The sequence below is a fragment of the Cibotium barometz genome, chromosome 63, assembly GCF_041138505.1.
Source record: "Cibotium barometz isolate CiBa-2024 chromosome 63, ASM4113850v1, whole genome shotgun sequence".
Classification (NCBI taxonomy): domain Eukaryota; kingdom Viridiplantae; phylum Streptophyta; class Polypodiopsida; order Cyatheales; family Cibotiaceae; genus Cibotium; species Cibotium barometz.
In genome coordinates, this window is record NC_141108.1 from 11,960,548 (window position 1) to 12,032,636 (window position 72,089).

The 72,089-nt window shown below is 40.4% G+C and overlaps 1 protein-coding gene across 1 annotated transcript; it reads right to left on the bottom strand.

Moving 5' to 3' along the window:
• Positions 1-4,993: 4,993 nt before the first annotated feature.
• Positions 4,994-28,030, bottom strand: LOC147603694 (uncharacterized). Its single transcript, XM_086796304.1, has 4 exons — positions 27,764-28,030; positions 27,563-27,679; positions 5,181-5,263; positions 4,994-5,078 (listed from the first exon to the last, which is right to left on the bottom strand). The coding sequence occupies exons 1-4, from the start codon at positions 28,028-28,030 to the stop codon at positions 4,994-4,996; spliced, it is 552 nt and encodes a 183-aa protein (XP_086652430.1).
• Between the last annotated feature and the right edge of the window lie 44,059 nt (positions 28,031-72,089).

A 72,089-nucleotide genomic window follows, 5' to 3' on the forward strand; every position in this document is an offset into this window, starting at 1 on the left:
TTAGTTAAAAATTATGAGATATTACTAAAAAAAAGAGATATTTTAGAATAATGATGCATTTTTGACACTGTGGCAAATAAGGAAAGGGGGACTCTTGAGGTAGGTGCCTTTTTCACATGTGTGGAAGGGTTTTTAATTCAAAAAAATTGTGATATTTTTATCTCTCCTCTCTCTTGGATCAAACCAAATAAAAAAGGGAGCCAAACTGGTCCAAATCTTGTCCAAATTGAGTCACTGATCTTGGAAAATTCTAGAACCCAGTTGGACTTAGTTAGTGGCCTCCCTCACCTATAAATTGACCCTAAGTCATTTGTAATTGGATATTGGAGCTATACCATGCCAGTATTATATTAAAATAATCATATTTTCTGTTATCTCTTAAATTTTACTCTCTCTTGGGAGCTTGGAGCTCTCTCTCTCTCTCTACAACAACTCTTGGGGTTGCTCTTCTCCTCTTGGTGGACGAATTGATTGGTCGGGGGCTTCACTGCAATTAGAGAATCAAGACAAACTTGGAGATAAAATCAAATTTTTTTGATTTTTTTCAATTTTCTCAATAACTTTCTTCTTCTCAACCCCTCTCAAGCTTGAGAAGCTTTCTAATGATTGTTTTAATTCAAATCAAGCTTTCCCTTAAAGTCTTAATGTTTAATTAAGAGAAAGTTAATCTTTGTGCTTAATTGTAATGCTTTCTTTAAGTAAATCTCTCTCTCTAAAAGAATAGCCATCTTTATGGCTAAATCCCTTGAAAAAGGATGCTTCTCAATGATAGTCTCTTAATTCAAAGCTAAACTCTAGGCTTGATAAGCTAGAAAGAAAGAAAATGATATTTTCATGATTTTGTGCATTTAAAATAATGGCAAATTCTTTTAGATTGTTTATGAGTAGTTGAAAACTACTCTAATTCATTCTAAATGAGAAATGAATTATCCTAACAATTTGAGAAAAGAGGAATGTTGAAATTAGCTTAATCTAGTGGAATAATCATAGTTATGTTTAATTTTATGGTTAAAATTATGATTTAAATTCATAGTTTAATTTTAAGCATAAAAGAGAAACTACTATCATATTTTCATTACAAGCTTTTATTCTTTTAGAAAAAAAATTGAGAATTATCAGTAATAGCAGCGAAGCTATGACATCCTATGCAAAAAGAATGATTTTCATCATATTCATTGAGAAATATTTTTTTATAATTATGCATAATTAATTAATTATGAGAAAAGAGTAATTTTTGGTAAATTTATTTTTATGCAAAAAGAGGAATTCCCATGATATTTGAGATCCAAGCAATTAAATGGTAGAAGAGGAATTTTTGGCATAATTCAAATTATGAGTATTTATCAAAAGTGAAATTTTGAGCATTATTAATTTTATTGGGAAATATGGGTAGAATTGATTTTTGTAAATCCCATGAATCTTTTACTCAAAAAGAAGAATATTGAATATATTTTACTTGAGAAATTTGAGAAAGAATATGAAAATATTCATTGAGAAAACTTGGATAATTCTTATTCAGAAAAGAGAATCTGGAATCCCTGGAAGGATCAAGGATCCACTGAGTAAACGGAAGTTTAGATTTAGTTCTCATTAATGAAGCTTAAGGAATGAAAATACAATATGTAAATGCTCTTTTTGAATTTTTACTATTCAATTATGAGATAAGGTTTATTTTCCCTTTTTAACCTTCAACAACCCTCTGATACGTAGATTCAATGAGATCAAGAAAAAGAACCTTTAACTAGGCCAAGCAATTGGCAAAAACTTAGAAAAGTCCTATCAATATCGAAAGTAGAAAACGGTACTAAAAGTGGATGTGATAAGATGTGAATGTGATGTGAGGAGATGCAAGTGGATGTGATGAGATGTCATGTGATGTAAATAGATGTCGATATGAAAGCAATGAGATGTGATGATATGTGAATGGGTGTCCAGTATGGTGGATGAGGGACCAAGGAAGCGCCCTATGAGTGAAGCGCTAGGTGACCTGCAAAGGAGCCTAGAGGATGCTGACCATATGGTGCTCGGGCTCTGGGTCACCGAAGATAACCACACGTGCGTCGGGGAAGAAAATGGAATAAGGAGTTAGAGTTGTTTTCTGAACTCAGGTATGGATCTGGTTGATTGGCCTTGTTGGTCCTCAACGGATGAGTCCATGGCTCTTTTATATGGATCTGTTGGGTTGATCTTGTTGATCTTTCAAACGGAGAGTCCATTTGCATTTTTCTTATGTGATCGATGAAGGAATGATTGGAAACTAGAATTCAAGCTAGATATTTTGGAGGATTATGATCAGTGATACTATGGTTTCATTAAAATGTTATTTTCAAGACAGCTGAATATGTGAAATAGGCAATTTCATATTGGGCGTGCAAGTGGTGTGACTATCTTGAAGTTTGCCTATTTCACAGTTGAATATGTGAAATAGGCAATTTCATATTGGGTGTGTAACTGGTGTGACTATCTTGAAGTTTGCTTGAAGCGCCGGCTAGGGGGCCTTCGAACTCTTTTCCATGGTACCCGGGGCAAAATATAACCAAATTCCTAAATGGATCCTATCACTATAGTGGTTGGGTGGTTGGCTAACCCATGGGATTGAGGCTGGACTGATAGATCCCTAAAATGAGACTCAATTCTGTTAAGTTACGATCGTTGAAGTAAATCCCGGATAACCCTTGTTCTATGGAAAAGAATCAACGGTTGTGCCTCTTGATGAGGAAAAAAGCGCTGGACTCTATGATCCAACTGCAAGTCTCTTCCTTGATCTGACCATGAGACTTACGGGTTCGGTCGGATCAGTTTGGTTAGTGATGACCTTGACTACGTTAGAATAAAATATCCTGGAGGAATCGCCTAGCGAGGGAAGTTTTTTCGGGTTCGATTTTAGAAGAACTGAGGGATTAGTCTCTTGTCTGGATATTTGTGGGCGAGGTCCAGATTGAGAGACTCTACCCTGCGCAAGAGGTGCTACTTCCGTTGCTAGCACCCCCGAATTCGTTGTGCAGAGGGGGCAGGGATCTTTCAGTCTGGGAAATTTGAAGATCAGCCATACTAAAGAGATCGTTGGGTTGTTATTATAGAGGCCTCAGTGTTGCTAAATTGATGATTAAGCTTTCTTAAGTGTAGCAATGAATAGGGCTTGCGAAGTATAAGAGACTTGGAAGGTTTTTGAGATAACTGCATGATGTAGTAGTACAGATTGGTTGTTAATGTTGAAATTGGTGAAGCCAAGAGGAGTAAGTGCATATTCATGTGCACATGTATAAACAAATAAGAGTGCCTAATGCATGCACTTGAAAAATGCAAGTGTCTATATGATGCATAGTAAAATGAATAACATGTTGTGCAAGAAGAGAAATTGAGGGGTAATCGAGGCAATGGGTCTCCCCCCCTATGCCAGGAAAAATCCTACCAAGGTCCCCCCCATCCAAAATGTACTGATGTTGAGGTTTCTAGTCCTAAAATGTGCATAGTAGTGAGTGTAGTGATGTTCAAGACTTTAAGTTTTGTTTTGTCTTGTTTTCATTTTTTTTGAAATAGTTGAGTATGCAACATGCAGCTATGTACAAGGAAATGCCATGCATGACACTGACTATGCCCTTGATTGGAAAATCATAGGTGACATTAGATTCTTATGTCAACATCTAGTTTGGTGACACCTCTAGTATGTGAGAATATTCGGGAAGCAAATGCAATGTAATCATGGAAGGACTATGCTAGTGATTAGAAAATCAACTACTACTAGTGACTAGACACCTGTGCAAGACTATACTAGTGGTTGGAAAACCAACTGGTGAGTGACTAGACTTGAACTCTTATGCCTACCGCTTTTAAGTAGGCAACCTGACTTACAGGAACTTATCAGTAGCATGCTACCAATGTAAATGCCGCAATTCTAATGAGTATTGGGTTCTATGGAAAGCTTTATATGGAGGCCAAAATTATGTATCCACCATGGTCTCAAAATCACAGAGCATGTACCCAGGTTGAAATCTGAATTGATGGAAATAAAAAGCTACCACATCTTCATTGGGTTCTTCATTGAGATTATATAGTAACTGCTCTTTGTCCCATTTTGTGCCTATTTGTGGAGCATCCAAAAGGGTTATAATAAGTTGGATAAATCTGACAGTTGCCACAAAAGCAAGATCTAGTATTTGCTGCCATTCATATAGTACAGGTCCTTAAGGTGACTCCTTATGTCATGTATATCTATGCAGGTTGATGGGTGGAACCCAGGGTAGTTAAAGATATAATGGGGTTCATGCCTTGTTTAGCTTTGAAGACTTCCTGAGTCCATCGTCTAGGGTATGGCATGAAGCAGGGATGGACACGAAGCCCAAAAAGAGGTTCGAAAACAAAGTAGTCCAAATTGGCTCAAACTTGGCACTTTGTATATTCAAGCAGGTGCGGTTAATTTGCTGGTGGTGTTAGATTTTAGCTAGCTCTCAAAAACTACTAATTTTAGCCCAAAAAGTTTTTTACTCCTTTAGGGCATGCTTCTTAAAAGCCGTACGATGAGTTTGGTCCGTAGATAGGTTGAAAAAGCTCAGATTGGGATGAAACTTGGGATTACGTATATCATAGGTGCCAAGGACACAATGGATATGATAAACCCAAGCTAGCTCTGAAAAATTGCTAAATTTGGCCAAAAAAGTTTTTCGCGCACCTTAAAGTACATTTCTTAAGAGCTAATAGGTCTCAGCGGTCCGCAAAAAGCCTTATTGCAGCTAGAAAGTTACCAAATTGGAATTCTTGTATGTTCACAATGTGTATAACACCAAGGCAATTATGGATCCATGCTATCTCTTGAAAACTACTAAATATAGCATGAGACAGATTTGGTGCGTCGAAAAGAGCACCTGGCCAAAATGGTCCTTTTGGGCTCAAATTTGGTGTGAAGATAGGCCATTGCACAAATATGGATATCCTATGCTTACTTTCTTGGAACAGATTCTAGGCAACCTAATTACGACCTTTAGTCCTCTTGACCTTAAGTGGCTTGAGGTGACAAATCGCACGTATTGTTCGAACCGTAAAAACTCGGACAGGGACCAAAACTGGTAGAATCCAAGTCCCTATGGTCAACAACACCAAGTAAAAGTCAAAAATCAATTTGGATTCACGGTGTGGGAATTAGAGCCAGGCGTAGGTTCCCCAGGCTCCCACTTGGCAGTGACCTTTCGGACAAGGTCACTTCCAACAGACTATAACTGTTGACTCTCCGATCTTCTATTAGGGCGATCAAATAGTCAAAATTTATCTACAAAAAACAAAGAATCCAAATCTGCAATCACTGTGCAAAATTGGGTTCTCTACCAGAAGTTATCATAGTTTAGGGATCTGCAGTTTTTTGACCTTATAGTTCAGACAAGGTCAACTTGGTCGACTCCAAACTCTGATTGGGGTGTTCAAATAGTCAAAAGTTATCTATAGAAAAAAAGGCTTCCAATTTTAGAAAGACTATGAAAAAATGGGTTCTCTTCCAGAAGTTATTGCAGTTCATGGAACTATATTTTTTTTCGATCTATTCTTAAGCACTTTCCTACATTTGATTGATTCTTTCGTTATTTGGTTGATTGTTTAGCTCTTAAGTAAGCTTAGACATGTTGAGTTGGATAGAATAAGCATGGATGAAAGTCTAGATCTTACTTGAAGGTTCCTTTTTGTTCCAGGAGCTTGATCCTTTTGCAAAGGAGCTTCCCAATGCGCTTTGTCTTTTGACTTTTTGCTCTAGCAAATGGTTCCCTCCCTTGTTTTCCACAAGATCCAAGGTTCCAAATCCACCTAGCTTATGCAATCTTGGATAAAAGTTAGAAATTTGGACAGCATTTTAGTACAATTGCGAACGTGGAAGCTTGAGATTATGCAACGGTCATCCAAAAAAGTATGTTGCCAAATTGTGCCTCACATCTCCATAGCCATGGTGGTGCAACTCAATATACTGCAAGCACTCTCTCTCTCTCTCTCTCTCTCTCTCTCTCTCTCTCTCATACACTAGAGCAAGAGGATAAGAGAACAAGAGGCACATAAGATCTCTAAGATTGCACAAGGGAAATTCATGTTTCAAACATTACAAAGAATCTGGTTTTTGTTGGCTAAATGATTGAGTAGGGTTTGCAGGTCCGGTTTATACTAGTAGGTAAGACCTAGCTCTATCTCACAGGGGGAGCATGGTCTCCTAAATGGTTCTTGAAACCGAATCACCCATAGAGTGATCAACCTATCTTGGGCAACCTATATCCTTGATTTATAGAAGAAATGCCTTTTTCCCCATCTATGCAAGGCACAACCGTTGACCTAGTCCTCTAGAGCAGAATTGCCCACTCCTCGGAGGGATGTCTGCGCGCTAGGGTGGGCTTATTCACCACTTCTTCATCACACTAGCCTAGGCCCGTAGAACTAGGAAGCATCCATAACTCTTGCCAAACCAGTGAGTTTGGAGGGATACCTTGGGCCGACTCCGGGCCTTTCTCACGTTGTTGCCCGACTACACAAACACAAGAACGGGGTTAGCATCCAGGTGGGGAGAAGATGTACCTGTACTTTAGTTTAAGCAAGATAGCAACACAATAGTTCAACCCAATCTCATAAGATACGAGAAACCACATTATATTTTCTTGAATCAAAGGAATGAGAATGTAACAATTCTACAAGAAATTTGATTTTTACGTTTAGATGAATATGGAAGCCTATATTCTGAAAACAAGGAAAAGTAACATCTTTTATCTTTTTGAATTAATGCTAAGATTAAAGATTACCTAACTCCTATTAATCCAAAAACCTCTTTTTAGATGATTTTCAAGCTAACCTAGCCATTGCCTCCACAAGGGACTTCTAAAGGAAGACCTGGGGTCGCGTTTGGAGTATCCTCTCTTGTGTCATTGTCATGCATGCTTCTCGAGGTAGCATTTTGGCATCTTTGAGGAGGAGCCATACTGTCCACTCTCTCATAGCTCGTATAATCACAAACTTAACGATCTAGACAACTCGCAATTTGGAGTCCGTTTGCTCACTTTATGAGCAAAAGACTCACTCATGTGGAAACCACGTCTTAGGGCTAGAGTGTGCTTGCTTAAGTCTCTTTATATGGAGGGGAGGGGGGCAAAAATTAGAGTTTCCTTAAATGAAGAACAAGGTTGGCTAAAACCAAGACCAGAGGGGCTGGCCTGTTGAAAGAACGGTAGAGGAGGAGGAGACACACACACAGGAGCAAACCCTAATATATATTGCAAACCCTAACCATAGAGGGAAGCCATGTCCACTCTCACACAAAGCATAATGCACTAATCCATAATCCACACAACACACAATGTTGTGTCCACACTCTACTAACCCTAGCTAATGTCCACACACTATGACCAGCTGGACACGCGGTCATTTATGTCTCACACATGTTCCTACCTAATCTGCCAGCACATAGCATAGCTGGCTCACACTGACATCGAGCTTGAATCTCAACAGCCCCTCTCAAGCTCATGATGTACTGCCGATGAAGATGTAGATGAGCTTGGGATGTCAAGGCTCTCAACACTCCCCCTCAAGCTCATCCCATGTACTCCCAACATAGTCCGGAAGTACTCAAACTTCTCCCTGCTAAGTGGCTTCGTGAAGATATCAGCCATCTGCTCATCAGTCTTCACATAGTGAAGATCAACTGTACCATCCAGCACCTTTTCTCTGACAAAGTGATAATGGAGCTCTATGTGTTTGGTCCTCGCATGAAACACTGGATTCTTTGCCAACTGCATACTGCTCATGTTGTCACAATGAGTGACAACTTTCCCATCAAGAGGCTCACATAAATCTGCCAAGAGACTCTTTAACCATATAGCCTCACACGTAGCAATGGCTGCTCCTCTGTACTCAGCCTCTGTATTGGACAAAGCAACTGTAGGTTGCTTTTTGCTACTCCAACTCACCACGGCACTTCCAAGTGTAAAAGCATATCCACTAGTAGACCTCCTGTCATATGCGCTACCTGCCCAATCAGCATCTGTGTAGCCATGTATGTCCAAGCTTTTACCACTCTCATAAAATAAACCATAATGTGCTGTGGTTTTCACATATCTCATGATGCGTCTCACTGCATCCAAATGTGGTTTCCTGGGGCTCTGCATAAACTGGCTGACTAGCCCCACTGCATAACTCAAATCCGGGCGTGTGATAGTCATGTATATGAGACTACCAACCATCTTCCTGTACATAGAAGGATCATCCAATTCCTCGCCATAATCAGCCCGCAACTTCACATTTTGCTCCAATGGTGTACTCATAGGCTTACACCCTGTCATGCCATACTTTGCCAACATATCCAATGCATATTGGCGCTGTACTAACCAAGTACCTGCATGATCTTTCACCACTTCAATGCCAAGGAAGTATCTTAACTCACCAAGATCTTTCATGTCAAATTGCCCACTCAAAGCTTTCTTGACATGCATCACATCTGCACTATGATCACCTGTGATAATCAAGTCATCCACATAGATGACTAGTAAAACAATCCCATGCTGTGTCTTCTTCACATAGAGTGAAGAATCTGCTGTAGAAATCTAAAAACCAAGTGAGATAAGATATCTGCTCATCTTATCACTCCAAGCACGTGGTGCTTGCGTCAGACCATACAATGCCTTTTTCAACCTGCATACGTGAGTAGGATATCTAGGGTGTACTTACCCTTCTGGCTGTGCCATGTATACTTCCTCTTGTAGATCTCCATTCAGAAATGCATTCTTAACATCCATCTGATGCATTTCCCAGCCATTAGCTGCAGCCATAGCAATGACTGCTCTCACTGTGCCCATCTTAGCCACTGGACTAAACGTCTCATCATAATCCAATCCTTGGGTCTGTGCATAACCCTTTGCTACCAATCTTGCCTTATGTCTTTCAATAGAACCATCAGATTTGCACTTCACTTTGTAAACCCATTTACATCCAATAACATTCTTATCCTTTGGTAGTGCAACCAAGTCCCATGTATCATTATGGACCAATGCGTCCATCTCCACATCCATTGCTTTTTCCCATACATGCTCTCCAATAGCCTCTTTATAGCATGTAGGTTCCACATGCTTCACCATAGATGTCATGTATGCATAGTGCATAGCAAAATCTCTGTATGTCAATCTGTCAACAGGATATCTGACCCTCTGGGATCTCCGCAATGCCTGCGGGTCACTCTGTACACCTGTAACTCTAGCATGTGGTGGCACATATCTATCCTGTCTAGCACCAGGTGTGCGTAAAACAGGTATGCCAAGCTCCTCATCCAAACTTTCAGAACTGGATGACTCATATCCTGTGATTCCAATTCCTTCGACTTTCTTTTTGCCTTTATCCATAGCACTACTGCCAGTGCTTACACTCTCATGCCTCAAACGTCCTGACCATGGACGTACACTGCTGCTCTTAGCTTCTGCTGGCCCAGATATAGTAGTAGAACTAGAACTTGCTTGTGATGGCAAGTTCACAGGCACATCTACTTCAAGTGACTCAATAACACCTTCATCTTTTGCCTTATACCAACTAGCAAGCTCATCAAACACCACATCACGTGAGATGACCACTTGTCTAGTTTGTGGATTATAACACTTGTAGGCCTTTCGATCCTGTGCATATCCAACAAATATACATTTCTCTGCCTTAGGATCCAACTTCCTTCTTCTTTCATCAGGCACATGCACATAAGCTATGCATCCAAAAACTTTAAGATGTCCAATGTCTGGCCTGTAACCTGTGAGCCGCATCTCTGGCGTGCTTCCATGAATGGCTGCTGTAGGTGTTTTGTTCAATATGTATACTGCAGTAGCACATGCTTTTGCCCAATAGTAATCTGGCATGCTCTTTTCATTAAGCATTGCCCTTGCCACTTCACATATAACTCTATTCTTTCTCTCAGCCACACCATTCTGCTGAGGTGTATACCTGCATGTCAACTGTCTCCTTATTCCATGCTTCCTCAAGAAATGCTCAAAAGCTTTTGAGGTGTACTCACCACCTCCATCTGTCCTCAGACATTTAATCCAACAGCCATACTGCTTTTCTGCAAAAGCTTTGAAATCCATGAATTTTTCCAACACTTCACTCTTCTCTTTCAGAAAATATATCCATGTCATCCTGTTAAAATCATCTATGAATGTAACATAGTATAAACTGCCTTTGATAGATGGGTTTTGTGCAGGACCCCATACATCACTGTGTACTATCTCAAGTGGCCTGTTACTCATATTTCCTTCTCTAGGAAATCTCAATCTTGCCTGCTTCCCAAACTGACAGGCTTCACAAACATGCATATGTCCATCATATTTGAACCTAGGCAATCCATTGACAATGCCTCTTGTTTGCATGTTCTTTAATCTCTGTATATTTACATGGCCAATCCTCTTGTGCCACATATCAATATCCTGTACCACATTCCTGCTCTTTGAGAACATGGCTGATTTTAGCTCAGGAATTCCAGCATCCAGCTTAAACAATCTTCCCTCTTTCTTGCCTTTAGCAATCACTCTACATCCATGTTTGAAGTCTTCAACGAAGCATCCATGCTCATTGAATCTAACCTGTAATCCCTGTTCTACCATTTGACCAACTGAGGCCAAGCTTTTAGTGATCGAAGGCACATACAGCACATCTGACATAGACTTTGTCTGACCATTATGCATGACCAATGGTACACTTCCAACATGTGTAATGACATGCTGGGTATCATCACCTGTTTCCACATAGCCTTTGACATCCATTGGCTTCATGTGCTCAAACCATTCACCATGACATGTCATATGATTTGATGCTCCTGAGTCCATATACCATGTGTCATCATTCTCAGCATTTGTTGTCATAGAACCCACAACATGCTTCATGGCAAACAAATGATTTGCAGTTCCATCATTGCTACTTGATGCATAGTTGCCACCATGTTGTGCATAGTTTCCACCATAATGACCACCACGCTGTGCTCTTCCCCCTCTCAAATCATTCTGTTTGCGAAAGCAATCTCTCGCCATATGACCATATTTGCCACAATAATGGCATTCAACATCTTGCATAGAATTTTGTTGGCCTTGCCAACGTCCTCGTCCACGGGGGTTACCTCTGCCTCTTTGAGGTGCATAACCACGACCACCTCGAGCACCATAAGAAGGCTGAAAATTCTGTTGTGGAGGTCTATCCTGCCATCCACGACCATTACCACCACGTCCACGTGATGCAAATCTCCCCCTGCCTCTAAAGCCTCTCTGCGAGTAGAAAGCCTGATTTCTGCCATCATCATGGCTAGTAGATGCATCCAAAAATGAATCACTGAGCTTGATTTCCTCAACCAACAAGAGTGAAACCAACTCATCGAAGTCGGGTAGACCTGTACTCCTCACTGAGATAGATGTATCAAAAGATTTGTATTCCTTGCCAAGACCACGCAAGGTAATATCCACCAAATCATCATCAGGCATGGGGGCATTTATTGTGGCCAATGCATCTGCAAACTTCTTGATTTCTTGCACATAATCATGTATGCTCCTTTTATTCCTTTTTACATTGTGTATCTGCTGTCGCAATTGAGACTTGCGAGCACTCGTATCTGTATCAAACATCTTGACCAAAGTATCCCATGCATCTTTGGGATTCTCAGCATCCTGAATGTGTATGAGCATAGCATCAGATATACATATAGACAAATAATGCAGCACTTTGAATGCTCTCTCAGACCACTGCTTATGAGCAATAAGCTGCTGCTGTGTAGGTTGCTGAGGTAGCTCAGGCTCTGGCTCAGCACCTGTAATGAGATTCCAAAATCCTTTCCCTTTCAAGAAACTCTTTATCCTGTACTTCCATGCCTGGAAGTTCTTCCTATCCAGCTTTTCACCAACAATCTGAACTGGATTGTCCGACATGTTGCTCAATGCATACACCTTCCGCACACTTCAAATCTGTAAATGAGCCTTCCTCAGCTCAACCACACTCCAATTAATGTTCCAGATACTCCAAGATAGCCAACAAACTCCAAATTTGATGTAGGAAATCAACCTGTAATCATCCGAGATGAACTGACTCACGCAGTGCGGGATACCCTGAACTGACACGCCTTCCAAGGCTCCAAATCGCAGTATAATGGTGCAATCAAGTATGGGCAACTTGCATTGACACCTAATGAACCTCAATGTTGAGTATCAACTCTATTTGACATGTGTAATTATCAATTTTTGAAAACCCCTTTCTCTGTTTTTGGAAAAACCAGAAAAACAAGAAAAACCAGTAATGATTTGGCTCTAATTTCTTCAATATTTCACCAAATTGAGCAACCAGGCATTCATTGGCTTAGCAATAGTGTCCATCAACTCCATGTAAGAGGAATTTGTCCAATTGTAAAACACCAAAGATTAATTGCTCGATTAAAATGCTCTGTTTCTCTGCAACCAGTGGACAGCCTGTTTTAATCAGCTCATTCCCAGCTCAATTAAGCATCATTGACCAAAAAAATCACATAGACCTCTTCTCCAAGATGTAAAGCATCCAATTGCTAAGAGAGTTGTGGAAGATATCAAGCAACCAATGAATAATCGACCTCCTCGTAGGCAAAAACCAGAAAAACTACTCTGTTTCTCTGTTGTGAGCTGCGCTGCCTGCATTCAGGGTGTTTGGGAGTGATTGAAGTGACAATTGATGTTGTATTTAGGTGCCCAACACACTTGGGTATGTGTGCAACCCACCAATGCTTTGATTTTCACCAAAAATAGGCTCCAAATGCATCAATTTTTGACTTTCTTCTCTCTGTTTTGTGAGAGCTCAAAAAACCAGTAATTTCACTCAATCAAATGCATGTAAATTGCTCCAAAATCACAGTAGGGCTTGCATAAGAGTTGCCATTACATCTCTCATTGTCAGATACATGTTTGCTTTGCCAGAATCACACATATTTCCACCATACATCAATGTTCCCAAGCTTTAATGGAAAGCTTCAAAAACCAGAATTTTGCTCTAAAATGCTTTGCTTTTGCCTGTTTCACCTGCAATCCGCTCAAGGATGTTTAGAGGACCTTACCCGGTAGGCCTAGCTTTCAGATCTGATAGTATTTAGTGTGCTCCAAGCTTCACAGCTCCAATGGCAGCTTCACAGCTTCTTTTCACAGCTTCTTCTTTTCCCTCTTCACTCACTCACTCATAAACCCTAATAAACAGCACAAGGCTCTGATACCATGTTGAAAGAACGGTAGAGGAGGAGGAGACACACACACAGGAGCAAACCCTAATATATATTGCAAACCCTAACCATAGAGGGAAGCCATGTCCACTCTCACACAAAGCATAATGCACTAATCCATAATCCACACAACACACAATGAGTTGTGTCCACACTCTACTAACCCTAGCTAATGTCCACACACTATGACCAGCTGGACACGCGGTCATTTATGTCTCACACATGTTCCTACCTAATCTGCCAGCACATAGCATAGCTGGCTCACACTGACATCGAGCTTGAATCTCAACATGGCCATGGTTAGGGGGGAAGGAGAAGGGTTTTCCCCTTAAGTCTTTTCACACCGCGGGGGGGAGAGGTGTAGGACACCCCCTCCACAACACAAGGGAGCTTAGCTACTGGGAGCTTGACTACGGACAGATGCTGGGAGCTTGGGTGAAGAGGGCTACTGGGAGCCCAATTGGCTATGTAGAGGGCTATTAGGAAGAGCTTCCATCATCCAAAGAGGGGGCTGCTGGCCATAGAGGGGGGTGCTGGGGGGTTTATATCGGGTTTGGTGTACGGGTATGGGTACAAGTAAGGAGAGAGGAAAAGGGGGTGGAAAGGACGATGTACATGAAAGTACGTCGGTTTGTGGTTGCATGAGGAGCCCGAGCTAAGGTTGCATGTGTGGCTAGCCATTGTGCGGTCGCCATGAGCACCCATGCTTGTGGTCGCATGTGTGGGCAAGCTAGTGTACGGCTGCGTGAGCCTATGGAAAGGGTGGTGCATGTAAGTGGGCTAACGGTGGGGCATGCATGGGCCTTCCAGGGTAGTGGTTGCATGGGTGTCCACGTGGTGGCCAAGAAAGACCTTACATTAGGGCGGCCAATCTTTGGTCCATGTGCAGCCATTTGTATGGGTGCCCTGGTATGTGTACGGTCTAGGGTAAGATCCTTCAATACACACTTCCCAATAAGGAGGCATATTTTGCAATGGGGATTCCTTTTTTGGGGCATAGACCTCAATATGCATGTGGATATGTTCACGGGCTGCCGAAATGTTCTTGTTTGGGATGCAATTTGTTCATCAATCGGACACCCAGATAGGTATTTATTAAGGTCGGAAGTTTATTGTAATTTAACTAAACATATATGTAGAAGGTTATTTCGGTGTCCGTTTTGTGTGCTGTAAAGTCCTATATAGGGTAAAATCACGCGCAAATTTTAAATTTGGACTCAAATTTTTAAGATTCCAAGTAGAAATATCTCAATTATTAAAATGATGATTTTTACACTATAAAAAGGACCATAATTTCATCTATTAAATGGATATATATTATTATTGAAGATGGGCATGTTACATCCTCCCCCCCTTAAAGAAATCAAGATTTTATCGTTATGAATTTGGGATAATCTCTTAAGAGTGTAGCTTCATCTTCCCAAGTTGCATCCTCTTCAAGGTAGTCTTTCCATTTCATTAGATGTTCTGTAATAAGGGTTCAATTAATGGAGTTGCCTTTCTCTAGAATCTATGATTCTACTAGGCTACAACTCAAGGACATCTTGAGTTGGGATTATAACTTGCTCATCATCAAGAATATGATCAAGACTGGGTACATAAGGCTTCAACAAGCTTACATGAAATACATTATGGACCTTAACATGGACTGGAAGCTGTAGCGTATAGGCCCTTCTTCCCAAACACTTGATGAATATATGGGGTCCATAATATCTTGGGCTGAGTTTCTTATATTTCCCAAGTTATAGAGAGCTATGCTTGAGTCGCACCCATAGAAGAACTTTTTCTCCTTCCTTGAAGATCCTTTCAGATCTCCTTGTATCAGCATAATGTTTTTTCTAATCTTGAGTAGCTTTAATGTCTTTTTGGATAGCCTTGGTCTGCTCTTCTATCTCCTTGAGCATTTCTCTGGAGACTTTGACTCTCACGTTGGATCAGAGAAATTTAGAGGAGACAAGCATTCCTACCCATAGAGCGTCTTAAATGGTGACATCCCTATGCTCTCTGGTGATAAGATGTATTATAGGCAAATTCTACTAAAGAAAGGTATTGAATCCATCTTCTTGGCTCCCGCTTGCAATATGCTCTAAGAATGTCTTCAATTACTCGGTTGACTCTCTTAGTCTAGCCATTAATCTCTGGATGGTAAGTTGTGCTGAAGCAAAGTTGAGTACCCAAGGCCTAAAATACGGACTTCTAAAACTTTGAAGTGAAGTTGGAGTCCCAATGGCTAACTATCCTCTTCGATAAACCATGAAGCTTGAAGACCTCATTAATGATTAACTGGGCAAATTCAAAAGCTTTGAAGGTTTTCTTTGCCGACATAAGATGAGTTACTTCGGTGAGCAAGTCCACCACTACAAAAATGGAATCATATGGGGAGGCTTGTGACAAAATCCATACTAATGCATTCTCACTTCATTTGAGGAATATCCAAGGGTTGAAGCTTTCCAGCCATCTTGACTCTTTTAGCGTTGATCCTTTGACATGAGAGACATTGCTTCAAGTATTGTAGGACATCATTTTTCAAGTCTACCCAATGATAGCTCTTCTTGAGAGAATTCAAGGTCTTTGCATAGCATGGGTGCCCTGTGAATGGGGCTATCATGAGCTTCATGGAGGATTAGCTTCTTTAGGGAGGGGTCATTAGGAATACATAGCCTATGATTGAAGTAGAGGCACCCATCATGGGTGGATTAATCCTTGATTAGATTTTTCTCCTTCTTTAAGGTTTCCCCTTCTTTGACTAGGTTCACCATCCTTTGGTAGTCGGGATCGTGAAATGAGACTTCTTTCACCTTGACCAGTATGGGGTCATTTGGCATAGAAATTGCACTCAAGAAAGATTTGTAAGGTTGAGTGCATCTGCTACCACATTATCCTTCACAGGGCAGAGTTTGATGTTGAAGTCATATTCTTGTAGGATCTCAACCCATCTTCTCTGCCTCATATTGAAGTTAGGTTGTGTGAAGATCCACTTTAGACTCTTGTGGTCGGTTAGAAGCTAGAACTTGCACCCTAGGACATAATGTCTCCATAACTTGAGGCAATGAACAACTAATAAGAGTTCCAAATCATGGGTGGCATAGTTGGCCTCATATTGCTTCAGCTTGTGAGAAGTATAAGCCACCGGTCTTCCTTCTTACGCTAAGACACCACCAAGTGCTAGATTACTAGCATCAATAACCACCTCAAATTCCATGGTCAAATCAGGAAGTTTCAGGACTAGTGCTGAGGTAAGGATGGTTTTGAGCTGATCAAAGCTAACTTGATGGATTGGTAAACCACACTATTTTTCAATCCTTTTAAAGAAGATCTGTCAAGGGTGTAGCTACTAGGGAATAATATTTGATGAAAATCCAATACCATCTTGTGATTCCCAAAGATCTATCAAGGGTGTAGCTACTAGGGAATAATCTTTGATGAAAATCCTGTACCATCTTGTGATTCCTTGACTAAATTTGAGGTGGCCATTCGAGTATATCTTTGACCTGGTAGGATCTACTGAGATACCGTCTCTTAAGGACAATGAATCCAAGATACTCAATCTGGTGAGTAAAGAAGGTACATTTACTTTTCTTAGCATAGAGTTTATGTCTACACAGCAATTGCAGCACTCTGCGCACATGCTCCTCATGTTCTTCCACCAACTTTGAGTAGACTGGAATGTCATCAAAAAAGACAAGGACAAATTCATCCAAGTAGGTGTTGAAAAATACAAGTGAATAGGGTGTGTGTGGGAACAAGCTCTTGGATAGAGGCTGTAAAAGAGGAGATGTAATTGTGAAAGAACCTGTGAAAAGGTGAGAAGAATCTACTGGGAGAGAATAATGGGTAGCATGAGGGAATTTAGGAGTGTGGAGATATTCTGGGAGATATTCAGGGAAAAGAGAAGAGGTGGAGAGAATCAGGCAAAAGGTGGAGATATTCTGGGAGTGAATCATGGAGAAATCAATGGGATTAGATGCTTGATGTAAACTCTATAAATTGAGGCATAGCCCTAAAGAGAATTTGCTGGTTTTTGAGTATCCATGCCTACATTAATCTATTTGCTAATTATTCACTAATTACGTCTTAATCATTTGCTAATCACTTTGTTAATCATGTTGATTCTAGTGTATGATCCACCATAGCTCATCATTATGCTCAAATTTCAACATGGTATCAGAGCCATGCCTAGAATCAACCAGATTTATGAGCCCATTAGTGAATTAATTAGGATTAGTAGTAAAAAAAATCAATTTTTAGTGAGTTTTTCATCTTCCCCTTCACCCCCAGCCAGTGGAGGCAAAAAAAATCAATTTTTAGTGAGTTTTTCATCTTTCCCTTCACCCCCAGCCAGTGGAGGATCTCTAGCACCTTGCACACTCTAAATTAGGGCACAAGCTTCTAGCTCAAGCTAGCCAACACCCCTGGCTACCAGCTCATCGAAACGGCGCAGCAAACCGCCAAAGCATTCAGGAGATTTCGCGTTTTTCACCGGCGCCTTTTTTCTCTGCAGTGACATTGCCACTTCATCAGTTCAAATTGATTCAATTCCTCCTAGCCTAAGGGGTAATCAAGCATGCTCTACAAGCTAGTGAAGACAGAATTGAGTTTCATCAAGTCTACAGTGAGATCCAAGCTCTTCATCAAATCTGCAGGTGACTTTGGTAAAACAGAGATTAAGCTTTCATTATTTGGTCAAATCTTGTGTTTCTTGGCTTAATCCTCTACTAGAATCATTGCTATTGATGTATTTGAAAGCATTTGAGCTCATTTGAAGTGGAATGCACCAGATCTGGGCTCCCCGCATACTCTATTTTCTGCACATAAACCAGAGCATTAATTTGCTAATCAGTGATTAATCAGTGCTAATCACTATATTTTTGGTACAATTGAGGGTTCAAATTAACCATTAGGTATCTGATACAGATCCCTAAAGCTTCAGATTGCAAATCGGAGTTGGTTTGATACTCCAACCATCCCGTACAAATTGGTTACCCTTAATTTAATGTAATTTCTGGTGATTTTATGCTGATAAAATTATTGTAATCATCTATTAAACACCAGATTGAGTTGTAAAAGGGTAGACACTGCCCTTGAATCTTGAATTTGGATCAAGAGGTAAGACCCCCTTCACATCACCATGAATTCAGCACAGGAAATAGCCAAATTTAATGGGGAACAGTTTTATATATGGCAAACAAAAACCATGTATTTGCTGATGAGGAAAAATCTGTGGGGATTAGTTGAAGGGAGAGATGAATGCCCAGAGAGAGGAGAAAATGAGTGAAAGAGTAGGAATGAAAAAGCATTGGGACTTATTGCACTCAGTTTAAATGATGAGATCATTCATCATATCACAGGGATACAGTGGGCAAAAGATGCACGGGATGAACTCAATAAATTATTTGGTACACAAGCAAAAAATTCCAAGATAAATCTATTAATGTAATTCTACAAACTGGACATGAAGGAAAGTGAACCTTTAATCACACACTTGAACAAATATAAAAGCATTAAGCAGCAGCTATTGGCAAAAAGGTAGAAGATGATGAAGCATTAGCTGTACTTTTGAAGAGTGTGGACAAAGGAGATTATGAAAACATTGTAGCAACACTAAAGAATGTACCTGAACTGAAGATACACGAGATAGAAGCAGCTCTACTAGAGCAAGAGAGCAGAGGCAAAGAGAAGAAAGAGCTCGACTCAACAGCAGGAGAGGAAAAAGCATTCTTCACCCGAGGAGGATTCTCTTGAGGACGAGGACGAGGAAGAGGCAGAGTAGGAGGGAGGACCTTCACTTGCCACAAATGTGGAAAGCCAGGACACATGGCGAGAGACTGCTACAGCAAACCCAGTGAAGAAGGAACGACATCGGCAAACTTCATGGAGGCTCCAAGAGAAGTGGAGTCGGATCATCTTTTCTGAGAGAGAGAGAGAGAGACCCCACAACCCAATGTAACCTGCCCCAATAAAGTAAAACCACCTCTGAGCCACCGATGATGTAGGCCAAGTGGTAGATGTATGTGTGAGCACTTTAGTCAAGGTCGCGGGCACTTATAGTAGCCTTGGACACATAGAGAGAGAGAGTGTCAAGGACTATGGAGTTTAGGGACTTGAGGCACTGGTCGCGGACTGTCAAGTAAGAGAGAAACTTGATACAGGGTCCAGGTGTGCTGAGATAACTTGAGGGGAGGAGTAGACACTGGTCGCGGACTACCAAGTAAGGGGAGGCAAACTTGGTATAGGGTCTAGGTGTACTAGGAGTATTCACTTGAGGGGAGGTGTTGAAAAATACAAGTGAATAGGGTGTGTGTGAGAACAAGCTCTTGGATAGAGGCTGTAAAAGAGGAGATGTAATTGTGAAAGAACCTGTGAAAAGGTGAGAAGAATCTACTGGGAGAGAATAATAGGTAGCATGAGGGAATTTAGGAGTGTGGAGATATTCTGGGAGATATTCAGGGAAAAGAGAAGAGGTGGAGAGAATCAGGCAAAAGGTGGAGATATTCTGGGAGTGAATCATGGAGAAATCAATGGGATTAGATGCTTGATGTAAACTCTATAAATTGAGGCACAGCCCTAATGAGAATTTGCTGGTTTTTGAGTATCCATGCCTACATTAATCTATTTGCTAATTATTCACTAATTATGTCTTAATCATTTGCTAATCACTTTGTTAATCATGTTGATTCTAGTGTATGATCCACCATAGCTCATCATTATGCTCAAATTTCAACAGTAGGGACAAAATATATCTTGCATTAGGCAGTTGAAAGTTAGAGGAACATTGGTTAGCCCGAATGACATCATAATAAACTCATAGTGGCCATAATGGGTTTTGAAAGCTATCTTGGGTATATCTGCTTCCTTGACTTTGATCTGATAGTAGCCAGATCTTAAATCTATCTTAGAGAAAACCTTGGTCCTATGAAGCTTGTCAAGAAGCTCGTCGATGCGATTGATAGGGTACTTGTTCTTAACACAATGACTTGATTTAAACCTCGATAATCTATGCAGAGATGAAAAGTGCCATCATTCTTCTTTTGGAAAACAACGGGTGCTCCTGAAGGAGAGCTATTGGGGTGGTGTACAAATACTTTCTCAATGAGTTGGCAAAGTTGCTCCTTGAGTTCAATGGCTTCTAGGAAATACATCTTATAGGATCTTTTGGAGACAGGTTGAGCACTAAGAATTAGTTCAATCTCATGGGAGAATTCTCGAGGGGGTGGTAGTCCTGTGAGCTCATAAAGAAAGATGTCCTTCTTTTGGAAAAGAACGGGTGCTCCCCAAGGAGAGCTACTGGGGGCGTACAAATCCTTGCTCAATGAGTTGGCAAATTTTCTCCTTGAGATCAATGGCTTCTTGTAGAAACATTTTGTAGGGTCTTTTGGAGACAGGTTGAGCACTAGGAATTAGCTCAATCTCATGGTTGAATTCTTGAGTGAGTGGTAATCATGTAAGCTCATCAAGAAAGATGTTGGAGAATTCTTGAAGCCAAGAGTGTTCTAATTCTTTACTAGGTTCAGCACCTTTGTTGAGCTTGACAAGGAAAACTTGTTGTCCCTTACATGCTCCCTTGAGAAGATGTTTTGCTTTGAATACCCTAGTCTTGGGTTTACCTCTCTTCCCTCTGAACTAGTACTACTTGGTCGTGCTCATTTTTAAAAGTGACACTCACCTGGTTACAGTGAATACTACCATTGTTTGCAAAACTAACCAATCCATCCCAAGGATCCTATCCTAAATGCCTAATGGTAGGACTCTAAAATGGCCATGAATTTTCTCACTACCCAATTCAAAATCAGGGTTTCCTATAGAGTGGTGAGATACTACTTCCTTTCCATTAGCTAGCTCTACAGAGTGGTGAGATACTACTTCCTTTCCATTAGCTAGCTCTACAACCATTTTCCTAGCTAGTTTTTGATCTAGGTTTAATTTTTGTAAACACCTCAGAAAAGAAATGAATGGGTACTACCATAATTAATCAGAAGCTGGAATGGCTTACCATGATGTGCAGCTTGAGTTTGAATGACACCAAATTGATGGTTAGGACCTTGATGCTCTACTGCTGCATGGATGGTTAGGACCTTGATGCTCTACCGCTGCATGGATGGTGGTACACTCTTCTTCGGCCATTTCCAAATTTGGTTCTTCATTTATAGCACATGTGTGGGAAACTACTCCATGTGCGGGAAACTACTCCATTTATAGCACATGTGCGGGAAACTACTCCATGACCTATGCCATGTCCACCACCTTTTGCACCTTGGCAGATGGGGGTTCCACGGCCCCTCATTTGCTTGACCACTTTGAGGAAAGGATGTTGAAAGCTTGGGGAAATTGGCTTTAAAGTGTCTGAGGTCATTGCAATGGAAACACACAAGGGTCTCTCTAGTAGAAGCAGTATATGTGCGAGGAACAAATTGGTTGGTTGGCCGACCTCAATTTTATTTAGGAGCGTTTGGCTAGGGCTTCTTGTAAGACTAGTCTTTAAGGTTTAATTTAGGGTGAGATATCTCATGGGCCTAGCTTTTCCAAACTTTAGCTCCTTCACAAGAGGTTTGGCTCATACAAGAGCATCTTGCAATGTACTCAGCCTCATTGCTTTGAGGCGGGAATCCAAAGGTTCATTCAAGCCTTATCAGAAGCGGCGGGCCACCTTTTGGGAGCTAGTCATGGGTGGGGCATACTTCTAGAGAGTGATGAACGTAGAGTAGTACTCCTTCAGAGTCAATTTGAGTTTCTTGAGGCTAAAGAACTCATCCATCTTGATAGACTCATGAGATGGGGGAAGATACTGCTCCTTCACAACTTGTTTGATGTCATCCTAGGTTTGGGAGTGTTCGATGACTTCCTTATCATAGCACCACTGCTTCCACTAGAGCTTTGCATCCCCAGTGAGGTGAAATCGTGCAAGGATGGACTGGTTTGCATCTCTAGTACCGGGTCATCCATTGCTTCAATCTATTGTTTGGCATCCTTCTAAATTTTTGAACCTTCCCCTTTGAAGGAGGGAGGTTACATCTATTTGAGTAGGAGCTTCTTCTCCTGAGTGTGTGTGTAAAGCACATTGGGGGGAGAAGACTGATCGTCTTGGCCATCACTGTTGCAAGACTAAATTTAGGATCACAAGACTTATACTTTACACTATGCTCATGATATAAAAGTGAAACCTTAAAAACATTTTATTTTTCAATTCAAATATTTACAAGGACAAGATTGATTACAAGTATTTGACACTTATGTATTTAGTTTTATTCATCATAAAAGAGATTTCTAGCCTTAACTAGGACATAAGACTTGAGCGGTTCACGTAGGTAAAATATGGGGGGTTCTACCATGGTTTCTAGGATATGGAAAATTGATGGTAGGGGAGGTAGACTATGGATTGTATTGTGTTCCATAATAGCTACTCGATCGAGATAGGTAAGACTTGCATTACTTGGTCATACACCCAACGGTTCTATCATATATGGTTCCCTTCTATGGTCATGTAAGTGTCTGGTCTAGGGGTACCTATAAACCAGAATAAGTGGACCATCTTTAGCTTCTTGATCCAATGAACTTGCTTCAAATCAATGGTGAAATTCCCAACTTGGTCTACTCAGATGATGAGGTACCTCGGCGCACAATTCCAAAAGTGGAATGTAGACCCTTAGGCTAAGGTCCCTTATACTATTTTTAATTGATTCTTAATGCACATTGGAGAATTTATTTTGAACTTCTGTTTTAGAGAAATATATTTTAGATATTAGGAGAATTTTTATATCCAAAAATATCTCAATATTGAATTCCCTCTCTCTAGAATTTTTCTTTGCTCTAGGCAAAAACAAGGAAAAACAATATTTTCTTGCATTCTGAAATAGGGAATGATTACAGGGGATTGAGGTAAAAGCTTATTCATTATTCAGGCTGCGGAGGAATCTTACATACTCCGTCCCCACTTGGATGAATTTGTTCTTGTCTTTTTTTATGACATTCTAATCTACTCTAAGTCGGTGGAAGAACATGAGGAGCATGTGCGTGGAGTGTTGCAATTGTTGCATAGACATAAACTCTATGCTAAGAAAAGTAAATGTACCTTCTTTACTCACTAGATTGAGTATATTGGATTCATTGTCTCCCAAGATGGTATCTCAGTAGATCCCGCCAAGGTCAAAGATATATTAGAATGGCCACCCCCTAATTCAGTCTGCAAAGCTTGTGGATTTTTGGGAATCACAAGATGGTACATGATTTTCATCAAAGATTATTTCCTAGTAGCTGTACCCTTGATTGATCTTCTTAAGAAGAATTGGAAAATAGTGTGGTTACCAATCCCCATCAAGTCAGCTTTGATCAAATCAAAACCATCCTTACCTTAGCACGAGTCCTAAAACTTCACGATTTCACCTTGGAATTTGAGGAGGTTACTAATGCCAATAGTCTAGCCCTTGTGATGTCTTAGCCCCATTAGGAACTCAATGGAGTCTTCTTGGGCCCTTTAATTTGGACGTTTAGTGAAATGCTTAAAATGCTAATCCATCTTTGACCAAGCCTAGAGGCCTAGTCCTAAAAGCATATATTTGATTTTTCACAAAAATAAAAAAAAATAAAAAAAAGGAGATATTCCTAGATCTGGCCACCTAGGTGACTTTAAAGCTTTGTAATGGGCTGTCAGTCAGTAATCATAGCCTGCAGCAACCTTTTCAAACTCCAAACATTCCAAAAATTCGTCACTTTCTTCCCCCCCTTTTTTGTGTGTACACCAGATCTCTTTCTCTCTCTAAATCTTCTCTCTAAAACGCCCTGCACTCCTTCTCCATGGAAAAAAGCGTCTTTGTCTACTCCAAAAGCCATAGCTAACAGATCTGTACTCCTAAATGAGCCTTCTCTCTCCAAACCCATAGTAGTAGCCATGGCTTGCAGGGAAGAAGCTTACCATGAGCATTCTCTCTACAGTACTTGGTCCTCTCTCCATAGCTAGCAGGTCTGTACTCCTAAATGAGCCTTCTCTCTCCAAACCCACAGTAGTAGCCATGGCTTGCAAGGAAGAAGCTTACCAGGAGTATTCTTTCTACAATACTTGGTTCTCTCTCCAAACCCACAGTAGTAGCACAGAAGAACCTTTTCATGAAGTATTCTCTCTCTATATTGCTTAGCAGCCATAGCTTGCACTAAAGAAGCTTCCCATGATGCATTGTCTCCTTTGCATTTTCGTCTCACCATTGCCAACCCTCTCTATGTTTCTTTGGCTCCCTTTCTGGCTTCTTTCTCTATCCACAATGCAGCTCTAGAGAAGCAACCCTCATCTCCATTCTTCCCATTATTTTTTGATACCATATCCTGCTCCTTCCACTCCTATTCAACCCAAGCTTACAAGCCTACTTTCTTGTAGATGGCACTACAAGACATCACCAATAAGCCTTCTAAGATCCGCCTTCAGGTTGATTTGGAGACAGAATACGCAACCCTATGCAGTAGGCATGTTGCACCCAATATTTCATACGATCAGCTTCGAATGCAAGGAGCAAAGGCCATTGATCTTTGGATTGATGGAAATCTTTATCCACCAGATCCAATATCTGGTGCCCCTCCACCATTCAAAAGCATGACAAGTTTTCTTATGTTTGTTGGTGATGGTTTCAATGGGCTTCTTGGCTATTGTAGGAGATTACACATGTTGTGGCTAGATGAGGCAGCTAAAAAGAGGCAAACACAATTTGTCTTCGACTAGCTTCAAGCGGCATCGACTAAGCAGATCAATGGTTTGATGCAGAGGATTAAAGAGCTCTCAGAGGAGCTTGAGGTGCAGAAGAATAATCTAGTGGATCGTGTGCGCACAATAAATCAATTTACCGATAATTATGTTCGTCTTCAACACTCCACTCGTAATCTTCGGCGTCGTGTTCACCATTTCACTCATCTTCCCATGGGATATCACGCAAGGCAAAGAAAACGTAAAGCTGTTGGGTTGCTTTCAAAGACAGCAGGCGCATGCAAGAGGCGTAAACAAACAAGCAGGTAAAAATTTTTGTAGGAATTATAGCAGCTTTGAGAAGCAATTAATGAATAAAGCATCTCTCATGGTTGACCATTGTGATTGTAGGGCTTGTGCAACAGCTATACTAGGATGTAACAACCCTGAGGACAATGTTAATGCCTCCCTTCTTCAGCATGTCCTTCAGGAGAAGGATATTATGGAAATGATAACAGGTTCTGGTAATGATAAGCTGCGGGAGACCCTTCGTCAACATTTCTTGAAGGAAATCAAAGAAATTGTCACCCCCAAAGAGATGCTTGATATATGTGACTCAACAGGTATTAGCCACAAAGGTTACAGAGCAATGTACAGGTCAATCACTTTAGGGTTGCGAGCAAAGGGAGTTATGCAATCCTTGCTTCCAACACTTTATAGCTTACAGATGGCAAAGAAGTGTGCTAATGGTGATATTGCATCCATGTTCGAGGGTGGGTACAAGTGGGTGGAGGATATTATGCCAATGCCAACAATCAAACCCTTTGAATACAATGCATATAACAATGTCTACATTGACATGGAAGTGCTACAAAAAGCAATGATTCAGTACTATGGCCTCACACTTGAAGAGACAGGTGGAAATGCCGTGTTTGTCTTGAAGCTGGTTAAAGTGGTTAAAGGTCAAAGACTGGAGCGTGTTAGTTTAACCTTGATGAGCCGAGCACTTAGAGGAAGGCCTTTAGAGACCCAAGAGTTGGATGCAACTGAAGACAGCAACAATAGGGGTCAAGGGCATAAGCAAGACTACTACGGCATTCAATCAGAGAAGAACATCTGGTGGCAAGCAGCATGGGTCCTCCCAAAAGAGAACCATGATACCTTGAGGTGGTATTTTGAACGGTCTGGCATTCAACATGTTGTCTCTTGTCAGGTCAATGGTCAGAAGCTTGATGTTCCCGGAATAGGCTGCTTTAACGTTGAATGGCACTTGGGTGGCGATCTAAAAACCTTAAAGTGTATGTTGGGTTGTAAAACAGGTGCGAATACTATATTCTCATGTGTTTACTGTTATCATTCCAAAACAGCAGTAGACTCAAGAGTAAAAGGGAAACAACCTAGCAAAGGCAAAAGTCAAAAACAGGTGGGTGCAAAAAAAGCAATCGTTTTTGATGCTGAACAGAGGAAAGGATCAAAGGTATGGCATAATGGCATATTAAGTTGTGACCAGAGCAAGCCACCTAGTCGTGACCAGGAGGACAATGCTTGGAACCCAATCTTGGAAATTCCACTATGTCAAGTGCATGTGTGCACATTACATGCAAGACTGAGGATTTTGGATAAGCTATTGATGCTCCACATAAACTATGTCTGGAACATCCTATAAATGCACCTAGAGACCCTTATAGAGTGCCTTATGAGCCTCAAGGCCAAAAAAATAAAAAAAAATAAAAAAAATTACCATGTGCGCTACGGCGCGTTAATCGGCACTTTGACCAAGTCAAAATGTCGATTTACGCGCCGTAGCGCACATGGTATTTTTTTTATTTTTTTTTGATATCTTTGGTCTGGTGAGGCTCATAAGACCCTTTAGGTGCCCTAACAGCCCTAAAATCTTATATATTTATATAAAATATTATATATATGTATATATATCTGATAATAGCCTTAAAATCTTATAATATCTTATGTCTTATATATATATATATATATATATCCTATACATCTTTTATATATATATATGTATATATATATCATTCAATAGCCCCAGAATCTTATATATATATAGGTACACACACACACACACATATATATATATGTATATATATACATATATGTACATATATATATACATATATGTACATATATATATACATATATGTGAGTGTGTTTACATCTATAAATACAATATTTTTTCATACCGCTCTAACCCAATCTCGATTACTTTTTTTAATCACGATCTCAATTAAAATAAATCCTAAATAATTTTTTCTATGAACACATGAACAAAATCTTAAAATTGCGAGGCTTGAAATGGTATATCACAAGTACGCCAGGAAAAATCACAACTTACAATGCACAACAAAAAAATTTTATTAAACTTGGAAGAGAAGTTTGCATTACATCTTTTTAATAAGCTCTTGGAAGAGCTCAGGAGAGAGAGTTCTAGAGGCTGGTTTCTGGCCTAAGCTTTGGAATACATCACTCGGCTCATTGATTCCTTGAGCCTGAGAAAGGGCACAATGGCCTAAAACTGAGCCGGGATGGTTGCCCGTGAAGCAATACAAGGCAGCTTCCCTAGCTACCAAAATACATTTATTTATGTTCGAGGCTAAGGGGTTCTCCGACAAGACTGCACTAAGTGCTTTACATTTTAGGAGCTCGGCATAGGTGATCTCTGCATATTCTAAATGAAAAACCCGCACTATGTCGGCCCTGAGGGCAGGTATGTAGTGCCAAAGGGATGCATCTCGACCCTCTGACTTTGGCCGCGTTCCTCCTACGCGCATAGCAAACTTGTCCACTTCAAAAGCAGTCTGTCAACATGTCAATATAGAAGTTAGGAAGCGTGAAATGATACAAAAAATAATTTGCTTTACAACTAAGAAGTAAGGACATACCTCAGTTGCATCGTCACTTGCAACTAGTTGCTCATTCGTCAGGTTTATGCTTCCTTGGTCTTGAGCATCGCCAGCAACCAAGGGCATGTGTGGTTCAAAGGCAGCTACGCTCTCATAGAATTGCACTTCTTGCTTTATTTCAACGAGCGCTTTGGCCACTACAACTTCCAAGGTACTGCTACCAATATCATATGCAAGCGCTTTTGTGAGGTTGTCATCTTCAAAAGAAATTTTCACTTTTCCTTTGTCTTGACCCCCAGCATTCATGGCAATAATAGAAAGTGCCTCATCCTCACGAAACCCGAGTGTCTTGGCAATGTCATCCAAAAACAAAAACTCTTTCCCATCAATAATGATTGGATGCAAAGACATGATAACAAGGTCTGGGACCTCCTCGAGTACTTCATCGCCCTCTAGAACTAGGTTCGGAACCTCCTCGGGGACATTATCTTGTAGAGCCACCAATGCCATTGAGGCCTCCCATTGTTCTGTAACATTCTCTTCCTCAGCATGGGCCTCTTGGACCTGCTCCATTAGCTTTACTTTGCCCTTTTCTTTTTCCTTGCCACTTTCTTTCGCCACACCCTCTTGTAACAGAAGGACCAAAACCATGTCCCAGCTTAGGAAAGAAGTGCCGATGTTGCCCATTTGTAGATCCAGGAGTAAGTCTTCCTCCTCATTTCTGTAGTTCTTTTCTGTGAGGGATTTTAAAAACCTGGATAGGCGAAATCTAAAATTCTTCTCTTCCCTGATGAGGTCAACTGGAACCCATAAGCCCTCATCACCCTCAAACATGATGGAGTACGTGCTGATGTGTTCATCCATATATTGAACGACATCTGTAAAAGCATCTGCGTGTAGATGCTTTGTTGCACGTACATCAATTGCTCCCTCAAACATAGGGACGATCTCATCAACCCTATGAAGTAACTCAAGCTTTCCTAGCTGTGCAATAAGTGCGTCAAGTAGAGGTGCCATGCTATGAGTGATTGGAGGAAATAGAGAGTGTGTGATACAGAAAGGTGTGCGAAATTGAGAGCAAGTGTTAGGAGAGAATGATAATTGTCAATTGATGTAAATGAGTAAAGTATCGTTTATAAATGGGCGACCTTGTTATAAAAATTTTAAAAACTTTTAAAATTTGTAAGTACCAAAAATTTTTTAAAAAATGGTATGCGAAAGCAAGAACGTATCCTTCCATCGCAAGGTCATTTCCAATTTACTAGTGGCTCACGCCACAGATGCTTCTGTGACCAACCTTACACTATCACAAAAAAATAAAACTGCACAAGACAATTGAAAAACCTTAATAAGACAGTGAGGCAAAAAAATTGAAATTGTATTTACTTCAATTCAAGATTACATATCCAGTGGTTATCTGATAGCTACACAGCTAGGGAAAGTAATTTCTCTACAAAGAAAAGATCGTTCCTGCCTTTTGCGCACTACTCTACCATTGATTATCAAAGCAAAATCACCACTGAGTGAGAATCGAAGAACTAAGTAGTCACGTAAGTTGGCAAGGGACCAGTCATCATTCACAGTAACATCTTCTACATCCCCACCTTGCATGGATATATGTAGCACACCCTGTTTTGTAGAGGTTGTGTCGGAGTCTGGAATGAAGGGATGTAATGCATGAAAAATATGAGTAATCACCATGTAAACATGATGCCTAAGTGTGTTTAGTCTCTCACCAAGAGAATGGAAATAGCCTTCCACAAGCCAAGAGAGAAGCCATGAGCTCCAAGAAACATAAATTTCCATTTCTAAAAATGATCGTCAAAAGTTACAACCATGGTCCAAGTCCCCTCTTTTATACATGGACTTGTCCCATTATTAATCCTATTGAATAAAGTTCCTACTTTATTACAAACCATCCCTTCCCAAAGATTTTGTCCTCAAAATCAATAACATGTACAATCTCAAAGTATGAGACTCTAATGTAATCAATGGGAAGTGGTTAAGAGTTCTCAAGTACATCCAAAGCACATATACAATGAAAATCCAGATGTATACAAGTCCACAAAGCTTCAAGCCCAAAGTGTATGAGTGGGACTGTTATGACAGTCCTTCTAGTCGATGAAGACCCTTGAAAATCCTTCATTTAGACTCCATATATTGGGCTGAAAATGATATGTACACTCAGCCATATGTATCCCACATCATAATCTTTCATTAGGATACGCCATGAAGCTTGTTGGAGTAGAAAAATAGGCCCAATAGTAGACCTTCCCAAAGCTGTCCAGAAATTACAGCATGTATACTTCTCCTCATATTACCCAATTTACTCAAGTAAACCATACCACTTGGTCACGGAAAGTCATCCACAAGTAAGCCATGTTGTTGGACATACTCCAATGATTGCCAAGTAGCCTCATCCATGGGTAATTGCTTCCATTTGACAAGGTATTCATCAATATTCCGATTCCTCAACTCTCTTGTCCTCTTGCCAATAACCCTCTCCGGCTCATAAATGATCTCACCTTCTTCATTCATGGGTGGAAGCTCTTCCATCTCTTGAGGCAAAGATCCCATAAACCTCTTAAGGTTAGATACATGAAACACATTATGGATCCTTGTCGAAGAAGGCAAATCCAACTTGTAGGCCAAATCACCAACCCTCTTGATAATCAAGTATGGTCCATAATACCTATGAGCCAATTTTGAGTTGGTTACACCTTTGAGAGTGTTATGCCGACTCTTGGGAAGCTTCAATAGCACATAATCATCCTCTTGAAACTCCACATTCCTTCTATGAACATCCGCATTAGCCTTCATGACATCTTGAGCCTTCTTCATATTGTCCTTGCAAAGTTGAAGAAGTTGTCTCATTCTTTCCAACTCTTCTTTTGCCAATGGATTGACCACTTTGTCTTCATGGAAGGCTATCGATGGCACATGTACTTGATATCCATAGAGAGCCTCAAATGGTGACATGCCAATACTCAAATGCTTGCTTGAATTATGGCAAAATTCAGCAAGATAAAGCCACTCATCCCAAGATGTTTGCATGTCATGACAATAGTGCCTTAAGTACACCTCAAGCCATTTGTTTGTGCACTCCGTTTGAGGGTGATAGGCCGTAGATGGAGTGATTTGAGTACCCAAGCTCTCATATAATGACCTCCAAAAAGTCCCCATGAACTTGGTATCCCGATCACAAACTATGTTGAGTGGCAAGCCATGTATCTTGAATACATGTTCCAAAAATTGCTTGGCAATATGAGATGCTCCATAAGTGGTCTTTGAAGCAATGAAATGGGCTGATTTTGTAAGCCTATCAATCACCACAAATATTTGATCCCATCCATGCTTTGTCTTTGGTAGACCCGTGATGAAGTCCATAGAAATGTGAGTCCATTTACCATCCGGAATAGGTAATGGATGAAGTAAACCACTTGGGAGTTGATGGCTATCCTTATTCTTTTGACAAGAAGCACATTCCATCACAAACTTCTTCACATCTCCCCATATACCTTTCCAATAAAAACTCTTGCTCACTTTATCATAGGTTTTGAGTACACCAAGATGGCCCGAAAGTGGTGAAGAATGCATCTCATGAAGCACCTTTGGTATGTAGAATGAGGTAGGAACCAAATACACCTTATCCTTGTACCACAAGAGACCATTGTGAAGCTTGTAATTAGGAAACTCTCCACCATCACCTTGCTGTAATTTGGTATAAATATGGGCAGCACCTTCATTGATGAGGTATTCCTCTTGAATCCCCTTGATCCATTCACTATATACCTCCATGATTGAAGTTGTAGCGCATGCCCACATTCTAGACAATGCATCCGCCACTACATTGTCCTTCCCGGGTGTGTAGGATATCTCAAAATCATATCCTTGAAGTGTGGCCAACCATCTCTTTTGCTTTGGAGAAAGATTTGGTTGGGAGAGGAAAAATTTCAGCACCCTATGATCACTTCTCACCTTGAAATGAGCACCATAAAGATAGTGATGCCACTTCTTGATGGCATGAAGTATGGCTAGCATCTCTTGCTCATAAACATGAAGCCCCATCTCCTTTTCGGTAAGCTTTCTGCTTTCAAATGCAATGACTCCATGCTCTTGATACAAAACTGCCCCAATTCCTCTACCACTTGCATCCGCCCTCACATAAAATGTCTTTGCAAAATCCGGACATACAAGTATAGGGGCTGAAGTGAGAAACTCCTTGAGCTCATTGAAGCTCTTGTTGGCAATGGAATCCCAAAAGAAAGCCTCCCTCTTGAGCAAGTCGGTAAGAGGTGCCGCAATGGATGCATAATGTTGCATGAATCTTCTATAGAAAGAAGATAATCCCAAAAATCCTCTCAATTGAGTTGTATTGCTTGGTGTTGGCCACTCTTTGACACATGCCACTTTCTTAGGATCAGCCCTTATGCCATTCTCACCCACCAAGTGTCCAAGATATTCCACTTCATTGACCATGAATGTGCATTTGCTCTCCTTTGCATAAAGCTTGTGCTTCCTCAACACTTCAAACACTTGCTTCACATGACATAGATGTTCCCCTTTGCTCTTGCTATAGATCAAGATGTCATCGAAGAACACTAGCACAAACTTGAAAAGAAGGGGAGCCAATATCCGATTCATCAATGCTTGAAAAGTGGCCGGAGCATTTGTAAGACCAAAGGGCATCACCATGAAGTGAAACAATCCCCTTTCCGTCCTAAATGCTGTCTTCTCTTCATCACCTTCCTTCATCCTTATTTGATGATATCCCGATCTCAAATCAATCTTGGTGAAGAACTTTGCCCCTTTGAGCTCATCAAGAAGATCATCAATGCGAGGTATGGGATACCTATTCTTGATTGTGACCTTGTTCAAGTCACGATAATCAATGCACATGCGAAAGGATCCATCCTTCTTCTTCACCAAGAGAACGGGAGATGCAAATGGAGATTGTGAAGGTTGAATAAGACCCATAGCAAGCAAATCTTGCACTTGCTTAGCCACTTCCTCTCTTTCTACCTTAGACAAACGGTAAGGAGGCTTGTTGACAACCTTTGCATTCGGTTCAAGTACTATGGCATGGTCAATCTCCCTCTTAGGTGGTAGACTCTTTGGCACTTGCAAAATATCTTCATACTCCTTAAGAAGAGTTGCCATTTCCTCATCTATGTGCTGTCCACTGTCTTCCATCCCCTCTTGGGTAACATGTAACACATAGATAGTGCCAAAAGCCTTAATCTCTTTCTTGAGTCGCCTTGGAGTGATCAAAGAGAGCTTCTTAGGTGCATTTGCAGCAAGTACCACTTGTTGCCCATGATGTAGAAAGCTCATGAAACCTTGTTGAAGGATTATGTGAATGTCACCAAGTGAAGCCAACCAATCACACCCCATGATAATGTCGATGGGACCCATATCCAAAACCACCAAATCACCTTCCCAAGTGTATGAAGAGGATAAAACCACTTTTGTAGAAGGGCAAACCAAGCTAGTCTTCTCACTTTCCCCATTTGCCACTTGCACTTGGAACGTTGTAGGTGTCTTCTTTGTGTTGAGTTTGAGAGAGTTGATGGATTTAGAGTTGATGAAGCTATGAGTGCTCACGGAATCCACAAGAATATGTGCAACCCTCCCATTGATGGTCCCCACCAACCTTAGTGTGCTTGGGTTCTTGCAACCCGCCAACAACTCTTGTGAGATAGAGCATATGCAAGCTGAAATTTCTGCATTTGTAGGCATGTCTCCGTCCACAAGGCTTTCCTTAACTCCACCTCCCGGATCAAACGGAAACTCACCATCCTCCGTGATGAAAGAATGGTCTTCAAGTGACTCCTCATGTGCTTCTTCATTGCAATCCTCCCATTCCTCAATGTCATGAGAGTCATCCTTGTTCTCTTCCTCATCCATGAGGATCATAGTGGCCACAACCTTCTTTGATTTGCACACATGCCCGGGTGACCACCTCTCTTTGCACTTGAAACATAGCCCTTTGCTTCTCAACTCCTCAATCTTTGGATCATCCATTCTTTGAGTCTTCTTGAAGGGTTGAAAGGGCTTCTTCTTCATGAAGTCACTACTCTTTTTGGCATCAAATTGATGTATCCCATTCTTTGGCTGTCCACCCCCAAATGATGTAGGAGTTCTTGGATTAGAGGGTGGTAATGTAGAGGTAGGACCTTTCCCAAAATTGTAAGAAGTAGTGGTTGGTTTGAGTGTGTCTTTGGTGAAGGTCATGGGCTGAGACCTCTTGTACTTTGGCTCATAGAGTTCGGCTAACCTCATAGCTTCTTTGAGAGAGCTAGGCCTTTGAGCCGACACATCCGCCTTGATGAAGTGTTCAAGCCCATGCACAAACTTTTTCATCTTCATGTCTTCACTCAAGCCTTCCACGTACATTGAAAGCTTCAAAAATCTCTTGATGTAACCTCTCACCATCATCCCCTTTTGAGAAAGCTCATACCATTCTTCATGGTATCGGTCGAGCACTAAGGGTGAAATGAATGCCAAGTTCATCTCCCGCTTCAATCCTTCCCAAGTTGATGGCGTGTTCCCTTGTTTGACCAAGTGCCTTCACCATTGATGAGCATAATCTTCAAGATGTAAGGAGGAAAATTGTACCATATCACGCTCACTTTTTGGGTAAAGTTGGAAATAGGTGTCAAGCTTGGTAGCCCACTCCTCCAACTCTTGCGGAGATGACCTGTCACCTTTGAACTTTGATAGTGAGATTTTGTCTTTGACATCCTTGGAAGATATGTGGGATGGGTTATCATGTTGGGTAGAGGGCTTGAATCTTTGCATCTTCGAGTATGACTCCATAAATTGTGCAAAGTCTTTGTAATCCCTCTTGATGATATTCGACAATTCCATCCACTTCTCGTGAGCATCCCTTTGTCTTTGGGCAAAGGACATTTGATTCCAATCGAGTGCAATCTCCTCATCATTCACAAACACCTCATCCTCTTCCCTTGAATGCATTTCCCTAGAAAAGGTAGGACCCTTTGATGCATTGAGGTGAGACAAACCCGAATGAAAAGAAGGAGGAAACATGTCCTTGACAAGAGGTCTCCGTGCATCCGCCATGAATCCCCGAGTGGATGCTCCCAATGGATCCTCTTGTACGGCCTTCATGGAATCCTCATTCAAGATGCCCTTGCCTTTTCTTTGCTCATAGTCACCATAATTCCCATGCTTTTCTTGTGCTTGAGACTTCCCAAACTTGTCCTCCATCACACCAATCCGTGAGGATAATGTTTCAAAATGAGAATCAAGCTTGGAGTCTAAGGTCTCCAACCGTTGTACAAGCATTTGCATGAGGGTGTCATGGTTAACCGCCGCTTGTGTCCCTTGAGAAATTTGATTATGTACATTGCCCCCATTGTCTTCATTGATGAATGCATTCCTTGCATCCATATTACCTTCCATGTCCTCATCACCAATGATCATTTCTTGCACAACATCCCCACCCTTGCGTGGTCTTCCCTTCGGCATAGTGAAGAAATGCAAGATGTTGGTAGAATGCCCAAATGATGTCAAAATTGGACAAAAGAAGGTTCTATGGGTAGGTAATGGTGTCTACTATCCTCCCAAATGAACACAGTAAGAATTAGGTGTGGGCAAGTACTCTCTGTTTTAGGGTTTGTGCGGGACAGCTGAAAGTAGTAATTTGGCTCTAAAACGCAAAATATATGTCGAAATTAGTATTTTGACGGCTCTATAGAAAGCTAACGGAAGATAGAACCTACCCCTAAAAGCATTTTGATTCAGTCAAAGTGGAAGTATATTCTGTTTGACTTTGACCAAAAAGTCAACATGACTACTTTGACCGAGATTGTGATATCCGATTAAGGGGTTCTATGGCTCATTTGAAAACGCTCAAGGAGTAGAATAGAGTCGTGTAATCACTCGGACCTAATCCCAAAAACCCTAGGACTGAATTAGGGTTTTGTAAAATCCCAAAAATTCCCAAAATTTGGTCCCAAAGCTCAATCCGGCTACAAATGATTGGTGTTTCTCCCCTTGGTAGTTGTGAATAACTCTTCAAGTGTATCCATGGGGTAAATCTCCAATCAATAAGCTTGTTTGGCTCCCTTGTTGGAAAAATTCCGCCAGAGTCTCCTTTGTAATTGGAACCAAATCTCAAATGAAAATGCAACTTCTCAAATCACAATGCAATACTCTTTGTATCCCACAATGTCATGAAAGATCATATGCACTCTTTGTCCATCAAAGCATTTGCAATATCCACACAATATGACGGAAAAGGGGCCCCATTGCCCTAATGCATCCACAAAGTCGATGGTGAGGATTGTTAAGGACGCGCGTTGAAGCTTGCCGATCTCCCGGCCAAGCTCTACCGAGTTTTCCTCCAAGGTGAAGGTTGAGGCCATTTCTTCACACCGGTGTACCTAATCCCCCTTTGTACCGCTTTACCAAGCAATCACGGCACAAAGAGTTCAAGCCATTCTCCCCTTGGCCTCTCCAACCAATGCCAAGGTACCCTCACACATTGCTAGATTCTATAGAAACTTGAAGTGGTAGCAATGGTGAGTGTAGGTACAAAATGATGTGGATAATATCAAATGATAGAACAAGTTTGTTGGCTTACAAGTATTGAGCATGACTCATGCCCTTTTACAATTTAGAACTCATCAATAAAGCATGGACTCATGCCTCAATCCCAAAAGCTCCAACACAAACCAACAATTCACAATGCCCTCACCATGGCATTTGCATAAGCATTTGTTAACCACAATCAAGGCATTTGCAATTGCATTCCAACAATCCCTTTCACATCATATTGACAAATGCATGCTTCCAAAACTTATGCTCTCTTATGCCCATGTGTAAAACATAGCATTGGCATGGCTATGTATAGCATCCATAGTGTCCATATGGCATCAAGATGAGCATGAGGGACTCCAAAAACATTGCATAAGCTTGCTATTCCATCAATGGCATGCCAAATGAGACATAATGAAGAAAATCCCCCAAAATGTGATCTATGAATTGGCCAAGCTCATGTGGAATCAATTCCTTTCACCATTGCCATCAATAATGCATGGAGAAGCAATATTGGCATGTGAATGGTCAAGCTTTAATGGTTAATTTCTGAAAATTAGGGAAGTTTGAATGTGTCCAACCCTAATCCATTCCCAAGCTCCACCAAATGGTTCAAATTTGTAAGAAATTGATCAAATCACTCACCAATGTCATCCGGAAAGCTTCAATGGAAAAAATTGTTGAAGAAGCCTCTTGTAGGAGAAAAACGTGGCCTCTCTTTGCTCTCAAATTTGCAGCCAAAGAACACCATTTCTCCCTCTCCATTGGCCATGAAATGCTCCCCAAAATCTCACCAAAAAGGGCTAAAACACTTAGCAATGCTTCATGAAGCTTGTGGCTAAGCTTCATAGCTTGGAGGAGGCATGGAAGAGGCGACGAAAATCACCGAAAATCAGCCCAAAATTCAGCGTGGAAGTGAAAATCAGTCCCATTGCTAGTCTCCATGCTCATTGAGAGAAGAAATCACCATAATATGATGCTTATCAAGTGTCTAAGAGCTTAGCAATGCAAGATTTCTCACAGCCATGGAAGAATGAACAAAAGCTCTCCAATCTTAAGAAAAATTTGCAAGAAAGAGGCTCAAATGAAAGATCTCAAGGAGCTCTACAAAAACCCTAAGGTTTGGCATCAAAACGGGTAAAGGAAGAGCATCCCATGGCTATGGAAAGCTTGAGGAAGAAGAAGATGATTACTAAACGTGATTAGCAGAAAAGTTAATTGCAATTAGTCACTTGCCCTAAGTTTTGGCCCGACTGCCCCAAATTTTTGGTCTCGAGACCCAAAATTTGGTCCAAAATGGCAAAATTGGCCAAAATCACTCAAAATTCAAGCAATTTCCATGAAATGCTTACCATCTCCATGAGATTAAGCAAGATTAGAGAAGATTTGTCAAGAATCACTCAAGGATTACAAGAAAATGAGAAAAAAAAATGAAAGAAACTCAAATTTTCAAGCAAATTTTCCCAACAACCCATGCATGCCCATGATCAAAATCAAGAGATCTGATACCAATTGGAATGAAGGGATGTAATGCATGAAAAATATGAGTAATCACCATGTAAACATAATGCCTAAGTGTGTTTAGTCTCTCACCAAGAGAATGGAAATAGCCTTCCACAAGCCAAGAGAGAAGCCATGAGCTCCAAGAAACATAAATTTCCATTTCTAAAAATGATCATCAAAAGTTACAACCATGGTCCAAGTCCCCTCTTTTATACATGGACTTTTCCCATTATTAACCCTATTGAATAAAGTTCCTACTTTATTACAGAGTCTAACGCCTCCCATTCTCCATTTGTAAGCTTCCATCGCCTGTAAGGAAACGCAATGGACAACTGTTGCTTGGCAATATGATAGCGCATCACAACCTTCTCAACAATTACTGATGGTGTCTCCATTGTGTTGAACAACTTTTTTATCCCATGCAGGTGATAAGAAACAAGTCAGAGCTCTCTCCCCCTTTGCAATCCATAAAGTTGGGGTACAATGTGTGTCACTTGTACACGGAACAGGTACACAAAGAGGTGTAGAGGTATGAAGTAGGTTATGGTTGCTTTGTGAGATCCATATGTGCACTTCATAGCATTTTGCACCTTGCTTTCAATCTGCAAACAAGCCATGGCCACTGAAGCATTGTCTGGAATTGGCCATTCAATAGATGTGAGAGTTGGCGTAGGTTTTGGGACTAATTTTCCAGTACCATTTGCTGTCGTGGGAACCACATATGTATCTGTATAAAACACAATTAATGCTAAAAGGCACATTTTTAGTATCAAATGACACTTATTTTGGTGATTAACTCATTATTAGTATTTAATAACACTATTAGTGTTTAAGAACACTTTTCCTTTGTTGGATTAATAGAGTAATTAGTGTTAAATAATACAATTAGTGCTTAATCACTTTGAAAGCTTAAAAATTGATGTTGATGTTGAAGCTTAACGGGCATGAGCCTTATGGCTACCTCATGTGGATGAGAGCCACTTCAAAATCAAGATACACATCAGCAATACTCATTCACACTCACACTTGAGTGATTAGAGGAAGGGAGTAGTTGATTAGAGCAAGAAGCAAGAAAACCCAAAAAAACAAGCTTTAATGGAGAGCTTGAGGGAAAGGAAGAGCCACCGCTTGGTCTTTTGCTGATTGCCGGCGCGTTCGTGGTCGTTTTGAGCTCAGATTGCAGCTGTAGAGTCCTCATACATTGGGCTACCAAAGCCCTAAGACTACTTGCCTTATTGTGGTCTACAGCCAAGCAATGGCTGTACGACCAGCGCAGCACAGCAGGCGACGGCGGCTTCAGATAGCAATGCCGTGTCGAATGCAGGACTAATCACCCAATTGGCAGTACAATTAGATGCGCCGGCAGCTCCTCTACAACTTTCATGAAGAATTCGTGGAGAGATATGCCCTCTACAAGCTTGTGGAAGGCCTCCAATGGCTGGGGATTGAGCTCCACACAAGAAAGATGAGCAAAAAATGGATATTTTTGACCTAATCTACACCACAAGTGGTTCAAATCACCTAAGCTCTAGATACCATGATGAGAAAACGTGGTGCTCATGCTAGATCAAGTGTGTGGAGAGGAGAGACTCACAAAGTACAAGAATAATATCTTGCTTATTAAGTTGTTTATGAATACAACTAGGCCTTGCTCACATACAAAATGCCTCATGGCTTCACCTTTAAATAGGTGAACTCAGAACGTATGAGAGAAATTATGCTGTCCACGATTTGGAGCTACTTTTCAGTAGTATATGCCCTGAAGTTGTGGAGACATTACCTATTGGGTCAAAGATTCACTTTGATGACAGATCATCAGAGCTTAAAGTGGATTTTTACTCAGAAGGATCTCAACATGCACCAAAGAAGGTGGATACAGACCCTGCAAGGAATTTGATTTTGAAATCAAGTACCACCCAGGCAAAGAAAATGTGGTAGCAGATGCCCTCAGCAGAAAAGCTTCCTTGCTTAGACTATGACCAAGACCAAACTCTTTCGTCAAATTTGAGGAAAGACAATGTGACCAATTCAGGAAAATACACTCAAATCTCCCACCAAATCTGAAACTAAGTTGAGACCCTTTAATTGATCTGAGAATCAAGGTTACAGAATTCGTTTTGAAATTCAGTATTACGAGTATGAAGTTTTGGGGATACTGATTTAAGATATACTCATTGTATTCAAAAGAAAATCAAACTGAAAACTTGCATAGAAACCCTATTTTCTTAAAGGCCTGTCTTACGCCAGAATGCTAGAGGAAGCATTTGGTATGTGTTTTTCTAAGGGAAGTTCGGTTGCAACAACAGCTGGTGGGGAGTGTTCAAAGGATAGCTCATGTGGTCTTGACCAGCCTTGGTACGGTACACGGGCTCGTGGTGCCTAGAACACCGCGAGCCTCGTCGGTACGGTGCACGGGCTCGCGGTGCCGAGGACACCCATGCATATGTCATGGAAGATTGTATGATGGACCAATGATTATTGTAATCTGTTACTAGATCTCGTTGGCTGACCAGTTGGTCTCAACGGAGAGTCCAGAGTGATACTGTTTTTTTTAAAAGAAACAAGGATTGGATGGAAATTTTGAGTTATGACATCTGTAACCAATAATTGTTTGTCAATGGATTGTTTTATAAGTTAAAAGTTTAAAGAGGAGTGTGTGCATATCTGTATTCAAAAGCAAAAGTTAAGAAAGGCATTCAATTATGGGTGGGTGAGTAATTGTCTAGCTCTACCAATTCTAGTGTATGGTTGGGCGGTGGCTAACCCATGGGTTGGATGGGGTTAGAGTTTTAATAATGAAATTGAATAATAGGAATATGCTTAGAACTCGAGTAGTTAAATAAAAACCTGAAGACTTCTCAAATGAATAGATCAACGGCTGTGCCTGATTCAGTTAGGAAAAAAACGTTGATTTCTTCAAGTTAAGTCTGTAATAGTTTTCCTTCTATCTGGTTTAGTCAGGTGAAGGTTAGTTTAGTCTCTTGACCCCGTTAGAAAATTCGTTAAGGAAATCAGAAAGGTGGAATCGTTCCTGTTTTTCGGGAAAGGGAAATTTTCTCGGTTTTGGTTTCGGAATGACTACTAGATTAGTCTCATGTCCGGACATTCGAGGGCGAGGCCCTGAGTGGGAAACCCTACCCCACGCAAGAAGAAGCTACTTTTGCTGCTATAGCAACCGGGAATCTGCCGGTGTGCGGAGGGGGCAGTGGGATCTCACATCGAAGATGAGCCTTGATGAGAAGCTTGGGATTCTAGCAATGAGGACACCTAGTGTGAAGAAGGCTATGGAAGACATGAATGCAAAGTTACGAAGATCTAGAAGAGTCAAAAATCCTGTGTAGAGGTTGACTTATGATGGTTATGTGGCACATCACTATGCATATATGGAAAAAGTTGTGCAGATTGTAGAACCCACATGTTTTGATGAGGCTATTGGAAATGTGTGTTGGGAGAAAGCTATGGAGGACGAGGAGATGGATGCATTGTATGGAAATAAGACTTGGGATTTGGTGCGATTGTGTGAAGGCAAGAAAGCTATTGGCTTATAAGTGGGTGTATAAGGTGAAACATAACAGTGATGGTATTATAAGCAGGTACAAGGCTAGATTGGTAGCCAAAGGATATGCGCAGACACATGGGATTGATTATGAGGAGACATTTGCCTCAGTTGCAAAGATGGCAACTGCGAGAGTTGTGATTGCGGCGGTGGTTGTAGCTTTTTACATTAACTGGATGTCAAAAATGCATTCTTGCATGGTGACTTGCAAGAAGAGGTGTATATCAATCAGCCACCAGGTTTTGATGATACAAGTCTCCCAGAGTATGTATGTAAGCTTCGTAAGGCCTTGTATGGGCTAAAGCAAGCTCCACGAGCATGGCATGATAAGATTGCTGAGTATCTTGTCCTCTCACACTCTATTGGTTTTCATATGGCAGATGTAAGATTCCTTATCAGCTTGAATATCAAATAAGCCTCTACTTCAATCCTTGTAATCATTCTATGTTTTTGAATACAAGAAAATATCATTTTTCCTTATTTTGCCTAGTGAGATAAAAATTTCTAGAGAGTGGTAAATCAAAATTGAGATATTTTTAGATAAATAAATTCTACAAATATCAAAAAAATGTTTCCTTGAAACAGAAAATCAAAGTAGATTTTCCAAGGTGCAATTGGAATTAATTAAAATTTATTCAGAAGACCTTAGCCTAAGGGTCTAAATTTTTTTAAAAAATTGATTATGGTCCAATTAAGGTTCCTATGGACCAATAAGATTAATCCAAGTGTTGGGACAAGATAAATCCAAAGAATAAAAGAAAATGCCCAAAAATGAGTAAATTCCCACATAAGATGAAGAGTTGACCAAGTACTAGGTTTATTAGTTAAAAATTATGAAGTATTAATAAAAAAATGAGATATTTTGGAGTAATCATTCATTTTTGACACATGTGTAAGGAAAAGGGAGACCTTCAAGGAGTGCATGAAATAGTTTTAATTAGCAAGAATTTGAGATTTGTTAGAAAACATGGGAGCTCAAGGATGGATTGAGCACATGATTAGAGCAAGGATTAAGAACTAGGAAGCAAGACTATGCTTAAGCATGGCTAGATTAGCTAAAGACAAATCATATGAGCATGATGACAATGTGAATAAGGCAAAAAATAAAGTATTTTCTTCATTAGATGAGGACCCTTTAAATAGGCTGAAGTACAAAAGGATTAAGGAGGAGATTAGGATCTAATCCTAATCAAGATGCTTATCACTTGCCTAGAAGTGAGCACCCACAAAGCCTAGAGTAGAGAGCAAGAAGTAGAGATTCTCCACTAAGGCATATAAAAAAGCTGAAAATAGGACCATCCAAAAAGGAGCTACTAACCCTTAGAGAAATAATCTGCTAAGGTCCAAATCTAAAGCCAAGCTACTAAACCTTAGAGATAAATAATCTACTAAGGTCCACTACTAAAGCCATGTAGAGGGGCCATAAATTCCAATACCCTCCCTGGACCTCAACATGGCCTGAAAATAAGGCAAGAGCGTCCAAGAAGTGTGAAGGAATACCAAAATACCCTCCCATGTTCCAAACACTAACTATGGGACTAAGCAAAAAGATTTACCCTCCCAGGAGGCAAATGTCTAAAACGTTACATGAGCTACATCATGTGGTGCTCAGAGGTAACCATACAAAAGTCCCACTACTACTACTAAGAAAGTTACATGAGCTACATCATGTGGTGCTCAGAGGTAACATACATCAAAAAAGACTTCAAAAAGCCCAATCAGAATCAATAGAAGCAAAATTTGCTTCTTCTTCCTTTGTCAAAACTTTTTTTTCCTCAACCAAGTGTGCTTTATCCTTTTTTTTAAAGCAAAAATTCTCTGAATGACCTTTAAGACCACAAAAATTGCATATCATCTTCAACCTGCATGTGTCAACTTTGTGTCCTGACTTTCCACAATGGGAGCAGGATACTTTTGATTTGCCTACTACCATTGCATGTGTCAACTTTGTGTCCCGACTTTCCACAATGGGAGCAGGATACTTTTGATTTGCCTACTACCATTGCATTGTCAACTTGAAAGAGACCTTCTTTGCCTATCTTTCTTTCTTCTTCCAAGATAGAAGTGATTAATCATTAGTGATTAAGTTCACTATTTTGAAAAACCAAAAAATTGGGGCACCTTAGAGTGAAAGAATGGATGCCTTTCACTAAACATTTTCAAAAAAGCTTCAACATGCTTCAATAGCAATGTGTCCACATGATAATCATCACCCTAAACACTTGATTAAGCAAAGAAATCATTACTTAATCTCTGTTTTGACCAAAGTGCCTTATGTAGTTGCCACAGTGCTAGAGGAGCTACAAGCAAACATTTTCAGCCAAATCTGATGCTACATGCGTGTTTGCCATGCCCAAAAACCCCCGAGGCTAAGAGGAATTAGATCAATTCCTGGTGATTGGCTCAATTTTTGCAAAAAACCAAAATTTTTCCTTCAGGATGGCGATGGCGATTCCGACTGTTGTGAGCATCATTTTGCTTCGAGCCTCCACATAGAGGGTTGCCTAGGGGTTAGCTTGAAGCCCCTAAGAGGGCTTGATCATTGTTGAAGTGGTTTGTACACAACAAGGCAATGTTCAGCTATGGGTGCAGATGGGCTATGTGAGAAGAGGTAAAAGTGACTTAATTAATGAGAGATGACTAGCAAATGAGACTAGGGACTACACACAGCTTGAGGGTGACTTACATAGCTCTGATACCATGTTAGAAAACATGGGAACTCAAGGATGGATTGAGCACATGATTAGAGCAAGGATTAAGAACTAGGAAGCAAGACTATGCTTAAGCATGGCTAGATTAGCTAAAGACAAATCATATGAGCATGATGACAATGTGAATAAGGCAAAAAATAAAGTATTTTCTTCATTAGATGAGGACCCTTTAAATAGGCTGAAGTACAAAAGGATTAAGGAGGAGATTAGGATCTAATCCTAATCAAGATGCTTATCACTTGCCTAGAAGTGAGCACCCACAAAGCCTAGAGTAGAGAGCAAGAAGTAGAGATTCTCCACTAAGGCATATAAAAAAGCTGAAAATAGGACCATCCAAAAAGGAGCTACTAACCCTTAGAGAAATAATCTGCTAAGGTCCAAATCTAAAGCCAAGCTACTAAACCTTAGAGATAAATAATCTACTAAGGTCCACTACTAAAGCCATGTAGAGGGGCCATAAATTCCAATAAGATTTACACACACTTGGAGTTTTCAAATCTGCAACTAACAGTTTTCTATAGAATCGGGCTAGGGGTCTACATGATATGATTAATAATCATGGGTGTGATTTTGATAGAAATCATAGAAGCTTTTCTAAGTACTTAACACATGCTTGGATGAGTTTAAAACTCAAAAATAATAGGATATTTTTATCTCTCCTCTCTCCTCTCTCCTAAATCAAACCAAATCAAAAAGGGAGCCAAACTGGTCCAAAACTTGTCCAAATTCAGCCAAACTAAAACTGGAAAATTCTAGAACTTAGTTGGACTCAGCTAGTGGCCTCCCTCTCCTATAAATAGGCCCTCATTCCTTTGTATTATTATCTGTGAACTAAACTATGCCGGTATTACTCTAAACTAAGCTTAATTTCTATTATCCTCTAAAAACCTCTACAAAATTGAAGAGATTGGAGCTTCTTTCTCTCTTCAATCTTCCTTGGTGACTCCTACAACATACCAAACCAATTGATTGGTTGGGGGCCTTTACTATGATCAAAGAATCAAGTAAATTAGAAGGTAAAGTGTGGATTATTGTCTTTTTCTTATTAAAACTCCAAATGCTTCTCTTCTCAACCCCTCTCAAGCTTGAGAAGCTTTAATTTGAATGGCTTTTGATAGCTATTAAAGTTTTTCTATGAATTGTAATAAAGAAACACATAAATTTCCATTTATGCTTAATTTTAATGGTTTTTAAGCATTTTTCTCTCTCCCCCCAAAGAAAGGTCATTCCTATGACCTATTCTCAATCCAAATGAAGCTTCTCATGAAGCATTTCTCTAATCCAAAAGTAATTTCTATGCTTGTCTAATTGGAGGTCAAAATAATGACTTTTTAATGCTTTTATGATATTTATTTCATAGAGAAATTATGAATCAATCCATAATTGGGGATAATGATCCAATTAGTGGTCATTCTAATCATATCAATAATATTAAACTTCATTCTTTCAATTAAATTGAGAATTATCAGTAATAGCGGAGCTATGGTAATTTTTTTGTAAAATAAACACATAAAATATTTTCATTCATAATATGAAAAGAGGACTTCCTACCATATTCTAGGAATTATCATCCTAGATTAATTGAATGATTCTCATTGTAATCATGGAGAAATTGATTTTTATGTTTATGCATTTTTAGTAAATTAGAAAAAAGAGAAATTTCAAGTAATTTATTTTTATGTTAAAAGAGTAATCCCCATGACATTGGAAATCCATGTATTCCAATGATTTAGAGAAAAAAAATGGAATGCTAAAATAATGTATATTTTATGAAAGATTTTAGTTAAATTTATCTTTTTGTATAGATAAATTTTTATGATGAAAGAGGAATTCCCACCATATTGAAATTCAAATATTTAAATAAGGAAAGTATAATTCCTAGTGCAAAGGAATTAATGAAGATTTTTATTTAATTTTTAAGATAAAATATAGTTAAATTTATCTTTTTGTATAGATAAATTTTTATGATGAAAGAGGAATTCCTACCATATTGGAATCCAATTAATTAAATGAAGAAAGTATAATTCCTAGTGCAAAGAAATTAATGAAGATTTTTATTTAAATTTTAAGAGAAAAATTTAGTTAATTTATCTTTTTGCATAGATAAGTTTAAATGATAAAAGAGGAACTCCCACTATATTGGAATTCAAATGTTTAGATAAGAAAAGTGAAATTTTTTAGCTTAAAGGAATTAATGGTTATTTTTATGTAATTTTAAGAAGAATTTTAATAGATTTAATTTATGAAAAAGAGGAATTCCCATGATAATTGGATTGCACTCATTGAAATGAGAAAAAGAAGAATTTCAAGTTTATTCAAAAAAATAGGTATTCATATTTTAGTTAAAGATAAATTTCCATGATATTTGAGAAAAGATGGATTTGAATTAAATTCTAATGTCAAAAGATGATTTTCCATCATAATTCTACCTAATGAATTAAGGTTGAGAATTTATGTGGGAAAAAGAATATCTTGGATATTTGAATTGGTAATGTCAAAAGATGATTTTCCATCATAATTCTATCTAATGAATTAAGGTTGAGAATTTATGTGGGAAAAAGAATATCTTGGATATTTGAATTGGTAAAATCACTAAATGGATATTTACCCAAAAACTAGATGTTTAGTTGAAAGGAATCCTGGTAGAACTAAACTGAATGAATTTAGTTAGACTATGTGAGGTCGGACAGTAAACCTAATTGTCCTTCTCTCGAACTGAATCAGACAAAAACTTCGTGACCAATTCCAGTTACTAAATCCAAAGAATAGACTATCGGAACCAATATAGTTTTTCCCTGACCAATCTCACCAAGAATCTAGTTGGATAAATGGATAAAATGACGGGTAGATTACCCTCATGAGAGATCAAGGATCCTCATTATGAAACTGGGAATTATTGGAAAAATGGTCTTGGAACCGATCTCAAACTGGAATCTCACTTGCATTGGAAACTCTGTTTTTCATTCAAAGGACTGTTTTACCCCAGAATGCTCGAGGAAGCATTTGGCTTATGTTTTTCTAAGAGGAGGTTCGTTGGAACAGCTGGCGGGGAGTCGTCAAGGGACCACGGCAAAGCTTGTCGAGATCTTGACCAGCCTCGGTACAGTTAAAATGGTGCGCTTCTGGTACGATGGGCGAGGTGGACCGATGAAGCGGTCCTTGAGTGAAGTGCTAGGACACCTAAGGAGAATCCTAGAGGGTTCTGACTAGGCGACGCACGGGCTCGCGGTTGCTAGGACACCCAGGCGTACGTTGAGGAAGATATCTGATGGACAAAAAGGAAAGGTTTTTGGGAACAAAAATTTGATACTGGATCTCATTTGGTTGGCCAGCTGGTCTTCAACAAACGGAGAGTTCAGAGGATGCATTTTTGTAATACAATGGAATTTTGGAAAACGATGATCGAAAATATTATGATTTTATTCAAGGATTGTCTTAAAGCTAGTCGAATATGTTATAAAGCCAGTCGAATATGTTATAAATGGCAATTTCATATTGGGTGTGTACGTGGTATGCCTATTTGATTTTTGAATTGTCGGCTAGGGGACCTGGGAACTCTTTTCCTCGGTACCTGGGAAAAAACCCAATCAAATCTTTATAAAGGAATCCCCCCACTTAGTGGCTGGCTAACCCATGGGCTGGATCGGAGGATTCTTGAGAAACAACTAGATACGATTAGTTACGTTAATCAATTTAAATCTTTGTAAAGGAATCCCCCCACTTAGTGGTCGGGTGGTTGGCTAACCCATGGGCTGGATCGGAGGATTCTTGAGAAACAACTAGATACGATTAGTTACGTTAATCAATTTAAATCTTGAGAAGACCTTGTTCTGTGGGAGGGGATCATCGACTGTGCCTCCCCGAAATGAGGAAAAAAGCGGTGATTCCATGGACCAAGTGCAAGTCTATTCTTGATCTGACCATGTGACTTTAGCTTTGGTCATATCAATTTAATTTAGTCAAGACTTGACTCGTTAGAGTAATCTCCTAGTTAAAAGATTTTTTCCCTTCTTGGCAGAATCGCCCGTGCCTTTCGAGGGCGAGGGGAGTCTTTCGGGCCCGGTCTCGGAGGGACCACCCCCTGGGCTAGCCTCTCATCCCGGACATCCACGAGCGAGGCCCTGAGTGTGCAGGACCCCCGCCCCGCATGGGAGGCCGACGCCGCTTCCGTCGCTCGCTGCCTAGTAGGAACCCTGGAGCGGCGGGCGGGTGGGGACCTCACAGCAGATGCAAACCACTCTTTGTATGTACGTAAGAGTGATAAGGGTATTGTGATCATCACCATATATGTAGATGATCTTATTGTTGGGGGTGACAACTTGGAAGAGATTGAGCATGTAAAAAGTCTTCTCAAAAGGAAGTTTGAGATGAAGGATTTGGGAGATTTGCACTATTTTTGGGGAATTGAGGTCATTCGCATAAGGGTATTTGGCTGTCACTCACAAAGACAGTATGCATTTGACATGTTGTCCAAGTATGGGATGGCTGATTGTAAGCCAATCTTGGTGCCATTAGATTAAAATGGCAAGCTTAGTGCGGATGTAGGTTATGTGTTGGAGGATCCCACTATGTACAGGAAGATTATGGGGAGTCCGACCTATGTCACGATGAGCAGGCCAGATTTGAGCTACACTGTTGGCTTAGAGAGCTAGTTTATGCAGGGTTCACACAAACCACATCTTGGCAGTGTGTGCAACATACACTCCGATACTTAAGGGCCACTATTGATTATGCTTTGTTTTATGCAGCAAGTGTACCATTAGAGCTATATGGGTACGCACATGCAGATTGGGCAGGTAGCATTTCAGACAGGAGATCTACTACTAGTGGATTTATGTTTTCATTGGGGAGTACTATTGTGACATGGAGCAGCAAGAAGCAGTCTAGAGTTGCCTTGTTGAGTACAAAGGAGCTACGGTTGTAGCATGTGAGGTAGCTTGGTTACGCAAGCTACTTGTTGATTTGGGGTTGCATGTGGAGAGAAAGGTTGTCATATATTGTGACAATCTTAGTAGTATATAGTTGGCTAGGAACCCAGTTTTCCATACGCGAAAAAAACACATTGAGATACATTGCCACTTCATCAGGGAGAGAGTCTTGGTAGGCGAGATCGACTTGGCCTATGTCAGCACACAGGATCAGATTGCTGACATCTCCAACAACCAAGGCCTTGGGAGCTGAGAAGCTATGCAAATTTCGAGACATGCTTGGAGTTCATGACCTGGAGTTGAGCTTGAGGGGGAGTGTTGAGATGTCAAGCTCAACATAAGCTGACACTCACGAGGCACCTACATGACTGTTCGACATTTATATCACTGGCGGGTTTGGTAGCTGGCACCGACATATCTTCGCCAGAGATTTTACAGCCAGACTACACCAACTAGTCCACATCTACTCACTTCTCTTAGCGTGTTCACATTATGGGCTGCTTGTATATACTCTATTATATGTGTCAGTCACTTTATATTCTTTGTAGACCTCTTTTGTTGTGTGAAGAAGAAGAATTTTCAGCCTCACATTGTGTGCTCTCTTCTAGGGTTTGTGTGAGTGTGTGTGTGCTTGCAAGAGCTCAAGCTCTTTTCTCCCCTGCATCTTTTCATCAAATGCCAGTTCTAGGTTTGGCATGGAGTCATCCTAGGACATATAGTCTCCAAAAAAGGAATCTCCCCACAGATGATAGATGCAGCTCATACTTGAGTTGCCACCACCTTAAGGGAGTCTAGGGCTTGATGGGAGACATTGGGTATTATCAGCGTTTCATTTTCATGTACACTGATATAGCTCACCCCCTTTATGGACTCCTAATCCTCTTTGAGTAGACAAAGGAATGCCAACAAGCATATACCACCCTAAAGAAAGCCTTGGTAAGTGCTCCTATTCTGAGGTCCCCCAACTGGGACATCATATTTCATGTCCACATTGATGCCTCTGCCTTTACAGTTGGGCCCAACCTGGTGAACATAAGATGGATTTCCCCATCAACTTTGTCAGCTGCACCAACTCAACGAGGCAGAAAAAAATTATACCACCACTGAGCAGGAAGGGTTAGCTATGGTTTGCACGGTCAAGAAGTTTTGCCATTATCTTCTGGCAACCAAATTTATCTTCTTTGTAGATCATCAAGCTCTTCTCTATCTAAACCCTGCACAACTGGAAGAATCACCCGATGGTTGCTAATTTTTCTTGAGTTTGACTTCACTGTCATAGTGTGGAAGGGCTCACAACATGTCTTGGCGGACATGTCTCACATCCTAAACGGCGAGCCATTGGTGGGAGTCGATGATAATTTACTAGACGCTGCCTTGTTCCAACTATGCTTAACCAGTTGACCCACTCCTCAACAAAGACTGGGCATGACGCCTTGTTAAACAAGTGGCCCCCTACCAATTGATTGCAAGCCAACTCTACAGGCATGGGAAAGATAAAATTATAAGATGATGTGTCCGAGAAGACAAATATGTCTTCCTTTTAGAACAGGCTCACTCTACTTGTGTGGGGGGCACTTCACAGATATCACTGCATCCAAAGTCCTTACAATAGGGCTATGGTAGCCCACCTTAATGGCCATGACATAACTAAATAGGTCAAGCGATGTGACGAGTGGCAATTCCATGCTTTAAGGACACTATGCCCCTGAACCCTGATGTGTCCTTGCAACTGTTTGAAAAATGGGGCATTGATTTCATTAGACCCATTAATCCTGCAGCTTGATACACTCAAGCTCGATACATCATCACAGCCCATGGACTATTGCACAAAATGGGTCGAAGCAAGGGCTACCCGCAAGGATGATGCATGATCTACTGCAAAATCCTTATATGAGTCAGTGATCACTCACTTCGGATGCCCTCTTAAGATCATCAAACAATGGCATGCACTTCATTAATGAGGTAATATAATTCCTCTTACAAGAATTCATCATCACTTAGAGGAAATCTTCCCTATACTACCCCCAAGCCAATGGCCAAGTAGAGAGCACCAATAAATTTCTTTGTGTCATTTTAACCAAAATAGTTAAAGCCAGCCACAATGATTGGGAACAAAAGTTGCATGTGGCACTCTAGGACATATTTGTCAACTCTACAGGCATCCTACTGGGCTGCCACCAGTGTGCGACACCCTTTAGTTTGACCTATGGTATTGAAGTGGTCATGCCTATGGAGTTCTTGGCCTGAGTTTGCAAATTGCACTAATGGAAAAACTTATGGGCAATGTCCTCTGCTGTCACCTGTTTGAGCTTGAAAGCTTGATGAAACATGCCTCATCACGCTGTCTATAGTACGATTGTCGAAAAATTGAGGCATAAATAGTGGTTTAATGACCAACTTAAGGATAAACAAATGAACGAGGGCGACATGGTCCTCCTCTTTAGCACAAAAACTTGTAAAAAGAAACTCAAGCTCAGAGACTTAGGACCTTTCCTAGTCACTAAGATAACCCCAGAAGGCGCAGTGCACATAGAGACACTCGACGACATCGAGATGGCGGGATATTTCAATGGTAGCAAATTGAAACGCTACTATGGTACTCATTGAAACCACCCTCAATACCATTCATGAAAAAACAACATAACACCGAACACAAAGAGATGAAACAAGTAGCACAATGGTAAGCCAAACTTCAGGGGAAAAACATTGTGGTCAACATGGCCCAAATTGTAGAACTTGAAGAGGAAGATTGGGAGGTGAAACCTACTCGGTTATGGTTAGGAATGACCACCCTGACAAGCTTCACCCAAAATTTGGCTCTTGTCTATACAGGGGCTAATTACAACTAAATGTCTTATGACACATGGCTTTCCCTTGGGGGCCCCATTAAAAGAGACTCCTGCCGATGGTCACAATAGTGGCCTCTCAAGTAGTTCAACGTCTAGGCACAATCACAACCTTATTCCACATTGGAAATAATCCCTTGGAAGGGAAGTTTTATGTGATGCCTGTAGAAACTATGCGTGAGGAAACTCTTCTTGGACAAGGATGGATGAGACACAACCGCTGCAACTGGGATGCAAGGACTGCCACCCTCCGACCAAGTTACAGTCCTAATGAACGAATCAAGAACCCGTGCCCTATGATCACTCATGCCTAGATGACAACCCCCCTCCTCTCCTCACCACTATTTTTCCGCCCTTCGATCAACACCAATCCATACTACTTAAAAAGAGGCCACTCCCCACTCTCGATACCCCATTACCTCGTGTATCCTCACCACTATCCAACTCTGCAGAGCAGCAGCAGCCCAATCCGACCCCCAGTGCCACCACCACTGCTAACCCCCTGCAAAACTAACCTCACTAACAACACTAACCCTACTAACAAATCTAACCATGCACATAGGGCATGCACTCTCGCCAGTTGATACCTAAGAAGCTTCTCATGGCCAGAGGGTATTATGAAGGTACCACTACTCTGTGGATCCGCTGCTGATCCACTTCCCATACTCACATACCGACAACATCAGCTCCTCGTTTCTCTCGAAGGAAACCCATTTAGCAACCCCAAGCCCATAGGATACATGACAATTGCCAGCCCCAAACGCTTCCCAAGGTCGAACCATCCTCACCCACACCCGAAGCCTTCCCAAAAACAAATTACCAGTGGATCCCCAAACCTCTCCTTTAAAGTCACAACTACTATCAAGGCAATCGCCAAATTTGGGTCCCCAAATCACCAAGGTACCAACTTTCTACTCTTGTCATTTTGTAGTTACCAACCTTCCAATGGAAGTCCAAAGTGGCCTCTGCCACTTTGCCACTACTACTGCACATGAAAAAGGGAAACAAAAACTTCACGAAGCACCCTTGCCCCTCTGCCCAAAGCCCATGGTCCCTAACTATGATATACCCTCGACTTCAGCTACTCCCCTAGCCCACATTATCTAGCTACCTCGGAGTACTCCCACTCAGTCCTTGGCTTCTCCACTGTCAGTTGCTCCCTCCTTGAAAGCCTCTGAACTCCCAAGTGATATACCAACCTCGCCATCACCCAATTGGAACCATCTTCTCACTTTAGCAAATTGGGCACATAGTCAGTACAAAACCACAATGGGGTGCTAGCTACATAGCCCGGGGGTACAAAACCTGTTTGCAGGGTGCCCAAAAAAAACAACTGCCAATGGTCGTACCATTTTCTATCTAAGTGCCATGGCCATACCAACTTCAAGCCACAACCATACCAATCTGAAGCCCTGGTCGTACCATTCTATATCTCTCAAATGCCACGGCTCGAACATTGCCAACTAGTTTTCCCTACATACGGTAGTGTTTTTTTGGAGGCTTCTTGTGGAGAGATTTCTTGGCTGCGTTTTCATCATCAACTTCAACCCTCTTCATGGTGTTTTGAGGTACATATTCATCCTCTTTTCTACACCTTTCTACCGGTTGAAAATTCCACTTTGCTACACACTTTGTGTTTGCATTTTTGTGGACAATCAACTCCTCCATACTCCTTCTACCTCAGGCTACATTCTCAGCCCTCTTTTGGTGGTTTCTACAGAGTCTATTGGTTCATATATCGGTTGTGTTTTGTGGCTGCGTTTTTGCACTATCTTTGTGTATATTTTAGAGATACTTTCTTGGTGGACAGCCCATCTATTGGCTGCGTTTTTGGAGGTACGACACTTCTTCCCTTGTGTTTTCCCGCCCTCCTCTCCCTATGGGATCTCGAAAGTCCTCTACTCCAAAAGACAAAGGCAAACTTGAAGATACTATGGATCCTACATCTCCTACGATGGCTACTACAACGGAAGTTGGTGCAATTCCTTCTTCGGTAGGTGCTTCTACTTTCTCTTTTCCGTCATATCCATTACCTTCTACAGATCCTTTCTCTCTTTCTTCTTTGTCCTTTATGCCTTCCTATCCACATACTTCTATGCCCTCTATGGTATATCCCCCTACATCATCTATGCCTTTTATGGAAACTTCATCTACTTTGATCCCTCCTTCTACTACTTCCACTACTACTCCTCTCCCCACTCAATCATATCAGCCGTTTAACCCATTCACTCAATCTTTGAGCCTTCCAAGTCTTTCCGATTCACAAAAGCTTACCCCAAACAACTACCACACTTGGTCCTTGTTTATGCAACTTCTTTTGGAAAGCGTCGGGGTGTGGTCTATAATCACTTCTCCTCATATGGTGCCTTCTCAATATCAAACATATATGGATGCACGGGCCAAAGCTTTACTTGTGCATGGCATGTCTACATCGGTTGTGTCTCAATTTCTCTCTACAAGGAGTACGGCTCAACAATTATGGCATGCTATACAAATGCAATATGGAAGACTTTCAACGGTTAAGATGGCTAAGTTGGAAGAAGATTTGGATAAGCTTTCTATCTTCGAATCCGACAACATAGTGGAGAAGCTTGGAGAATTCAATTGAATCAAGCGGCAACTTGAAGAGTTTGGTACATTGGTAAGCAATCCGGTCCACAAGCTACTTGGTAAATTGCCTTCTTCTTTTGAATCGTTCAAAGATAACATCTTTCTTCGAGTTCCTTTCCCTTCCTTTGAAGAGACTATGGGTCTTCTTCATGATAAGTGCCTTACTCGCAAGCAAAACAAAAAGGACTCGGCTTTTGTAAGCCAAGGCAACAAGGGCAAAGGCAAAGGCAAAGGCAAAGGCAAGGGGAATGATCAACGCAAAGGCTCTAATTCCAATGCTAAAGATTCTTCAAAGGCGACAAGGATAAATCAAAGGATTCTTCCAAGGAGTGCACTTTCTGTGGTCGTAGTGGCCATATAGAGGATCGTTGTTTTGCTAAGAAGGCGGCATCCAAGAAGGTAAAAGTTGAACCTGAATCCAAATCTAAGGGTTCTTCTACATCAACATCTTCTCACGACAAAAACAAAGACAAGACGGAAGACGATAATGCCAAGATTGCATATGTTGCTATGTCTTCTACTTCTTCATGTGACACATCACTTGTGGTAATCAAAGATCTTGATACGTATATTGCGGATGAGTGGATTGCCGACATTGGTGCTACCTCTCACATGACGAATAGTTCTTCCTTATTGGAAAACTATAAGTCTATCTCTTCATCAGTACACATTGGTGATGCTTCGTCTCTCCCTGTGATTGGTATTGGTGATGTTTCTTTTGGAGATGCTATCTTACATGATGTTTTGCATGTGCCTAAGATGTCTGCCAACTTATTTTCTATCTCTAAGGCTACTTCTAATGGTCTTGGGGTTTACTTTGATGATGAAGTGATTGAAATCATTGATATACAGTCACTTTCTTGTGTGGCACATGGTTATCAAAATACTGGGCTTTATCATATAAGCTCTTTTACAGCACAGTTGCCACCACCACATGAGTCTCATCTTCATCAATTATTTGCTTCTCCTAAAGCACTTGTTTCTAATGAAGATAGTGATCTATGGCATTTCCACTTTGGCCATGTTCCTCTTGCTACTTTGCAACATCTTGTCTCACATGATATGGTTACAGGTCTACCAAAGCTTCAGAAACCTCGCCATCATATTTGTTCTTCTTGTGCTCAAGGAAAGCAACATCGGGCTTCTTTTCCAGAGGAGGCTACTAGGGAGGGCCACACACATACTTGAGCTTATTCATGCTGATCTTGCAGGACCTATGGAAGTACAATTGCTTGGTGGATCCAAGTATTATATGCTTCTTGTGGATGACTTCTCTCGCAAATCATGGGTTTATTTCTTACCTAAGAAGTCTGATGCTCTTTCTCGAATTTTAAATCACCTTGGATGTTCATCTACTCCGACACTCATCTACTCCGACACTCATCTACTTAGATTCACAGAGTGCTATTGCTTTAGCCAAAAATCCAGTTATTCGAGGACGATCCAAACACATTGATGTTCATTTTTATTTTGTTCGTGATTGGATTTCTGAAGGTCGCATTCAGCTTGAGTATTGTCCTACCAAAGATAATGTTGCTAATTTGTTTACTAAGCCTCTTCCTCGACCTACCTTGGATTATCTTCTTCAGCGCATTGGCGTTGGTCCTCCCATGTGGACCTGAAGAGGAGGTGTTGGATAGGTGTCATCTCTAGATGGTGTCACGCTAGTGGCACACTCTTTAGCCTCTAGGCATTTTTGGGATTTATAGCATTCATTTCTATTTTTTCCTATTTACACACATTTTTGGGTGGAGGAAAGGGTGGAGGAGCTTTCCTATATATATGAGGCATTGTAGTTCATTTCTAATCAAGTTGGCTAGTGGTTCATTGATGAGTTCTTGAGTACATTGTCTCTTCTCTCATCTCTTCTTTCTCACATTATTCTCATCAATTTTGATTTTATGCATAGAAAGATGCATAAAGAAATTTATTTTTATTTCAAAAGTATTATTCTCATCAATTTTATATTTTAAGCATAGAAAGATGCATAAAGAAATTTATTTTTATTTCAAAAGAGTTATTCTCATCAATTTTAATTTTATGCATAGAAAGATGCATAAAGAAATTTATTTTTATTTCAAAAGAGTTACTCTCATTAATTTTGATTTTATGCATAGCAAGATGCATAAAGAAATTTATTTTTATTTCAAAAGAGTTATTCTCATTAATTTTGATTTTATGCATAGAAAGATGCATAAAGAAATTTATTTTTATTTCAAAAGAGTTATTCTCATTAAAATTGAATTTATGGATAGAAAGATGCATAAAAGATTTATTTTTATTTCGAAAGTGTTATTCTCCTTAAAATTTAATTTATGCATAAATAGATGCATAAACGGATTTTTATAAAAGTGTTATTTCCCACTGAAGTTGTCTTATGCATAAATAGATGTGTAAAGAATCTTTATAACAAAAATAAGAATTCTCTTACATTCTATAAATAGATGTGATATGAATCAGATAGATGAGAATGAATAGAGAATAGATGTGATGAGAATAGAAGTAATGAGAATGAGAGGTAAATAGATGTGATGATATGTGATGCGAATCAGATAGATGGGAAAGAATGGATGGATGGATGCGAATAGGAGTGACGAGAATGTGAGGTGAATAGATGTGATGAGATGTAATGCGAATCAGATAGATGGGAATGAATGGATGGATGGATGTGATGAGAATAGATGTGATGAGAATGAGAGGTAAATAGATGTGATGAGATGGGATGCAAATTAGATAGATGGGAAAGAATGGATGGATGGATGTGATGAGAATAGAAGTGATGAGAATGAGAGGTAAATAGATGTGATGAGATGTGATGTGAATCAAATAAATGTGAATGAATAGATGAGATGTGATGTCATGTGAATCGGGATGTGAATGAATGATATAGGATGTGAATGAATGTGTTAGCATGTAAATCAGGATGTGAATGAATGATATAGGATGTGAATGAATGTGTTAGCATGTGAATTGAGATGTGAATGAATGATATAGGATGTGAATGAATGTGATAGCATGTGAATCGGGATGTGAATGAATGATAAGGGATGTGAATGGATGTGATGTGATGTGATGTGAATCAGGATGATGTGAATGAACGATAAGGGTGTTAGCATGTGAATTGGGATGTGAATGAATGAGATGTGATGTGAAATGGATGTGATAAGATGCGATGTAAACTAGATAAATGTTAATGTATGTGAAGTGATGAGATGTATGGGTAGATGCAAGTGGATGAGATCTGATGAGGATAAAGGAGAAAATAAGTAATGAGATAGAAAAAGATGTGATTAGATGAGAATGGGAATACTTATGAAATGAATGTGGGTTGATGTGTGGATAATGTGGATGGATGAGTGGATAATGTGGATTGATGTGGATGATGTGGATGGATGTATGGATGATATGGATTGATGTGTGGGTAATGTGGATTGACGTGAATGGATGTATGGATGATGTGGGTTGATGTGTGGATAATGTGGATTGACGTGAATGGATGTATAGATGATTTGGGTTGATGTGTGGATAATGTGGATTGACGTGAATGGATGTATAGATAATGTGGATTGATGTGTGGATATTGTGGATTGATGTGGATGGATGTATGGATGATGTGGATTGACGTGTGGATTGATGTGGATGGATGTATGGAAGATGTGGATGGATGTGTGGATAATGTGGATTGATGTGGATGGATGATATAGATTGATGTGGATGATGTGGATGGATGTATGGATGATGTGGATTGATGTGTGGATGATGCGATTGGATGTGATTTGATGTGGGAATGATGCTATGTGATAGGGATCGATGAAGAAAAAAAATTGTGGGAAGATGAGAAAAGATGGAGACTAATGTGAAAGGATGTGGAGTGATAAGAAAAGATGGAAATATTGTTGGGACTCTATTTGTATGTGAAATCTATTTTTAAATGACTGTTTTATGTCAAGAATGCTGGGAAAGCATTTTGATCGTCTTGTGAATGAGGTCGTGGAGACCTATCTGTTAAAGTTGCAACTGCTGAAGAATGAGGTCGTGGAGACCTATCTGTTAAAGTTGCGACTGTTGAGGACGGAGAGTCAACGGAAGATGTCTCGCATAGCAAGGTCGACTGAGGTCTTGACCAGCCTCAGTTTGATTTAAATGGCGAGCTTATGGTATAGTGGACGAGGGACCAAGAAAGCGGCCTATGAGTGAAGCGCTAGGTGACCTGCGAAGGATCCTAGAGGGTGCTGACCATACGGTGCTCGAGTTCTGGGTCACCGAAGATACCCACGCGTACGTCGGGGAAGATATTGGAACAAGGAGTAAGAGTTGTTTTCTTAATTTGGGCATGGATCTGGTTGACTGACCTTGCTGGTCCTCAACAACGGATGAGTCCATGGCTCTTTTATATGGATCTATTGGTTGATCTTGCTGATCTTCAACGGAGACTCCATTTTTGCCGGTTACTATGAGCTAGGAACTATCGAAAAGGCCCCTGAGTGGACAGGGGGTGAGCGTTCTGGTTGCCAATGATGCCATAGGTACACCGATAAAGGAATGTTTGGAAATAAGGATTCAATTGAATAATTAGAGGATTATGATCAATGACACTATGGTTTCATTAAATGATTATTTTAAAGACTGTTGAATTTCATATTGGGTGTGTAAGTGGTGTGACTAGTTTTAAGTTTGCATGAATATCCGGCTAGGGGGCCTGGGAACTATTTTTCTTGGTACTCGGGACAACCTAACCAAATTCTTAATTGGATCCCATCACTACAATGGTTGGGCGGTTAGCTAACCCATGGGACTGGATGGGGTTAGGCTGGACTTATGCATCCCTGAATTGAGACTCAATTCTCTTCTGGTTCGATAAATGAAGTAAATCCCGGACAAAAATTGTTCTATGGAAAAGAATCAATGGCTGTGCCTCTCCAATGAGGAAAAAAGCGTTGGTCTCTATGATCCAAGTACAATCTTTTCCCTGATTTACTTATGGGACGTACGAGTTCGGTCAGATCACTTCAGTTAGTTAAGGCTTTTGACTATGTTAGAGAAAAGTTATCCTGGAGGAATTGCCCGTGCTTTCTGGGCAAGAGAAGTTTTTTCGGGCTCGGTTTTGGAAGAACCGATGGATGAGTATCTTGTCTGGATATCCGTGGGCGAGGCCCCGAGTGTGGGACCCTGCCCCATGCAAGAAGTGCTACTTCCGCTGCTAGCCCCCTGCCCCATGCAAGAAGTGCTACTTCCGCTGCTAGCACCCCTGAATTCGTTGTGCGGTGGGGATAGGGACCTCACACTCAATGTGGTCCGCAAAGCCTTGTACCTCCCGCAAATGGACTAGCCATACGTGCACCTGACTAATGCCACCCGCCTAACTCGCGGCACCTACCAAGGCACCACCACCAAGGACGAGGTGGAGTGGGCAAACATTACACAGGAGGAGCTTGTCATGATGCTAGCCATGGCCTTGGCTTTTCTACTAACCACGAGATGGACATATAGATTTAGCCAATGCACCCTCTCTGCACTGGCCAAGGTGTCCACCAAGGCACACACTTATCAAACTAAGCAGAGTACTTGCATAACTCCATATGTGCCAACCCATAGGGAAAGCTCGACGCATTCTTGCTCACCAAAGTGCTTTACCACGCTACAGGATGGGACAAACTCCCTAGGGCCATTCAGTTGGAGGGGCCAAATGCAATGCTAGTCTCTCTCCCTCCTCCTTAATCCTCTTCCACCTCTCCACCCCAAAGCGCCATCACCATGACCCAAAGTTGAAAGAGCAAGTTCTACCCCAATCCGGCCTGGGCCTAAACCATAAAAGAACTTTCCACTGAAGCCCACCGCAACGCTGCTAAGGAGGAAGCACAATGGAAGGCCTTTTTTGAGAAAAACCTATATAAAACCCCACCACCCATAGGATCCTCTCCATTCCCTCCTCATTACTTGGAAGCTGGAGCATCTTCCCCTGCCTCCTCCCATAGAAATACATTGGAAACCCTCCGCTAGGCATGTATAGGGAGCTTCCACTCACATGAGGCCTAATCCAAAGGCATTCCGTTCATCACATGGGGAAGTGACGGACTTCACCTAGGGCTTCTCCCACTTGGCCCGAGAGCTTATCAGTCAAATAACAGATTGCATGTACAAGGAGCAGGAACTAGCAACATTGGCACAACAATAGATGGTGCTTGCAAAGGCCTAGGAGCAACAGAGCCAAGAAGCACCCTCTCCTCACTCTCAGAGATTCAAAGATAGCTACATGCGGCCCAAGAAGAAGAGCGGTGCACTGCATGACTTGTCCCTCGCCTAGGCCGCAGCATAGGACCTCCAACAAAGTGCAGTCATAGCTGAAGAATCCCTCACCAAAACCAACCTAAACTTCTGGCAATACCGCAAAGTCGCAGAGGAGGCCCTCCATCAAAAAACCACCCAACTCAAAGCCACAGAACCTAGGGTAGCCCAACATCCACCTACCCCATTAGGCCCTATACCTAGCACGCTCGAAAGAAAGGTCCAGACGCAGATGGACAGCACCATGGAACTTCCACTCCTTGCATTTCCTCCCCAGAACCCATCCCAAATCCGTGAGCTTTATTTCCAAACCATCCACCTTAACTTACTCCAACATGATATTTTCATCAATGAACCCCTATCACAAGCCACCTTCTCCTATATCCTAACCAAAATCCCACCTCATAGTATCTCCCTCCTAGCCACCCTCTTCTTTCAAGGACAACTCTCTTTTGCCCACCCCACCATCTTTTTTGACCTCCCTGCCCATCCTCTCTAAGAAAATCTTATCAACTAGGCCCCCCTCCTTTGCTACAACCAACAGACCAAACACACCAAACCAATTGACCTCCCCGTCCCTAATGGGCTATGCCCTTACCTCTACTCCTCCCCCCGAATAGCCGAGACCCTCTGATTCCTACATTGCACATGTTGGGAAATCATCTATGTAGCCTACAAATCCCTCCGGCGCTACAAGCTCTCGCCATATTCAACTGAGGGTCTCCTAATCCTCTACCAACAGTGCCATCTAGAGATGGAGGTTATCCAAGCCACTAGTATAATTTAGTTTGACGACTCGCATGTGGCATTCCCCATGGAGTTCACCCCCCAAAAGAAGCCGTAGATGCCAAAGCTTTTTTCCACTCCAAAAGCCTTGACAACACCTCCTCTGATGAAGACAACAATGAAAACGATGACAGTGGGCGGAGGAGCCCCGGTGTTATATGTACATTATGTGTGCTATGTTATATGCACATTATGTGTGCAGATACTAGGAGGCTAACCCACATTAGGCTTGTGAGCATGGGAGCATGGGAACAAGCTCTAGTGGAGAATGGGTTAGGACTAACCTTAAGGTTTAAGGTTAGGGTCAGGCATCCAAGGGTCACACATGAGGAATGGAAAGTCAAGAGTCACTTGAGGGCCCTCCTATATAATAGGGGCATGGGGCACACTCAAGGGGGCTTGGAGGTTTGGGCTCCATGAGGCCAAGGCTATGTTATGCTCTCTTTGTAGAGGTTCATATCTATTCACCTACCATTTCACACTATAGCTACATGTTATTGGATTGTGTTATACCTCTTGATGGTATGGGACATCAAGGTAGAGGTATGATGTATTTCATTTATTATTCATGTGTACATCCCTTGGGCTCGGGGGTGGTTGGGTGGTTGAGTTTATGCCTGATTTATGCATGTTTTATGCATAACAATTATCTAGAGAGATCTTAGGGTTTTAACAGTGGTATCAGAGCAATCTCTATTTAATTGTTGATTTTTTTTAGTAAATTTTAATATTTACTAATAAAATGTTATCTTTTGTTGATTTGTGTTTATGAATTGCACGTGGATCATCGATATGGCGATTGGAACGTGTGTAACTACAATTCAATGGACGAATCGACGTTGCGGGGGAATACCGTGAGTTAATGCTATTTTTCTCTATTTTTTATGGTTAAAATCGAGCATTAATGGAATTTTTTACAAAAATACCATAAAGTTTATGGTGGATATTTTTGTAGGATGGATTCCCTGAATTTCTATAATTTTTAGAAATTTTTCCTAATTTTTTAGGAATTTTTTGAGCATTTTTATGATTAAAAATGTATTTTTATACATTTTTGCGGGTTTTTTCCGCGGGAATGCGATCAAATTTCTGTCAATTTGCTACTGAAATTCAGTAGGGGACAGCGTGTTGATGCATAAATTGCTCTCCCGTGTGCGTGGGATCCTCTCCGCCTCTCAAATCTGATTTTTCTTTCTCTTTTCCGTGTGAAAATTCTCTTAAAAATGAATTTTTTTACATTAATCATAATTAATGCTAATTATGATTAAGAATTTAATTGAAAAAGCTTAATTAAAGATTAAGCTAATCTCTGATTAACAGAGAGAAGGGTGGAGAAAGAGAATGGAAAGGAGGTGAAGGAGAGGAAAGAGGGGAGAAGATGGTTGTGAGTCTTTCCATCTCTCTCTCTCTCAGGCGCAGGCGACGACGGGAGGGGGGGGGCTGCGTTGCAGCCAGGCGGAAAAAAACGCCCCCCCCCCCCAAAGAAAAATCAAATTGGCTATAACCCAATAAAGCCATTTTTTTCATTTTTTTAAAAAAATGAGTTTTTTATTTTCAAAAAAAAGCTTTTGAATATATTTCAGAAAAAAGCTTGGAAAAAGCCTGAAAATTACAGAAAAATTTGGGATTTGAGGAAAAAAATCCATGAAAATTCTTGGAAATTTTTTATTGAAAAATTTTGGCTTTTCATCTTTCAGAAAACCTTTGGCTTTCCGTTTTCCCGAAACCTTTTGGCTTTCCGAATTCCGGAAAAACTTTTGACCTTCCGTATTCCGGAAACCTTTGACCTTTCACATTCCGATTTTTTTTGTCTTTTCATTTTCCTAAAACTTTTGGCTTTCCGTATTCCGGGAAAACCGTTGGAATTCCGAAATTTTTTGACCGTTCGTATTCTAAATGCGTTCGGGGTAATTTAAAAATTTTAAAAAATTCCTAAAAATTAGTGAAAAATTAGACAAAGGTTATTTTAAATTTTGGAAAAATATGGGGTTGGTGTTTGGCATGTGGTGTGTCCATTCGGGCACCCGTGACCATTCAAATTCCTTTAAAATTATATTTTTTGACCCAAAAATTTAAAAAAATCCCTTAAAAATGAAAATTTTCATTGGATTTGAGAATTGTCGGGCGGAATTGGAAATTTCGTGAACGATGGGATTCTCAGGGAAAATTAGGAATATTCTAGATATTATATTTAGAAATCCTAAAAAATGATATTTTTAAAATATCAATGGTATTTTGGCAAATTTAATTGCTAAAAATTTTCTGGAAAAATATAGGTTTGGAATGCCATAAGATAGGTTTGGTGGAATTCAAAATTATTATATTTTGAGACCCTATAAATTAGGAAAAATTAGAAAAAAATCATGATAATTTTTTTTCTCGAATTTAATCTTTTCGAGACATATTTAATGTTGAAGTACGTTTTCTCGTACTGACATAGATAGATGCGGGTTATTCGCATATTATTAATACGATTATACCTCGTATTAATGGATATTTATGTTTGGATTAATTCTAAACAATGTATTCATGATTTTTTACCATTTTTTAGCCATTCTTTTTGGACATGTTCCTTAATTTCTTTTGATGGTTATAATTTACGTTCAAAGTGTGTTTCACCTTTGACACTTTTCCATGATAATTTATTTTGCACTTATTTAAGTGTGGATTGTGCTTAATTTCTTAAGCCTCTATCATGGGTCAGTTGATCGGTTTGTTTTGGGTGGTGGATTTTTATTGGATGTTTTCCAAGTTTTATATGGACTCATCAGGTGCTGCCTAGATCACTTATGTCTAGGGTTTTTTATTGAGTGCTACACACATGTGTTTCACTTTCTTACTTTGGAGTTTTATTTGAACAACACAATGTTCATATGCTCCAGATTGATGAGTTGGCCACCAATTTAAATGCTTCTTTTGGCATGATTTATGTCCATTAGATGGTATGCATTGATTTTTATGATCAACTATGGTTTTTATGGATTTAAGGAGCTTCTATGCTTTTATTCATGGTTTTATAAGGATCTTTTGATCTTTTGAATATTTACATGTGCTTGAAGGTAGCATTTGCCTGCACATAATTTTGGAGTATATTTCTTATACTCTTGTATATATTCCAACTCGGATACCTAGTTGCTTATGTATCTAGGTGAGTTATTTTTCTACAATGTTGAGGTCAACATGCTAAGTGATGTAAGCAAAGCAACAATCCTGAGCCCAAATTATCCCATAAGATAATATATGTGAGGGATCCCTAGCGTCCCATACCACCATGATACCACCCATACATACCTTAACAATTTGAAACTCCCTAGTATGCCGTCTAGAAAATATGAATAAAATCTTGTATAAAAGGAATAAGATGGCCTTATCCAGACTTTCACATACTAAACCTGTCTCTGTATACTTGAGACTACATCAAGGAATAAATCCTTCTGAGTATATCATTAGAAAAGAAATTGAATTATTGGCGCCTTTCTAATGATAACTACCCAAAACACCATAAAGTTAGGGTAGAAAAATAACTCACCTAGATATATAAGTAACTAGGTATCCGAGTTGGAATATATACAAGAGTACAAGAAATATACTCCAAAATTACGTGCAAAAAACGAAGGCAAATGCTACCTTCAAAGCACATGAAATTATGCAAAAGATCAAAAGATCCTTATAAAACTATGGATAAAAGCATAGAAGCTCCTTAAATCCATAAAAACCATAGTTGATCATAAAAATCAATGCATACCATCTAATGGACATAAATCATGCCAAAAGAAGCATTAAAATTGGTGGCCAACTCATCAATCCGGAGTATATGAACATTTTGTCGTTCAAATAAAACTCCAAAGTAAGAAAGTGGAACACATGTGTGTAGCACTCAATAATAAACCCCCAGACACAAGTGATCTAGGTAGAACCTGATGAGTCCATATAAAACTTGGAAAACATCCAATAGAAGTCCACCAAAATAAACCGATCAACTAATCCATGATAGAGTTTGTTTTAGGCTTAAGAAATTAAGCACAATCCACACTTTAATAAGTGCCAAAATAAATTATCATGGAAAAATATCAAAGGTGAAACACACTTTGAATGAAAATTATAGCCATCAAAAGAAATTAAGGAACATGTCCAAAAAGAATGGCTAAACAACGGTAAAAAAATCATGAATACATCATTTAGAATTAATCCAAACATAAATATCCATTAATACGAGGTATAATCGTATTAATAATATGCGAATAACACGCATCTATCTAATGTCAGCACGAGAAAACGTACTTCAACATTAAATAACCCTCGAAAATATTAAATTCTCGAGAAAAAGAATTATCATGATTTTTTTCTAATTTTCCCAAATTTATAGGGCCTCAAAATATAATAATTTTGAATTCCACCAAACCTATCTCATGGCATTCCAAACCTATATTTTTCTAGAAAATTTTTAGCAATTAAATTTGCTAAAATACCATTGATATTTAAAAAATATCAATTTTTAGGATTTCTAAAAAATAATTTCAGAATAATCCTAATTTTTCCTGAGAATCCCATCGTTCACGAAATTTTCAATTCCGCCCGACAATTCTCAAATCCAATGAAAATTTTTAATTTTAATGGATTTTTCTAATTTTTTGGGTCAAAAAATATATTTTTAAAAGAATTTGAATGGTCACGGGCGTCCGAATGGACACACCACGTGCCAAACACCATCCCCACATTTTTCCAAAATTTAAAATAACCTTTGTCTAATTTTCCACTAATTTTCAGGAATTTTTGAAATTTTTAATCAACCCCGAACGCATTTAGAATACGAACGGTCAAAAAAAATTTCAGAATTCCAACGGTTTTCTCGGAATACGAAAAGCCAAAAGTTTTGGGAAAATGAAAAGACAAAAAAAATTCGGAATGTGAAAGGTCAAAAGTTTCCGGAATACGGAAGGTCAAAAGTTTTTCCGGAATTCGGAAAGCCAAAAGGTTTCGGGAAAACGGAAAGCCAAAGGTTTTCCGGAAGTTGAAAAGCCAAAATTTATCAATAAGAAATTTCCAGGAATTTTCATGGATTTTTTTCCTCAAATCCCAAATTTTTCAGAAATTTCCAAGCTTTTTCCAAGCTTTTTCTTGAAAAATATCAAAAAGTCTTTTTTTGGAAATAAAAAACTCATTTTTTAAAAAAATGAAAAAAAATGGAAAAAAAATAACCTTGTTGGCTTTATAGCCAACTTGATTTTTTAGGGGGGGGGGGCGTTTTTCCGCCGGCGGCTGCTGCGCAGCCCCCCCCCCCCCCCCGTCGCTGCGCGTGGATGAATGAAAGAGAGAGAGATGTGAGAGAGAATCTCTTCTCTCCTCTCCACCCTCTCCACCCTCTCCTCAATCTCTTCTCTCTCTCTCTCTGTTAATCAGAGAGAGATTAGCTTAATCTTTGATTAAGATTTTTAATTAAACTTTCTTTTAATCATAATTATAATTAATTATGATTTAAGCTTGAAAATCAATTTAAAGAGATTTTTCACCCGAAAAAGAGAAAGAAAAATCAGATTTGAGAGGCGGAGAGGACCCCACGCACACGGGAGAGCAATTTATGCATCAACACGCTGTCCCCTACTGAATTTCAGTAGTAAATTGACAGAGATTTGATCGCATTCCCGCGGAAAAAACCCGCAAAAAATTGAGAATTCGACTTGGGAGTCGGTTGAGATTGTTCAGCGCAGTTCTCCTTCTTTTCATTGCAAGAGTGCAATGTTTTGAGAGAGGGGAAGTATGTTATATGTACATTATGTGTGCTATGTTATATGCACATTATGTGTGCATATACTAGGAGGCTAACCCACATTAGGCTTGTGAGCATGGGAGCATGGGAACAAGCTCTAGTGGAGAATGGGTTAGGACTAACCTTAAGGTTTAAGGTTAGGGTCAGGCATCCAAGGGTCACACATGAGGAATGGAAAGTCAAGAGTCACTTGAGGGCCCTCCTATATAATAGGGGCATGGGGCACACTCAAGGGGGCTTGGAGGTTTGGGCTCCATGAGGCCAAGGCTATGTTATGCTCTCTTTGTAGAGGTTCATATCTATTCACCTACCATTTCACACTATAGCTACATGCTATTGGATTGTGTTATACCTCTTGATGGTATGGGACATCAAGGTAGAGGTATGATGTATTTCATTTATTATTCATGTGTGCATCCCTTGGGCTCGGGGGTGGTTGGGTGGTTGAGTTTATGCCTGATTTATGCATGTTTTATGCATAACAATTATCTAGAGAGATCTTAGGGTTTTAACACTCGGGCATCCACCCCCATCAGCAACCCCCACCTTCATGTCCCCCCCATTAACCTCGTCTTCCCAGCTCCTCTCACCCTAGCACAAGCACACAACCACCCCCACCCGCGGAACCTTCATCCCCCCCCATCAACCTCCTCCTCCTAGCTCCTCTCACCCTAGGACAAGCACCCAACCACCCCCACCCCCACCCCCACACTCCCTGGCTTCCCCTCACAATCCTCTCACCCCAACATGAGCACCCAACCACCCCACCCAACACCACTACACTCCCTCTCTTCCCCTCATAGTCCTCTACACCCCCTCGCCTCTCCACTCCGCCTCCATCACCCACTCCTCCCTCACCTACCACTTTAACTCTCCCCTTAGGCCTACCCAAATCCATAACAAAATTACCCTCAACATTGGCTAGGCCTCCCCCATTGTTTACCGCAACCCTCAGCACCCTTGCCTCATCATCGGCCAACCCCTCCACCTTCGTCACAACTACCACCCAACATCCTCTCCCCCCAACCCTTGGAAGAAGGAGAAATCCTGTTGAAAATACAAGTGAATAGGGTGTGTGCGGGAACAAGCCCTTGGTTAGAGGCTGTAAAAGAGAATGTGTAAATGTGAAAGAACTTGTGAAAAGGTGAAAAGAATCTACTGGGAGAGAATAAAGAGTAGCATGAGAAGATTTAGGAAGTGTGGAGATATTCTGGGAAGTGTGGAGATATTCTGGGAGATATTATGGGAAAAGTGAAGAGGTGGAGAGAATCAGGGAAAAGAGGTGGAGTGAATCAAGGAGAAATTAGTGGGATTTGATGCTTGATGTAAACTCTATAAATTGAGGCATTGCCCTAATGAGAATTTGCTGGTTTTTGAGTATCCATGCCTACATTAATCTATTTGTTAATTACCCACTAATTATGTCTTAATTATTTGCTAATCACTTTGTTAATGATATTGATTCTAGTGTTTGATCCACCATAGCTCATCACAATGCCCTAATTTCAACATGGTATCAGAGCCATGCTAATTTGTGAGCCAATTATCTTGCTAATTATTTTGCTAATTAGGATTAGTAGAAAATTATAATTTTTTCTCTTTTTTCAACTAGTTTTTGTACCCCCAGGTGGAGGAGCTCCCCCTCCTTGCACACATAAAATTAGGCCAAACCTTTATAGCACATGATAGGTATCTCATAGCTCTTCAAGCTCATCCAAACAACGTAGCAAACCACCGCCGAGTGAAGGAGAAATCGTTGTTTTAGCAGGCTCCGTTTTTCAGCAGAAGATCTCAGATCTACACTCACTCAGGGTGAATCACTCTAATTTCTCTTAGCCCAAGGTGTTTTCAAGCATGCTCTACAAGCTGGTGAAGACAGAATTCAGTTTCATCAAGTCTACAGTGAGATCTAAGCTCTTCATCAAATCTGCAAAACAGCAGGAGGTGAGTTTGGTAAAACAGAGATTAAGCTTTCAATATTTGGTCAAATCTTGTGTTTCTTGGCTTAATCCTCTACTAGACTCATTGCTATTGATGTCTTTGAAAGTATTTGAGCTCATTTGAAGTCTAAGGCACCAGATCTGGACTCCCCGCATACTCTGTTTTCTGCACACAAAATAGTGGATTAATTTGCTAATCAGCTAATCAGTGCTAATCACTGTATTTTGGTGCAATTGAGGGTTCAAATTAACCATTAGATATCTGATATAGATCCAAAATACAGTGCTAATCACTGTATTTTGGTGCAATTGAGGGTTCAAATTAACCATTAGATATCTGATATAGATCCCTATAACTTCAAATTGCAATTCGGAGTTGGTTTGATACTCCAACCATCCAGTACAAATTGGTTACCCTTGATTTAATGTAATTTTTGATAAAATTGTGCTGATAAAATTGTGATAATCATCATTTTGCATTTAACCCTTGGTTAATGCCTGTAAATCTCACTCAAAATCAAGATTATTCACAGCCAGAGTTGCATTTGGGAATGTGCATGAGAATGAATGCTATACGCATTATGTATTGGGCACATTACATAATGGGAACAGACACTGCCCTTATCCAGAATAAGGCAAGAGGTAAGACCTCCCGCATAAATTTGGGTTTGCATTGCATAATGATACAAGATAAACATCAAAAACCCAAACGAACTATCAGCAAAACATTGAAACATGTTGCTCACATGGAGCAAAAAGACCTGACGGACAAGCTCATGGCCCCAGCCATGAAAGAAGAAGAATATCTCTTTCCAAGAGAAAGATCCACACCAAGAAAATCTTAAGGAAGCATTGAAGGAAGACATGGACACGAGAAGAGAAGCTGCCACAAGAAGACTGAAAGAAGAGAAAGACATGGGCACGTGGAGAGAAGCTGCCACGACAAGAAGACTGAAGACAAGAGAAGATGTGAGGCTCCAAAGAGTGAGGAGCCATGTGAAAATCTCTGAGAGAGAGAGAGAGAGAGAGAGAGAGAGAGAGAGAGAGAGAGAGAGAGAGAGACCCCACAACCCAATGTAACCTGCCCCAACAACAAAGTAAAACCACCTCTGAGCCACCGATGATGTAGGCCATATGGTAGATAGATGTATGTGTGAGCACTTTAGTCAAGGTCGCGCGGGCACTTATAGTAGCCTTGGACACACATAGAGAGAGAGAGTGTGTCAAGGACTATGGAGTTTAGGGATTTGAGGCACTGGTCGCGGACTGTCAAGTAAGAGAGAAACTTGATACAGGGTCTAGGTGTGCTATGATAACTTGAGGGGAGGTGTGCTAAGATAACTTGAGGGGAGGTGTGCTAGACACTAGTCACGGACTATCAAGTAAGGGGAGGCAAACTTGGTATAGGGTCTAGGTGTACTAGGAGTATTCACTTGAGGGGAGGTGTTGAAAATACAAGTGAATAGGGTGTGTGCGGGAACAAGCCCTTGGTTAGAGGCTGTAAAAGAGAATGTGTAAATGTGAAAGAACCTGTGAAAAGGTGAAAAGAATCTACTGGGAGAGAATAAAGGGTAGCATGAGAAGATTTAGGAAGTGTGGAGATATTCTGGGAAGTGTGGAGATATTCTGGAAAAAGTGAAGAGGTGGAGAGAATCAGGGAAAAGAGGTGGAGTGAATCAAGGAGAAATCAATGGGATTTGATGCTTGATGTAAACTCTATAAATTGAGGCATTGCCCTAATGAGAATTTGCTGGTTTTTGAGTATCCATGCCTACATTAATCTATTTGTTAATTATCCATTATTTACTAATCACTTTGTTAATGATGTTGATTCTAGTGTTTGATCCACCATAGCTCATCACAATGCCCTAATTTCAACATGGTATCAGAGCCATGCTAATTTGTGAGCCAATTATCTTGCTAATTATTTTGCTAATTAGGATTCGTAGAAAATTATAATTTTTCCTCTTTTTTCAACTAGTTTCTGTACCCCCAGCCAGTGGTGGAGGAGCTCCCTCTCCTTGCACACATAAAATTAGCCCAAACCCTTCTAGCACATGATAGGTATCTCATAGCTCTTCAAGCTCATCCAAATAACGTAGCAAACCGCCGCTGGATGAAGGAGAAATCGTTGTTTTAGCAGGCTCCGTTTTTCAGTAGAAGATCTCAGATCTACACTCACTCAGGGTGAATCACTCTAATTCCTCTTAGCCCAAGGTGTTTTCAAGCATGCTCTACAAGCTGGTGAAGACAGAATTCAGTTTCATCAAGTCTACAGTGAGATCTAAGCTCTTCATCAAATCTGCAAAACAGCAGGAGGTGAGTTTGGTAAAACAGAGATTAAGCTTTCAATATTTGGTCAAATCTTGTGTTTCTTGGCTTAATTCTCTACTAGACTCATTTCTATTGATGCCTTTGAAAGCATTTGAGCTCATTTGAAGTCTAAGGCACCAGATCTGGACTCCCCGCATACTCTGTTTTTTGCACACAAAATAGTGGATTAATTTGCTAATCAGCTAATCAGTGCTAATCACTGTATTTTGGTACAATTGAGGGTTCAAATTAACCATTAGATATCTGATATAGATCCCTATAACTTCAAATTGCAATTCGGAGTTGGTTTGATACTCCAACCATCCACCAGTACAAATTGGTTACCCTTGATTTAATGTAATTTTTGATAAAATTGTGCTGATAAAATTGTGATAATCATCATTTTGAATTTAACCCTTGGTTAATGCCTGTAAATCTCACTCAAAATCAAGATTATTCACAGCCAGAGTTGCATTTGGGAATGTGCATGAGAATGAATGCTATACGCATTATGTATTGGGCACATTACATAATGGGAACAGACACTGCCCTTATCCA

Bases quoted from the DNA above. Each gene is read 5' to 3' on its own strand.
- LOC147603694 (XM_086796304.1), bottom strand. From the start codon at position 28,030: ATGAATGCTGGGGGTCAAGACAAAGGAAAAGTGAAAATTTCTTTTGAA. The intron at 5,264-27,562 runs GTTTTTCATTTA...TGTTTTTTGTAG, and splicing joins TCAGGGCCGACATAGTGCGG to ATAAATTTTGACTATTTGAT. The intron at 5,079-5,180 runs GTCACTGCCAAG...TGTTGACCATAG, and splicing joins GAAGTGACCTTGTCCGAAAG to GGACTTGGATTCTACCAGTT.